Here is a 72,089-nt window from a genome sequence, read left to right as displayed (position 1 = left end):
AAAGTGAATAATCATCAATTACAAGGCAGAGGGTGAAGACTGTCTCAACTCCCAAAGTTACAACTCATAAATTCAACTTTTCTTGCAACCCATATGGGGAGTGAGTTGTACACAATTATTATATCTAAGACGTTTTAAATTTTTGAAATGAGGAAGCGGAAAACTTATCATCCAAGGGAATTATAGTTGGTGGTCTCCTTTGTACACTTTCTAGCCACCAACTGTAATAACAACCCTAGTGAAACATATCTGGTAAGTCTCTTTGGAGATTTCTTCTTTTATTTTTACAACACATCTCGTCTCATCTCATCTTATCATTATAATTTTATTAAAATTTTAAAATAATAATAATATTAAATATATATATATATGATAACAATATTTATTTAATTTTTAATTTTTATTTTAATTCATCTTATATATAAAAATAAATGAAGATTAACGATGATTTTAATTTAATACTCATAGGGGAAAAAAAAAAGAGGTCCTGGTTTTGATAATGACGTCCATAAACAAAGTCCCAACTCTCTACAACTTGGGACAACGACATATCTAAAATTCAAGATTGAGATGGGGCCTGAAAACTGAAAAGTGTGGCACTGTATTGATTATAGTCAGGCTGCTAATCTGGCTGGATTGTCTTCATCGTAGGCGATGCAATTACGTACACCTCATTAGCATCTAACTTTTCATATCGATTTACTTATTTTTAATGCCTAAGTACTCGGCATTACTAAGAGATTATTCACAAAGTTTTTGTCAATTTCGTCACCTTAAGATTGCCAAATAGATGACAGCATGCATAGCCGTTGTTATTGAATCTTACAATTTCTACAGCATGACAAAGTCGATCAGATGACGACTCTGATCGACTTTGTAAATTTCATTAAATTCCGGAGCAGTCTAAATAACCATATTTTAAGTTGAAAGTATTTTTATAAAAATATTCATATTAATTTAAAATAGGGCTGTGAAAAGGATTGTGATAATTGTTGTACGTGTATTATTTTCCATTTCTAAATATTAATTTCTCTATATCCATCTCGAGAGTGTAGCAAGAGAATGACTCTTGAGAAGACTAATGGATCTTTTTTATTTTATTTTTTTTATTCATTTTTTTCATATTTTTTTCATATTTGTTTTAAAAAAGTTTACAATATCATTAAAAAAATATTTTTTTAATCACTAAATTAAAAAAATTATCGGGATGCACCTCGGTGGGACTAGTTTTGTTCGATTTTATATCTCTGATTTCTGTCTTTTCATATTACGTATTTATAAGGTCCGTAATTTAGTTATTCTTGGGATTGGTCTAAACATATACCATGACATACTGCATGCTTTTATCTTCTCAGAAATCTCGAAATAAGAACAAATATTACAAAAATATTGGGTCATTTTACTTCTTGATCGCAATAAGCATCTTTAATGGGCCACGACAGCCTTGTTAGTTGGAAATTGACAGGCTATTAAAGACTCTTAAGTTCAAATCAATGTTAATTTTAGCAAAAAGTTGATTGACAGATGAAAGCTATAATAGATATGAGGGCCACAGCATCATGACCGTCCAATCCACAACCAAAATCACTATCAAATCGCAATATCATAAGGGTACCTTTACGCCGGCCTTACAAATCTACCTCTATAATTAGTAATCACCTCAAACGAGAAGAAAAAAAATGTCCCAAAGCATCAGTAGGATCGCGGCATCGACAAGGTAAAACCAGGCCTAGAAGAAGACACTGTGTCAAGCAAATGGAGTATGGCAGGAAAAAATGGCTAATTGGGTTTGAAGTGAAGCAAAGAGTTCCTCATGGTTAAGGTTGTAGTACAAGGATTTGGTGTTGTTTGGTTGGTAGGATTTGAGGGAAATGCAGGACTGGAAAATAGAAAGTTTCTCCACCAAAACGATTCAAAGTCATTGGACGTCGTTTTCATGGAGGAGGGAGGTCTCTCTCTCTCTTTCTCTCTCTCTCTCTCTCTCTATATATATATATATATATATATATATGAATCTATTTATCATGATGGTCATAATTCAATAAAGTAGGTGGGACAAGAATCAGTTGATCCACATGAGAGTAGGGCTGTGCCATTAGGAGAAGAAACAGTGCCATCTTCTTCTTAAAAAGTCTCTACTCTTTTCTTTTTTATTTTTTTCTAATTTCTACAATTGTTGAATTTTTTTTTTTCTTTTAATTTTATGCGTTGGTTCATGGTTGAAATTTTGGATTTGGAGTGGGAATATTTGATTTTGGGCTTCGGGGTTTTAAAATTTCAAAAGAAACCGGGGGCCTACAATCTTGCCGAGATCTGATGGGGGCCCGTAATCTCTATACTTGGGTATTTAGTTCACAAGTGACTCCATCGAAAGGATTTTTTATTTTATTTTTTGGGTGAGTGGAAAGGCAGGGTGCTGTGTAGCTATTATTTATTACCTGAACTGCAGGTCGTTCGTTGAAAGATTTGAAAACCGGAAAAGCATCGCTGCTTTTGAGTGGAATCGTTTTTCTTTTTTGAAAAATACTTTATTCATAAATGATTATATAAAAACAGTCCTATAAATGGATTGATTTGATGTACGTCAAATTATAAAATTATTTAAATTTTTTTTATATAATTTTTTTTTATAGATGTAGCACTACACTTGTGTTTATCTGATATATTTAAAGTAGTTATGATCATTTAAGCAGTTGATATCGAAAATCACTTAAAATGTATTATATTATTAACAAGTATGATAGAGATGACAGTATTTAAGATGAGATGTAATGTTGCTGGTTTATATAACGAATCATTTGGTGGAAAATAAAGGAGAAAAACGTAAGTGGTGATTAGTGAGTGTATGAAATTCCACGTGTGCCCGTGTTAAGGTTTGACTGGTAGCTGGGTAATATAGTAGTAGTTGAGTCTCAAATTACTTGTGTACGTACGTCATGTTATATATAATGTATATATAATACATATCTTTTCACTAAATTCCAATAAATTCTAGTTCAAGCCAAACTCTTTAGTCTCCAATTAAATTGTAGCACGTACGTGTTAGAGCATTAATAGTAGTGTGGGCTCAATAAAATTTGGTCAAATTTTAGTTAGAGAATTCATTTTTATAAATTTAACTAGTTAATTTTTAACAACACCAAATACTAGACTCAATAAATCTATCATCATTCTATTAAAATATTAATTTTTATCTTTTTATTTATTTTAATTAATTTTAATTATAATTTAAATATTTATTCGTTATTAGAAAAGTACATATATATTAATTTTCTAACATTCATATTATTCTTAACGAATATAATTTTTTAACGGTCTTTTGTTTACAACGATCATATTATTTAAATTGATATATTTTTTCGAAGTTCATATTTTTATAACCATCATGCTTTTAATAAGATTGAAGAGGAAAGTTTCAAGCAAAAGCATCACCAGCAACGTCTTGTTTCACTGGACGTTTTTCGTGGCTTGACAGGTTGCGGTAATCTTTCTCTACTGTTTCTCCTATTTTTCTTCATGTATATATGGTTTTGGAGAAAGAGGAATATTTTATGATGAAAATTATATTTGGCCAGCTCTTTGTACTAGCCAAATTTGGCCAGTGAAAATATTGAAAGCTAAAATTATTGTAACTTTGTTGAGTCCACTACAGCCCCTTTTTGTGTAATTTAGTTAAATTTTAGCCAAATTTTAACTTAATTTGTTGAGCCCACTACTAAAGCTCTTAACACATTATAAAACTGATCTGTAGTTCACGAGAAAGCTCTTTCTAAGGGACGAAAAATTGCAAAGAATCCTTTACCTCCCAAGACAAGAAAAAGCATGAAGGTGGCCACCTTCATGAATTGTCTCCTGTATTTGAAATCCGGCCACAACTCATGAGTTATGGTATATATAGTTATTTTTGTGTATTTTTTGTATACTCCACTAATGTGATAGGCCAAAAGAGTTATTTTATATTAAAAAAAGTAACGCACCCAATCACATTAATGGAGTGTAAAAGGATCAGTACAAAGTGACTGTATATAGAGTTTTTGTTTACCAATTAATACTTCAATTCAGTAATGCATGTAGCATGAAGAAGTTTAAATATGTATTGATTACGGCATACTAAAATGCACACCCATGAACATTATAATTTATTATTAGAATGCTAGCTAATTACTATATATGTAGTAGTCCATTAGCAATGCAAGTTAAGTCAAAGATGAATTCTATACATCAGTCAGTACTATTCACTTTCGCACTCACACCTTATAAAAAACACCCCTCACACTTTATGAAAAAAAACTATAGGTGTGGAGTATGAAAGTGAATAGTGGCAGATGCATAAAATTTCTCAAAGTCAAAATCCCTAAGGTTTTCTTTTATTGAACTTTAGGGTATACCAGACTAAAAGAGAGATAAATACATGAAATAGGTCATATAATATATATTTGTTGAGTATTAATGTATAACGCCAAAAACATTACACAGTTAATTAATTAGCAATACATAGACAGTATTGCAAACCATAAATCTAACTAGCTATGATCTCTTTCATATTCTAGACTCTAGAGTTTAAACATAAACTTTAGCAATCCTAATATTTAATTATCAATCCATGCATGAAGACCAAGACTGATCAAGACTTTCTTCCCACTGCATTTTTCTCATTTCCGGCCTCCACAATTTTTCTACAATTTCCCTACATGGGAATTAGATCGGTTTGCATGAGGGTAGACTTTCTGTTATTGGGTTCTTCGTTAATTACCTATATATTTCGTTCCTGATGCTTTACATTCGCGCAGGTACATAGCAATTGAAATCACTTGAGATCAGTTAATTAATTCTTATAAGCTAGGGTCTAATAGAACTGAAATTCGAAGGGGCGCAGTCCTATAGTCTACGTACATGCAGTTTTTGTTTTTAATTAAACAACTACTCATCGTTTCTTTATTAAGTTTCCCCATATGTACCCATGCATATATACTACGTACTTAGGTGTTAATAAAACTAGTCCTAATACTAATTTTAGTAGTACTAGTACTACTGATCCTATATATATATATGGTGTGTGTATGTGTATATATATATATATATATATATATATATATGCAGCTTACACGTTGATCCCTGATCTTATATATCAAACGTTCATCATGTACTAATTAATTAGTAACCACCTTACACTCGATACATGAAACGATGAATGAATAGATAGATATGCCCCTGAGGGAGCGAATTAAAGGCTTTTATAACGAGCACACATGAGTACTATGGAGGACATAATTAGATACCTGTATCTCGCATCAAGCAGCTGCACGTCCCTTCGAATTATATCTCCACCATACATGTTAAGTGAAATCTATATTCTCCGATGATTTTTATATTAAATGACATATATATAATATTACTTAGCGACTAACCTAGCTAGTTTGATCAAGATGATAAGATCATGAAGGCTGGGATTAGCTCAAACATGTGTGTGTGTGTGTGTAGATAGTAGTACTACATAACCAACTAGCTAGCTAGGAATAAAAAAATATATATATCTACGGATCAGATTAATGATGATCAGAGTATTTCATAGTAAAATATATATTGAGCTAGTACTAAGTTATTTACAGACATGTCAAGAAATTATCCCACACATTATTATTTAATTTGTATAGGCTAAATAGCTTGAACTAGCTAGCGACAGTACTGCAGTACACTGGTGTTCCTATACTAGTGCAATCAAAGATTCAAAGTACGGCCATACCATGTCCAGACTTCCCAGATTGAAGACAGATTTCGCTTAGAGACAAACGGCAGGCAGTTCCATATATATGCACCTAGCTAGCTGCTAGTGGTGGCAATGATGAAGAGCAAGACTATATATATGATGGCACGACGTTGTAATAATTAATGTATATAGTACTCCGTTTGAATGGCTGGAATATCTAGCTTGTGGATGAATCACGTGGACAAGACCCAAGTAGAAGCTTCATCAACATTAGTGTCTAGCCGGTGGCCGGGCGCAGTACTGTTAATTAATTTCTGGTGAAGGAGGTGCATCCGCTCTTGCTACCAACTCTAATGCCACAATTGATGATTTCATAGAGCTCCGGCATTTCGGGTGCCAATATTGTTGCATTATTATCAGGCGGTTGATCTGTGATACTTGGATTATTGATAATTAGGCCAATTCTATCATCATGCGGAGCTGGTGCTGATCTCAGGCTGAAATTCTGATGATCTTCTTCTTGATTGGGATCAATTAGTACTACTGAATCGTCATGAGGTTGAGCATGATCATACCCTAGCGACCAAGTAATACTACTGCATGAATCTGATGAGTATGGGATTAGAGTTGGAAAATGAACCCAAGTACTGGGACGAAAGTTATTGTTCTGTTCACCATGATGATCTAAATCTCGTAGCATCGTGATTGGAGGGGTAAAGTACTGTAGCTGATATTGTTGAGATTTTAGGATCAAGTTAGGGTTCGGATCATTTAGAGGTAAGAAACCAGCTTCATCTGAACCTGTACTAGGATTGTACTGATCAATAACAGGAAAGGTTCCTAAAGCAGGAACGGCGCCATCAGTACCGGACAGGAGCTTCTTCTTTATGCTTGTATTCCATAAATTCTTCACCTCATTATCTGTTCTTCCAGGTAGGTGCTTGGCTATCCGAGACCACCTGTCCAAAAAACTTTCCCTCTTGCATGAACAACGTACCGATCATCATAAACCACGATGAGTGCCGTGATGATGGCTAATTAAAGCAATTACAAGCTGATGAAGAGCAAGAAAGAGAAAATCTACCTGTTACCAAGAATTCTATGGAGTTCAATGACGAGGGCTTCTTCTTGGGAAGAGAAGCTCCCGCGTTTTAAATCTGGCCTAAGATAATTTATCCACCTTAGTCTGCAGCTCTTTCCACATCTCTGTAGGCCTGCGTCATGTATGCGTATATACAAAAAGAAGCAAAAAAAAAAAAATACATAGTTGCGAATCTGGAAATTAAAAGTTCATATGTACGTACTAGGGTTAACCTGAAAAATAACTAGGTCGTTTTTTTTTTTTTTTTTTGGGAAAATTATAAGAAAGGTCAAAAGGAAGAAAATTAAACACATAGAACACATGAGAGCAAGTGCAACTTAGACGTACGATAGATCATGATCAAAGGAAAAAGATCGAAGTGAGCAATTAAGTTACCGGCAAGTCTCGGAACTGAGCTCCAACTACCATGGCCATTGGCTGAAATGTACTTGATGAGTTTATCATCCTCTTCTGGTGACCATAGCCCCTTCTTCACCTTTTGCTTGTTGCAACATGAGTGATGTCCCATCCTCCTTTCTCAAAAATCAAAATGAGTGATGAACTTGGCTTGCAGAAATTTGGGTATATATTATCCGCAAAAGCGACAGGAGATAGAAAGGGAGAATAAAAGAAAGGAGGGCTCTAGCTGATCATGATCTAGACATGGAGTGCTACAAAAAGATCATGAAAATAGTGAAGAGAACACAACAGATCGATCGACAAATGGATGATACATATTATATATATTGATATTGCTCTTAATAATTAGTTGGTGGCCCAGTTAGGGTTTGTGGCAAAGGGCTAAAAGTTTGAGCATCTCCAGGCAAGAGCTGCATGGTTTATAATGGATCCTAAGTTCAGAGATGGGCGGCCGCAACGAGTCTCAAACATACAGGGCGGTGGGGCCATATGTTTTGACAAGTCCCAGTTCGGACATTAATTTCTGGGATGACTGATCAAGACAATTATACATTTTTGGATGAAGTGCAATTATCATGAATCGTTTGCCAAATAAACCTTGTCTACGCCTTTTAAGGATGGCAATAATCGATGGATTTCCGGATGCATTGTTAAAATTGCGAGCCACTTATTTACCGCGTATGCATTTTCTACTGCTAGCTAGCTAGCTAATTATAAGTACATGATGATCAAATATATACCGTTATTGCATGCATTAAATTTGTAATCATGTCGATCTTGTGCGGATGATCATTTGGTTGTTGAACGATTGAGGTTTCAAAAGCTTTCCAAGTTAGCCATGACATGACGACATCGATATCATCATGTCCATCGATGTACACTTAATTTTCTACTGCAGCTTGTATATAAAATTCCAAGATTGATTCAATATTATTCCAAAACTTCCAAATAAATAAACAAACCATTTATTTGAAATGATCAACGTTAGTGTGTACTGATATATATATATATATATATATATATATAAATATATATATTTATATAATACTCAACCGGCCGGCCGCAGGCCCCCTAACCCAGGAAATTAAAAAACGGCAATATATATAAATTGTTCAATTATGTTTGTTTTGTCAGGATACTGCAATTATGTATGCACTCTTTCCGTGGAACCAATCATATGATAGGTCCTGGTCATCCTTACCAAAAAGATAGTGACAGTCAAAATATTGTCCAAGTAATAATTTCCCTAGTACTTTTAGTTTTAAAGAGTAATTAATCAATTAGTTTGTAGAAGACTAACAGCTGTTGAGGCTGCTATAAAAAAAATAGAATATTTATGACAAATTATTAATTTGCAATGAAAATAATTAGTTACAAATAAATATTTTTTATATTTTGTACCTCGTACCGATGTTTGTATTTTACTTTTACAAGAATATTCACCCTTCCCTTTCCAAAGATCATCCTTAAACAGTGAAGGAATCCATTTGATCATTATGAAAGGAAGTGAAAGAAAAGCTTACGTTATCCATGTTCGTTTATTCATTCCGCTCCTCTTCTAATTTACGGAAAAGTTTGAATTTTTTTCCGGTTTTCTTTTGGAAACATGTATTTAGATGACAATTTTAGTGTCTTGCAGTACGTATGCTATATATATATATATATATGTACGATATAATGTAATACTGATAAATAAGTACTAAAGCTATCAAAAGAGAATTAATGGTTACGGCCATCATCAACTCACTACAAGAAAGAAGGCCTTTTGTGGCGATTTTATGTCCGTTAAAAATAAAATTGTCGCATAAAGCCTTTAACTACGGCGATTTTTACATCGTCGCAATATTTTTACATAAAATTTTGAAACTAGTCTTTTGTAGCAATTTTTTTACTTTTTGCGACAGACATATTCGCTACAAATATTAAATTAATCTTTTGCAGCGATTTTTCATTTTTTGTGATGAAAAAATTTGCCGACATATTAAAAAACTTGTTTTGACGGTTTGTTAATCGCTACAATTGCAAAAGTGGCCTTTTGCAATGATTTTTTAACTTTAAAAATCGCTGCAAATAAGAATCAAGCCTTTTGCAGCGATTTTAAAATCATTGCACAAAAATTAGACCTTATTTCCGGCGAATTCCAAGTTGCCGCTTAATGTCCAGCGCGAAGTGGGAAATCACTTAGTAGATTAATGTACAATTCTTTTTTGCGGCAACTTTTGTACTTTTTGCAGCGATATTTGTTGTTGTAATAAAGTTTTTCAACTGCATTAAATCTTCGTCGATTAGGACAATTGCTGCAATAGATAATATTTACGGCGAACATTGTCGCCGTAATAACATATGCTGCCATTTAAACCTTATTAGCAGCGAATAAAAAATGCCGAAAAAGATAATAAAATTTAAACCCCGCGCCTAACGTTTCCCCTCAATTCTTTCCCTCCAGCGCCTAACATGTTTGATCAATAATATTAATGTTGATAGAATCTGGCAAATATAGTTGAATGTTATCACCACAATAGAAATGCTCTATAGAGATGAAATTTTTCGTCCCAAATTATACTCATTTCTTTCCAAAATATATTTTAGGATGAAAAAAATTCGTCCCGAGCTTGTTCCAACAACACTATCCCAAAAGATATTTTGAGACGAAAATCACCATTTCGTCCAAAACAATATCTTTCGAGACGAATTTGGAGGAAACCGTTCTAACACATCCGAACGGGGAATTTCTTTTGTAATGGTTGAAATTCATCCCAAAATATCGTTCGAACGGTTACAATTTTATGTTCAAACTGGATTAATTTGTTTGAACGATTGCAAAATACATTCAAACAAAAATAAATTATACATTCATTCGAACGGTATAAACTCAGCTTTTCGTTCAAACATTAAAAGGATAGATCGAACGATATAAGAGTTTGAACGGGAAAAGTTATATTCAAACGCTACGAAAATAAATGGAGTTCAAACGTTATGTGATTGTTTGAACGGTTTAGTAAATTGCATTTGAACGTTACGTGGTCGTTCGAACGATAACTATTTTATTTAAACTCAATAATAAAAAACTAAATAGACATTCATAATATTTGAAAAAATATATGAGAAACTATTTAATACTCACAAAAGTTTTATAATCAGTGCGAACTAAATAAATAACCGTGAGACTGGCATTATTCGTACATAAATAGATAATCCCAAAATTTGTATGTAAAAAACCATCAGTTGCTTGGAGACATATACTGTTGCAAAAGCTGCTGCATTTGGAGTTGTATCTGTCTTCTGAACTCTTTTTGCTGTTCTTCATGTTGTTTGATGAACATCATCATGTCTGCTTGTTTCGCCAATTGAGCCTCTAACTCATGTTGCCTTGTAGTCAATTCTTCGATTCTAGAATTTGCATTCTCTAGCGCTATAGAAGTTATAGAGGTAAGCCCGGAAGAAGAGGAAGAGGGAGAAGACTTTATACAGCGACCCAAACCCTTCAAATATCCTGAACGTTGACCTAGAACTTGTGTAAAAATATCAATATCACTTGTTGATGAATTTTGGTCTAACGCAGATTCAGCACATAGGACAACCATTTTATCCTAGACATATATAAGATAAAGAATTAATATCGTCATAAATATTCTAATATATTTAATTAAAACATGTTATAATACTTAAATAATTTTCACGGATATCAGGATGAGTCTACTCTCCATAACGATCAATGTGCGATGCAGAATATAATTTTTCCAGATCATAATTGGTATTTGAATCTCGCTATAATAAATATGTGTTAAGATATAAAGTCATTATGATTTATCCAAATAATTAACTATATCCAATAAAAAAATAACAATACCAATTTTTTAGAAAGGCGATGGAAAGATATCCTTGAGCCTGCATGATGATTAATTTTTAATTTTGATCTATTTGTTTTGTTTATAGAATTTAGCTCCTGCAAAGAAATTGAAAATATTATGAAGCAAAATGAAAAATAGGACAAGTAAAATAATTAATTTAATTATACCTGATATGATAGATCCTTAAACATGTCACAAAGTTTTTCTTACTCAGAAGGTCGAAGATCCTGAAAAGGATGTTAGCGTGCATCTTCCTTGTTCTCAAACTTATTATAATGCTCATGACACCTCGCCTTATATTTGCGGAATGCATTACTCATAAGCTCGTCCGCAGTCTTACGCTCCTCTCTCCGACTAAAATTTAATTCCAAAATCATCCTTGAAAAAAATAGTCACAAACATATTATTATTTATAATATTCTAAATTTAAGTAAAATATAGAAATTTATTCTACTAAATCAAAATTTTAAACATTACCAAACAACGCTTCTTGATAAGCTCTTTAACATGTTGGGGTTTTCTTCCATGAAGTCGTTGCCAAATGTGCATAAGTTGGTGTAAGAGCACCCACATGTGATGCAAGCCAAGCTGCTGGTTGTCCTTCGCTTCCGGTATGTTCATTAGGAATGTTAACCTTGATCGTGGTTGGAGACCTATCTTAGATGAGCGGGAGGAATCATGGGAGATTGTCTCCTATATTGACATTGTTACTGAGTTCTATAGAAAGTTCAGTGGTACTAGCCCAGATGACGGAGGGGCATATAGGATCTTTGTCCGAGGAGTTTCAGTTGTATTTGCACGGGACAGACTTGCTGAGCATCTTGGTATTCTTAGACTGCCAGATGCATATCCGAACGTGGTGCCTAGAGAGTCTAATTCTTCAGCTGAGGCAGAGATAGCTGAGGAGGAGGCACCAGTTTATACAGATGAGGTCGATGTCCTTTTTGATCATGAGGTGGGGGATTTGATTGTTGGTCCAGATGCTCCCCCATATTACAGGACGAAGAGTATCATGCAGGCAGATCTATCTTCTTTCTTCAAGATCCTGAATTTGATAATCGCTAACAATATTGACACTCGACAACACAAGACAGAGGTTGGCATTGATCGGAAAAAAAATTTGTGATACGGGTTGCTCGTGGCATTCCTATCGACCTAGTGGGGTATATATTCGATAGGATTCGATCAGAGTTCCGGTACATTTTGACGGATATACTGCCATTCGGGATCCTGATCATCCGATTTCTACTATTTGCCAGTGTCGTGCTTGATGATGCCAAGCGTAAACTGGAGTCAATGGATCGATTAACAACACCACCCTTTCACGCAGCACGGGACACTCGAGACTGTGTCTTCGTGGACATGTTCCAGACCTGGTTGATCCTCATAGAGATACACAGTCGGGAGATCATGGAGTATCGACTGCTGAGACATCCAAACAGGCTGAGGCATTAGTACACAACGCTACTCGTGAGGACATGGCCGAGATCATGCGTGCAGCGATCAGCGGACAGACATTAACGGTGATCGATGCAGTGCGTATGGAGGTTCGTTCTGCTGTGTCTGAGTTTCTTACAGAGATTACTGCTAGCATCTCTGAGTTACATACGAAGGTTGATGCTATGTCTGCGACTCAGGTCACCATCAGTACTCGACTGACACAGATAGATGAACGCTTAGTTGCAGTTGAGGAAGTGTGCAAAGAGTTGTGATTTTAGTACTTTCTATATTTTATATTTTATTTTTATTTTTAGAATGGACAATATTTAGTATTTTGTAAATTCAGTATTTAATTAAGAATTATTATTATTTTATATTTTCTGAGCTAATTATTTATTTATATTATTTAATTGATAAATTTCTTATAATTACAAGTCAATATAAATATAATTCTCTAAAAAAAAAACATATGATCACTGTTCGAACCCTACAAATAAAGTTCGAACAGTACTGATTCATCATTCGAACGGTGAAATTTGTACGTTCGAACGGTAGAGCAATTTTCCATTATAATAATTTTACTTAACGCGCCAAAATGTAAGTTCAAACGGTTAAATTTAACCGTCCAAATGTTAAAATATTACATTCGAACGGTTTCATTATTAGAGACAAAATATTTTGTCCCTAACTATACCGTTCAAACGCGTAGTTCTTCCGTCATTTTTTGGTACGAAATATGAAATTCATCCCTAAATCTCACTTTTTGGGACAATTTTCATTTTGTTCCAAAACAAAATCGTCCCAAAAAGTCTTTTTTGTTGTAGTGTATGAAACTAAGGTTAAAAATTTAACTAAATCAATATTAATTAATAGTACTCACAGGTAAGGTTTTGGGGAAGATTCTAAATAAATAATATCGACAATATTTAATATTTTTTTAGCTGATAATATATATATATGCGTTGTAAAATCAAAATAATTTATTTCTAGTGAAGATTTATTTAATCAGGGTCTATATATTTGAGATGAAAAATTATTGTTTTATAGTTTATAGCTAGCAAACGTGCATTTTGAATAACTCCATTCGATCAAGGGATGATCGACTACATATACATATACATATACATATATATATATATATATATGCATGTTGGAAAAATTATTTATAAACCGATTCAACCTAGCTATATAGTAATTATTATTCTATCAGATTTAGAGGAGCGGGAGGATTATAATGGTAATTAATAATTTTGCGAACATCAATATCCCTATTTCCGTGCAGACAGATTTTAAACCAACCTTTTTTTTTTATCTTATAAAAATATGTAAACACAATTTAAAATTATAAATAGATACCATATATTAACATATAGATCAAGAAAATAATAATTACCCTTAGTAATGTACGATCAGTACGTACGTACCCTCGAATGAATAATATTGTAAGTTCCTCCATTAATCATTATTAATTTCGGTTTGGTTTTTCAATAACACGTGTATGTACAAATTAGCTTGGGTTTATTTTTGTGGTGTGGTTATTGATCGTGCAAGATTGCATGCATGCACGCTTGTCCCCTCTAATAAGATTAATATTACGTATACGTACTTAATTACGTGTGTGTGTGTGTGTATATATATATATATATATATATATATGTTTGTAAGGTGCATTTTAAAAAAACCAAAAAAAAAACAAAAAACAAAACAGTTTGATCATGAATTAAGAACACAAGAAGCAGTCAAATATAATCTCATTAATTTACGATAATAAACTTAATTACGTTTAATGATAAAGGATTCAGGATCGGTATGTTTCTCTATCTGGTTGACATCATGATTAGTCATCGGATAATTTGTCCGCAATTCTAAAATTCTCCTATTCACTATTCTAGTACGTACGTAGTAATTTATTTTCACTAATTAATTTGTTAGCTTTTTCTAAAAAGAGCCTTGCTATTGGACCATTTGAAACTTAACGCACAGATTTTCCTCTGCGTGATATTAGTGCCACGTAGTACCAAAATAATTTATTAAAAATAAAAAAATATATATATTCAAACTAAAAAGACGTCCGAAAATACAAAAAGATAAAGACTGAAACTCTGGCTAGGTTTCTTCTACCCTTTTGTATTTATGTTTCTAATTTTTTAATAAACCACCACTAGAAGAAAAAGCCGTTAATGCAGCCAAATAAAATTGCGAAGAGCTAAAATTGGACGCCAGAGACTAGTTTGTCACTGTAGCCGTATTTTTCTTGTGGACAGCGAGAGAATCGCCCCTAAAAAGACTATTTGCGGCGAGAATTGATTGTCGAAAATACAATAGACTGACATAGCACGTTATCGATCTTTGACGGCGACGTTTTGGCTATATTTACGGCGATTACAAATCGCATCAAAATGTCATGATAAAATCCTTTCGCAGATCCTCTTTCTTTCTTTTCCCCCCTCTTTTCTTTTCCTTCGCCTCCTCTTTTCTTTTCTTTTCCCCCGGCTTGATACTCACTCTCTATTCTTTGAGTTTGCTGCTGCCCTTCCCAAGTCGTGCCTGCTGCCGTGCCATCGCCACCTCGCCGAGGAGGTGAGTCTCTCAATCCTCCGTTTGTTTCTTTCTCTATCTTCTTCTCTGTGTGTGCGCATTTCTCTCTCTCTCTCTCTCTCTCTCTCTCTCTCTCTCTCTCTCTCTCTCTCTCTCTCTCTCGATTCCATCGTCTTATGTGGGGGATCTCGACCAAAGTGTGGACGAGAGGCTACTGCTCAATGAATGGGTATGTATTTTTCAAAATTTCCCCTTCCCGTTTTAGGTATATGTATTGCAAGCATTTCATTTGAGTATAGTGTTATTGTCTTCATCTCTATTTGTTTTGATTTCGTAGATTTGAAGTTCCTGTGTACTGTTTGGGTAAATGGGCGCTCTTTGGGAACTCGATTGTGACAGTTCAGGTCTGAGTGGAAGCTTCTTTGTTCCCTCTCTGTAAGCGTCTCCAGGTTCTTGGTGATCACAGGCATCAACTTTGTTAGTAATGTTTTACTTCTTCGTACTTATTTTTTTTTCCTATATGTTTCTGAATTCCTCGTGGTTGTTTTTAGTTATATCATGATTGATCCTTTTATGGAGGTTTTTTTTTTTATTCAAGTAAAATATGGGTCCGAAATATTTTTCTACATCTCTCAAGTTTCTATTTTTTTTTTCTTTAAACGTTTTGCTCTTTGAATGGTCTTTAACAGATTGCTTTTTTTCTTAATAGAATCTGGCTCCAATAGAGAGTTTTAGAATCATGTTCTGTTTTAGAGTTTTAGAGTCTTTAACAGATTGTTTGTTTTCTCTTGTAATTCGTGTATAATTTTGATGATCTTGAGGCTCTCAATCTCTTGTTTTCACTTTTGTTTGGTGTAATTTTGTTTTCTCTCAGACTTGTTCATCCAAGAATTATAAACAAGAGGGACAACTAAGAAAGCATGCAGAGCAGATTCTTGAGACATTAACTAATGCAGAGCCAAATTCTACATGATGTTTGCATCTTCAACTTGGATTATGATTTTTTTCCTTGAAATATAAAATTAGTGCATGGCTTGGATTTTGATGAATATGGTTTTATGCATTTATATTTTTTTGGTGGATAATTGTTCTTTGTGGTGAATCCTAATTCACCGTAGATTTTTTTTAATGTTCATCATTATTTGCGGCGAAGACTACTTGCCGAAAATAATTGTTCTTGGAGAACTACGCTAGCAGCAAAAATTAAAGCCCTCATGTGAAAAGTATTATTTCCGACGAATGGCTTTTGCGGAAAAAGATATTCTGTTCAACGAAATCCAAAGCTCACCGTAATTGATCAACTCAGACGATTTATTCTCGACCAATTTGTCGCGAATGAATTTTGGATAGGTGAAGTGTTTTGCGGCAAAAAATATTCTTTTTGATGCGAATACTACTCGCTGCAAAAAGCTAGATTTTTTGTTGTGCACGTGGCATCACATGATGATGCTACGTCAAGGGGACTATATGAGTGCATGATAAGTTTCAAATGATCAAATAGTATTATTCTTTAAATAAACTTACGTACTTTAAACGTGTTGATCTAACCACTGGTTGATATTTATAATCTATGAAATACTAACTACTACTAGCTAGTAAGATATTATAATTCTTTCAGCGTTGAAAATCGATCGAATTAGAATGATCAAATTAATTTTGGTTTTAGTACTTTCAGCCTTTTTCTAATTCGAGATCAGTGATTGGTCAGTAGTACTATTTCCATTCATTGATGTGATGTTCTTAATCAATCTTAATATAAAGATTAAGCAAAATAGAGGTCGAGGTCGAATAAACCATCAATATATAAATTAAATCGTAGATTAACTTTAACTTTTAATACTTTCCACGCCCATACGTTTTTGCTTGATTATAAAATTTTCAGCTTAAATTAATTATGTTTTCCATAACATTTTACTTTATTTATTAAATTTTGAGGGGTTGGTGATCATGTGCTATTCGATTGAGGTGATCTTACTATTAAAGGCCCAAAACAGCAAGCTGAAAAATATTGGGTTATAGGATTTATATAATAGTTAAGAGTACTAGTAGTACTACGTATAACTTCTTTCTTCCATTTCTAGGGCTTAATTATGAGTTTTATAGGGCCTTTTTCTTTAAGATTTAAGAAAATGCACAATGATCGATATAAAAAAGGTGTACTAGTTTTTTCACAAGAACATATTATATACTGCGCGCATGGGTAAACGATATGAATAGAAGTCTATAATTTCTTAAGAACTGATCATGATCATTTGTAAACATCACATTTCGATGTGATATATGATTTCGAATGGGATTAATTAAATATATAGATACTCTCATTATTCTTGTTTTTACAAAGAAAGGGTACCGTAGTACTGGTCCTAGCTAGCGGGTTTAATGTTCATCAGTTTGGTATGATCTAAAGAGTCAGTCTTCTCCTTCAAACCCGGCCACAGATTAGAGATTGAGTGCTACATGCAATCACTTTAAAAAAGAATTAAGTTTATAATTAAAAAATTAATTTTTTTTCATGCGAATTTTATATTTATTTATTTTTTTTAAAATGATTGCAAAGTACTTATACTCTCGATTGCAAGTATTATTTCTCTTAGAGATTTGGTACGAGAAAGGGCAATACATTTACTACAACAGATAAGGTCTTTCGCTGCGATTAACTTGCAGCAAATATTAAGAAAGTCGCGGCAAAAGTATTCCGCCGCGGTTTTGAACTGCAGGCGAACAGCAGGAAAAAAAACGTCTTAGATAACAAAAAAATCGTGGCAAATATTTTCATTTTGTGGCGAAAATTTTGGTGGCAAAAAATCAAGATATGGTCGGAAATAGTGCCTCTAGTGTAATAAAGAATCGTGGCAAAAACCCTCTACCAATTTCAGCGAACTGTATTTCTCAGAAAATACTACTTATTTGCCACGAACTTGGCTGCAACTAATATGTATTTGGGAAGACCTATTTCGCTGCAAATAGGTTTTTTCCATAAAAAAAATAAAAACTATTTGCAACGAATCTGAATTCACCACAAATAGAAAAAAACCCACAAAAAAAATATAAAACCAATTGTCATGAATTAAAAATCCACAACAAATGGTCCCAAAAGAAGGCAAAAATAAAAAATTTTAGATTAAAACTCAATATTGGATATTCACAGTTTAAATAAATCTAATAAACATATATTAATTATGACTGTCCTATTTACATCAATTTGTGGACTGCAGCATGTTGTCCTCTGGAAGTTCATCTGGGATAAAATTCCACAATGGGCAGTAGCATGTTGTGGCAGATGGGTGATTGACCAACAACGGCAACCACAAAGTTCCATATTGCAATAAGAAGCTGCAGTAGTAGTAGGCTTTCACTAGATCAAGATTCCTCTCAAACCTTTTGAAATATGAAATAAAAATAAGTCAATTCTAATAACACCATATATAGAGACCTATGAATTTGGAATGAAACTCCAAGTTTAATTTGATGAACAAGGTTACCAACCAATTCCTTAAATTCAGCAAAACAAACACAATGATTTAACATCTTTATTAAGTTCCAATAGGGCTATTGAAAGAAGTGGGAATAACAATGAACTGAAAATGCAGTTTTGAATTGGCACCTTTACGACCGTATTTCTTAGTAAAGGTCTCTATTAATATAAGTAAACAAGCAATATCCTAATTATTACCAATTCTAGGACTCTATTACCTAGTAATGTAATCAAATAGAAAATGAAAATTGAAGTGATACCTTTACGACCGTATTTCTTAGGAGATGGTCTATTGGAACACTTTGAAGGAGCATATACTGCAGTATAATTGGATGATGACCACCTAAGATATCAGGAAAAAAAACCAAGTTAAATTAATGTGGCAGTCTACGAAGAAGATTCACACGTCCAGATTTCTACATGAACTGCTAGTACTGATCTCTCCAAAATCAGAAAACATTACCTCACTATGGCAGAATATGGTTGAGAACTTCACTAGCTAGCTAGACAAACCAAAGCTTATTCAACAACTAATTAATTCATTTAAGCAATATATTATAGTCACGTAACACAGAGATTTGTACATATCCACATGAATTACACAAAACCGTTATGTCCAATATTAAGCAGGAAAAACAAAAGGATATAAACAATAGAATCCCCATGATATACAAAAATTAAAAGTATTTTCTGGTAACTTAAGCCGTTATAGAATGAATGTACTGTACAGAAAGAACCACATTCAATAACTACATCAAAGTTCTACAACAGTCTGGTTCCCCAACTCATTTAGGTTAAATCTCCGAGTTAGTTTTCAAGCAATATTCTCATGCATTGTGTCCCTCTATCCCAATGATCCTTATGACTTAACAGTAGTTTGGAAAATAAATTTGTGGACACAAGTGCAATGAGCTGTCAAGTGTCCCATAAAGAAGTCCATGAAGCTCTTCTATTCGTCAATTTTGGATCCACACACACATCTATAAAAAAAAATTGAAAAACTAAAAAGTTGAATCGTATGATTGCCGCCCCAACTAATGTTAATTGATTTTCTTGCTGTTCATAGTTTGGTGGGATAGTACTCAAACCGTATCCCCAACAATTTTCTCAATTGTGTATGAGACAAAACTAGGTTTAAAACGTGGAAATGGGACATAAAGTCAGCTCAAATGCATGACACGTTTGAGTCCACTTTTCATTTCAATCATGGTGTTAATGCTAGCTCATGTATGGGCCTCCATGCATGTTTTTCTTTACTTTTTATGCCACAAATATTGTACGTACGTAATTTAAATGTACAGATTGCTACAACTCAGCGAGAATGTAAGAATCACATTTCTCGATCTTTATCCTTCCGTATTATATATATATCATCGATCGATAATATTGCCTCCCCACCATGCACGGACGATTTTCTTTAGTAGGTAAATTACAACGAGAAAGTAGGCACCTTTTGACTATATTTCATGATCCCTTGCTTTATTTCTAAATTAAAGAATTGTTATTGGGGCCAACGGTTGAATATATACTAATCAAATCAATTATACATTATACATAACACGTGACAATTAGCGCTTTTAAATTATATAATTTTTTTAAAAAAATCATGATCTAATTATATAATAGACCGAAGAGAATCAGAGTTAGATAGGTTTAAATCTCAGGGATCGAGCTGGTTGCATGCATGCTTGCGTTGGCCTGCCGGATTCCCCCTCCCCCTTTACTCGGGCCTCGGCCATGAGATGCATGGGAGATTCATAATAATCTAGGACATCAATTTTAATTTCTTTATGATCATGAGTTTTCTAGTATTAAATAAATTCTTACTAATTATATTAATATTATAAGAGGATGATGACATGATGAACAAGAAGCTGTTGATTTAGTCTAGTAATTGATTGGAGTGTTATAAGATCAGGACTATATATTATAAAGACAATGCAGGTTTTGCTATTAATTCCATGGAAATTAACCGGCAATTTAAGAGCTGCTTTTGATCCGTCCTCGCTCCCAACAAGTGGGCATTTATGGGGAGATCAGTAAGTACCATAATTTCCCGCTTACCCTAACAGCGAGGACCAAACAATTAGGATAAGGTTCTGATTAGTGGGTCATGACTTACTACTTCTTAATTTCTTCGTTCCTAACTCGTCCAAGTCAACCAATAGTACCAGTCACGCATGTATCAGAAATAGTTTAATGAAATATCAATACTGTTATGTGGGTAATGTGGGTCCCAATATTAAATGCAATAGGGTCCACATATTGTGTTTATTTCTCTTCGAATTGTGGAAGGTATTTAGTTAGCTATTCATGAGATTTTAAAAAATCTTGATCCGAGAAAAATGAATGAACTTGAAGATCAGAAAATGATACGTCATTATACATCGATACAAGGTCATGAATATTGTCCATAGTTATTACAATAATGATAGTAAATGTCGTAGGCTAGCTATTCCACATTGATCAATCAGCTACTATTTCATGTCGTTTCGGTAGGTTTGGTAAGTGGGATGAGATACAAAACTCTCATCTCATCATTATAACTTTTTTAAATTTTTACATAAAATATAATAAACAACTCAAAATTTTCAAATCTCAATTCAATTTTTTCAAGTCTCAAAATAATAATAATACTATAAAATAATATTTTAAACTTTCATCTAAAATAAAAAATTATCATCTCACTATCCAAACCTAATAAAAATAATATTTTTAAACTCGTATAAAAATAATATTAAATGCAGTAGGGTTTCCATGATATGTCCCTATCATACCTTCAATTGTTTCCTAGACATGTAATGATACACTAGTAGAGGTTTTGATAGTGAATTAAGATGAAATAAGTTGATCATATGAAAGTTGAATAAAATATTGATAGAATATTATTTTTAATTTTAGATTTAAAAAATTATAATAATTAAATGATATAAATCAGTTGGGATGAGAATCCAAACAAGACCAACTCTTTTACAATACTTTTCTTTTCTTATTTATTTATTTTTTCTAATTTTTGTTTTCTGGGCAAGTCTGTTGCAAAACTTAAAACATCAAATTAAGATTCTAAGAGCATTCACATTGGTTTATGCATATCCATATACAAAATCACCTCTTTTAGAGATCCACTTTATTATTATTAATTTTTTACCTAATTTTTAGCACCTAGTACGTTCGGATAGAGAGAGAGGGAGGAGAGAAAAAGAATTAATAAAATACATTTTGTTGAGTAAATAATAATATGTATAGTTTCTATTCATAATTATGCAAATATTTAGAGATGCATAATCTAATATATAAAAATTTAGGCCCACGTTATGGAAATATGGCTTTACATATGCAATGTGAATGCTCTTACCGGAAGGTAGCTTTAAGATCTTTATAAGTGTCAAAAAAATAAATTAAATAAAAGTGCACGCGCATGAGTTACGGTGTTTGTGAGCTAATAATATTATGAAAAGTTATATTTATCATTTTCACAGTATACTATACATCATATTTTTTTATTTTTTATTTTTATTAAATATGTGATATACAGATGATGATGTGTTAAAAATTTTAATAAATTTAAGAAAAAAAAAATAAAAAAAAAATATATGTTGTATATAAGAATTATGAGTATAAAAAATTCGAATATTATTGCATGCTGAGTGAATTAAGGAAGTAAAAAACGACAATTGTTGAGTTAGATTGAAGTGACCCAAAATCGATGAGGTTGTTGAGGGGTTTGTGTCAGTTGGTACGATACAGGACCAAAATTATTGTCACTTTGCTAAATTGAACTCAAGCAAGAAAAGTGTTCCCAATGGAATATTTCGAGGATGGAGCTCTATAACAGCGTTAGTAGAGATCGGCAAATCAAGAGTACGTATATATCACTTGAGAATAAATCATAATTAAAAAGAAAAAAAAAAGGAACAAAAATTAAATGAATATATAATTAAAAAAATTATCGTCGAAAAGTGATGCACGTACGTCGGAAAAAGGACCGAGATTAGAGTATAAAATAGTGTATATATAATATACTGTCATCCCATTAAAATTAAAATATAAAGAGCTGCTAGAGCCATCAATGATTTTAACTAATTGTGTAAAACTTTTTTTTTAAGTATTCTTAAATGTATATTTTTTTTAAAAAAATAAAATAAAATATTAAAATATAGACAAACACAAATCTTGAAAAAAGAAGAAGAATGGGGGATACTTTCTACCAAAAAAGTTTAGATAGAAAGTTTAGATAAAAAGTTTAGATTACTATTCAGCAACTTTAACTCATAAATTTCATTACTATTCACAACTCATCTCATTACTATTCACAATCCATCTCAACTCATCTCAGCTCATCTCAAGTCATCTTCGAATCCAAACGTCTCCTTAAGGTGTTATACAGATGAGATGAAATAAAAGTTAAAAGTTAGATAAAATATTAGTAGAATATAAATTTTTAATATTATTTTTATTTTGAGATTTGAAAAAATTAAATTATTTTTTATATTTTTTATAAAAATTTAAAAAAATTATAATTATTAAATGAAATAAAACACGTATCTCACATTATTAATTCTGAAAAATTGGTAAGGTGATGCAGATGCATCAGATCAACCACGTGATTAGATTGAGTTGTGGTCATGAGCCCCCCAAGAGATAGGTACTTGCGGCCTTTTTGTTGGTTGAACTTTGAAGCTGCTTTGGATTTGGGCCAATGGATGGTGGGTTGCACAAGACGACTGGCCTATCAAGTAACTGCAATATATCATCAGCCTTGGAAATAATATTTGGATCCTCCGCAATATTATATATATAAATATATATATATATATATATATAATAATTGGAAACTCGCGTCCAGCTATAGCATTTTCACAAGCGATCGATCCACGAGGATTTCCATTTTATTTGAATTATTTCTTTGTTTATTGTCCTGAGAATAAGAAAAAGTTACGTACGTACTTGGTCATATATAACAACTGTAGGAATTAAGTATATGTACTGCACGTCGTTTGATTAAGAAAAGGATCCGATTACAGCTATGCGTGAATGATCATTTAGCGCTCATGAAAAGAATCAGATGATCCGCTTTTAGTGGAGTCATTCTATTTGTATTATAAGTCAGTAAGAGAAAATTAAATAAAGGAATATATATATATATAAAAAAAAAGAGAGAAAATTCTTAAATATAGGAAAATACTTTAGTCATAAAGTTGGGATTATTAACACACAAAAGTAAAATCACAAACTAACGTAGATTGATATGGTACGCTATGCATGTCAGATTGTAAAGTTAGTACTTTTATTAAAAAGTAGATCTAACGGATTCTATAAAACTACATCAGTTTGTGAATTTATTTTGTATAATCTCTTTATATCAGTAACAGTTCTCGTAAATATACTATCCCGGCCATGCAGATTCACTTGTAATTTGGTTTGTTTTAATTTCCAAAGAAATTATATCTTTCCTAAACTGTGAAACAATATATAATATCATGGCCACGGATGCTCGATCTGTGACGTGATATATATGATCTCCATGCACTCATGATCACAATATCATGTATAAGTTGATCATGGTTGAGGTTGGGGTACTTCAATATTATCCTTAATTACTTGGGTGATCAGTTTTTTTTTATATAACATTATTTTAAAAGGAACATTATAAAGAAATATTATAATATATATTGTGTATATGTGTTTGGCATGCTTTTTTGGATTATATATAGAAGGGAAATACTTTTTGCCCAAACCACAAATTGATATGGCTAGTTGATGCTTTTTTGGATTATGTTTTTATTGTAAAGTATATTTAATAAATCGTATAAAATCACGTCAATCTATATAAAAATTTATTTTTATATAATTTATTTATGTCTGTAACCCTTCTCTTAACTTTATCACTTTTTAGTTGGCTTTAGCCCAGCTGGCTATCATGCACTAGACTCCAAAACATCAATATTAGGATGCGTTTGGATGTTGAATTAAATTGAGTTGAGATGATAAAATATTGTTAAAATATTATTATTTATTATTATTATTATTTTGAGATTTGAAAAAGTTGAATTATTTATTATATTTTGTGTTGAGATTTAAAAATATCGTAACGATGAATTAAGATGAATTAAGATGAGTTTAATTTCCAAATGAAACCTTAATGTTTGAAACCACAGGATCATCAGGCTTTTTATGGTACGAACTACGTACATCACTGCAATATTCTACACATGTAAACTAATTGATATGCAAAAATCAGAGTCTATGTTCGCGGGAAATAAAAAGGCCATGCATGCATGTAGGTTAACAAACGTGTCAGAAAAACATAATATTCATATTTGCAACTGATGATCATCACCACTAGTACAAGTCAATAATTATATATATAGCTTGATCAACCAGTGACGACAGTACTTCAGGGTTCCAGTACACGTACGGCCACTTTCCCTTGCGTGTATATATATATATATATCAGCAAATTTCCGGTCCCACGTACTTCAGATGACTATAGCAATGAAGTAGTACTAGCACTAGCTTGTCCAGGGCTAGAGACAAAATTTTGAAATTTTGATGATGGCGTACCTCAACGATGATAATATATCAATGATGCAGATAATAACGATGGTGTTATGATATATGGAATGGCTGGAACTTGTGAATAAACCAGGAAATTAAACCCCCAAGTGGAGAACATGTATGGAGGGTGATCATATATATCTAGCTGCAGGCCAGCGGGCGTAATATTAATAATATTCCTGGCGAAGGATCGAGCTGGTGCGCATGCTAGCTACCGGCATTACTTAATTAATTAATACTACCGTTAACGATCTCAAAGAGTTCCGGCATTTCGTGGCATTCCAATCTTGCATTAGTCTCGTAATTTGGAGGTTCTGGGATACTTGGATTGTTGATAAAGCCACTACCCTGCGGAGTTGCTCCTTTGCAGAAATTTTCAAACCCCAGTGACCAAGTTTTAAAAGAAGAGTCTGATAATGCTGATACTGCAAGTGGGAAATGAACCGCAGTTGGACAACAATTTTTCTGTCCTAATCTATAATCACCATTATCTAAAGCTTGTGCCATCGTGATTTGAGGGGCGAGATGTAGGCGGTCATGTTGAGAGTTTAGGAACAAATTAGGGTTCGCATTTAAACCAGTATCCTCTGAACCGCTAGGATAATCAGTAGCAGGAAATCTTGCTAAATAAGGAACGGCATCAGGGGAAAGGAGATTCAGATGGTCTTGTTGATTGGGATCAAGTTGGTGATTGGGTTGATCGTTATACCCTAGAGACCAAGTTTCACGTGAAGAAGATGAATCTGATTGTGGAGGGATTGGAGGTTGAAAATGAAACCAAGCTGTGGGACTATAATTGCTTTGTCCTGACCTTTGATCCCCATGATCCAGGACTTGCAGCACTGTGATTGGAGGGGGAAGCTGGAGTAGCTGGTCTGGTTGAGTGCTTAGGATCAAATTAGGGTTTTCATTTTCCTCTAAACCACTAGGAATATAGTCAATAAGAGGAAAGGTTGCAAAAGCAGGAACAGCATCATGGTAAAGGAGCTTCTTACTTATTGTTGAATTCCAAAAATTCTTCACCTCATTATCTGTTCTTCCAGGTAGGTGCTTGGCTATTCGAGACCACCTGTACAAAAAAAAAATATATATATATATATATATATAACTCTTCCAGCTTGCCAGAAGAACTGATCAAAATCACCTTGGCGAGGGTGATGGTGATGCATGGGCTAAAAAATATTATCTGAATAAGTTTAGGGGAAGAATTTATATATAAGAATATGAAGGAGAAGAAAACCTACCTGTTACCAAGAATGCTATGGAGTTCAATGACTAGAGCTTCTTCTCGGGGAGAGAACCTCCCACGTTTCAAGTCTGGTCGGAGATAATTTAGCCATCTGAGTCTGCAGCTCTTTCCACATCTCTCTAGGCCTGCATCATGAAGAACAGAAAGAAAAGAAAAGTACAAATCTATTTATAATTTTTTTATGCACTTAACACTGCAATGAAGTGAATTTCATAATAATAAATAAGTATTATTATAACTATATGAATTCCATTACAAGTGTTGTGGTAATATACTGCAAGTTTAATTTAAAGGTTGCACGAGTCAAAAAAGAAAGATTCCGTTTTAATGACTGCACTTTACATCAATTAAGGACCGGTTTGGATACAAAGATAAGATGAAACTCATCTATCTCATCTAATTTTAATTAATAATCTCACAAATATTTATCAATCATCTCATCTAATCTCACTATTTTCTTAAATGTAATACGGTGTTAGCTGACTTACCCACACGCAAGAGATCATAGACTTAGAATATATATTTAAACACTAAATCTATAAGCTTTTGCCATTAACGAATATACAAGGGTTGCAGGCAAATGCAGCTCCAAAGGAAAAGAAAAAAATTCTAGAAATATATTTTCCCAAACTCTGTTGCGTACTTACCAGGAAAAAAGGAAAAGGTCTAAACAAGGCAAAATACATGGAACCTGAGAAGTGGTGCAGGTTAGATTATCATCATCAAAGAAAAGTTACCGGCAAGTCTAGGGACTGAGCTCCAACTACCATGGCCATTGGTCGAAATGTACTTGATGAGTTTCTCATCCTCCTCTGGTGACCATAGCCCTTTCTTCACTTTTTGCTTGTTGCAACATGCAGGGCGATGTGCCATCCCCCTTTCTCTAAATGAGTAATGCAGACAGTGGCGGAACAATCTCAAAAGTGGGTATTACCTAGCCAGAACAGCGAGAGCAAAGAAACAGAAATGCAGAATAAAAGAAAGCCCTGGAGTACAAAGCGTGACAACTGTGAAAAGTACTAGATATATAGCAGAGAACCCGATTATTAATATATTGTGCTGAGGAATAATTCTATTTTGTCTGTGGGTAAGTTCTTAAACGTGTTTATAAATAATGAATAATCATTTCTTACTCAACCGATTTTATGAACCGAGTTAGGATTGATTCTTAGCTGAGGGATGGGGTTGCAGCAGCTAAGCGTCTCACACGTGCTAAAGTATTTTCCATATATATATATAGTGTACGGGCTGCTGATCTTTAATATGAATCCATGCATGCATGCATGCAATATAACATGGATAGCTTTATACCTGGATATATATACTGTACGTTCGAATGGGAATCTTGATCATGACACGTACTCGTGGGGTCAATGACACAATACATTGCTAACTCAAACGAATAATGCGATGTAGAGCATGGATAACACCACTGACGTTGAAAACATGTTTCACAAAGATGTGTCGACAGCAATAATCAACTAAAAGGTGAGCCCGCGGACAAGTAGAGCTAGAAGAATCTCGAAATAAACTTTTTGTATGCCCTCGGACTGCATGCATTTTGGATAGATAAATTAATGCAATTACGTACCCAGGATAACTAATTAAGCTCTTCTTTTTATTCAAATTATCACCACCAGTACTAAAAGGAGGCCTAGCTAGCTCCCTCGATCGAAGAGTAAGTTCTTTAATTCCACTCACTTTTAGTGAGTATCCAGAACTACGTTCGGATTTTTTCTTTCTTTTTTGTTTTAGGTTCATAATAAAGAGATTGGCTAGCTCCCTCAAAGTAGTCATAGAGGTACTCAAAGGTAGATCATTGAATTAGACGATATATTGAAAACTTTAGAGCACATTCCAGAATCACATTATTGTACGTGAAGGGAAGAGAGAAAAGTTTTGGAACCTTTCGAGAAATATTCCAACTTTTTCATACTCTAAAGAGCCTTTTTCATGTCATACGAATGGAAGTGATGGCCGGAACCATTCATATATAACTTGCATGTGGAGAAGAGGATCGATCAGTGCCTCGATCGCAATGGAAGATCAGTAGCATGCCAATTATCAAAGTCGTCTACATGAATGAAGTGCGAGAGTTCTGCATCAAAAAGTGCTAGTACTGATATAGAAATAAGATTAGTAATTAATTAAGCCATTCCAATGTATAGATGATCAAAAGAGACAGTACTTCACAGACACTTCTGCGAATGCTCTGTAGTCTGCAATGGAGATCAAGAAATTAATATAGATAGATGCAGGATGTCAGCACTGAAGAAAAACCTAGTCAACAACTATACTATAATATTTCAAAAGGAAATAAGTAGTCAACATTACTATTAAAGTTTCGTGAAAAATGGACTCATAACCACATATTAAGACTTTATTTAATCTAGTAAGTACGTACAAAACCAATTTCAGACTTAGCATCATTACAACACCTTCACAATCAAGTTGGTAGCTAGCTAGTTAGGTTGAGTTTAAAAGGAGATTGCATGTACGAGTATTCAGTATATATCACATGGATTTTCTTTTCTCAGTCCCGAAATGGAATTAATGTAACGAGGTAGAACTTAATTTTTCTTATATTAGCTATTAGAGAGGAACTCAATTTTAAAGTTGCGTGTCCCAAAAGGGCCCCGATCTGAATATTATACATCTTATCAGTGAAAGAGCCTTTCTCGTGATGGACGGGAAAACTGATATTTGACGCAGGGCGCTGCAGCCACAACCAAACGCATGTATGCTCTTGTTATCAAATATGGACTGTACTTATTCCGGCCAATACTCAAATGGTCTGGTTCAATGGATAGCTAGCATAACCAGTTTAGTAAACTCTAGACCGAGTACTTGAGTTTATCTAATGGGAAAAGAATGGAAATAGTGGTTGATAGGCAAGGGTGTAATCTAATTAATGCCACAATATTATCAAACCCGAAAGTACTACAATCAGGTTTAAATAAAGAAGCTTGATCTATATATATATATATATATATGTCTTCAAACTTGGGAAATCAAGAGAGGGATAAAGATGAAAATTATTTGTGCTTGCTTTAACTCAGATTACTATAATCATGAGAAGACAAGAAGGGCTCTTTTTTTCTCTTTATTTTCTTTTTCCGGGCTAAGCTATGATCAGTCTCCTCGATCGTGTTACTTCGACATGATTTGATATAGTTTAGAATCGTCCTTTAAAGCCACATATGACAGGTTAATTTAGTACGACAAGTGGAGTACATTGTTCAAAATAAGACACTATGGAGATCAGACTGGGAGTCATATGATTACTAGAACAGAAAGTAGTTATTGTTCTCTGATCTGTTGTACCAAAAGAATTTCGATACTTTTTGCTCAATGGTAAATTCGAGTAGTACCCCATCAAAAAAATAAAAAATAAGGCGCGGGGGGGTGGAATTAAATGACCAAACTAGATAACAGGACAAAGTAAGCTCAGCAGCAAGATATGTTTTTGAGTCGCCCATGCATGCAGCTTTCAATTCAATTTGCGGTCCTGATGCTATTATATATGGCCGGGCTCCATATATACGTGTTTGTGTGTGTTTTTTGTTTCTTTCAAAAAGATAGTACAGATCATTTTAAGCAATATTACAGCTTGCATGCTAGCTACAACCCGACGAAAACGTGCTAAGAATCGTTTGGTAATACGATGCATGCCTCCACCATGCATGCATGCCTGGATCGAGGATTTTCTTTTATAGTAGATTACAACAACGAGACACTGCATGCATGGGAGCCTCATCATGACAATTTTATCTATCCATTGTATGATTTGATCGGAGCAGCTGAAAGAAAACTTATTGGATGGAGATCTGTCAGTACCCATCAATTCAATGTTTTGTTTTAAAGACTCAAATAAAAATACTTTTATTGCATGTGTGCTCTTAAATAATAAATATTGCTTGCCCTGTCAAAAATTTTAGGTTTAAGCCTTGTACTGCATATTTTTATCGATTTGTCATATTTATTCTTAATATAATTTAATTATGTGTGTTTAAATAAAAATATAAAAATTACAAATTACTTATTGATTAAATGAAATTATGTTGTATAAAAATTTCTTGTAGCATTTCTCTTCCTTTAAAGCCACACAATACATCAGGTTTGGTACGGCAAGGCCAGTACATTGGTTCCATGATAGAAGCCAATAGGGGAAAGCTGGCCTGGGAGACATGATTGCCCGAACAGATCCAAGTTATTTTTGTCCCATAATAATTCAGAACTATTTTCTAAAAGGAAAATGAGACAAGCACATTGAAAAACATAATGTTACAAAAATAAATACGAGACAAAACAAGGGACCAGAACAGAAAACCCGACAAAGTTAGGCTGAAATGCATGATAAGTTTGAATAGCTAGTCCTTTCATCAATTGATCAATGGCGCGCGGTCCGGATGCTAGCAGCTGCATGCATGCATGGCCTGAACTCCATGCATTTTTTTTGTTTCCTTTTGTTTAAAATAGATAATAATTAAAGAATTACCAAGCATGCATATAATAAAATGCTTGCTACAACTCGACGAAAATGTAGGAATCATGTTTTTTTCCTCTTTATCTTCCGTATGAAGATGCCTCCGACATCGAGAATTTTCTTTTCTAGGCAGGTAGGTTACAACGAGAACGTTCAAAAATAAGATCGAGCTAGCCTCCTTATGACAAGCGATCAATTGCTCGATTTGATTGAAGCTGCCAAGACCAATCAAATCAATCTTCTTTCTTTTTGTTTTTCTTTTTGTTTAAGACCAATCAAATCAATGTTTATTTTTGGTAAGAGCAAAAATATTGATTGATTTCTTGTGCCCTCGTATTAGAGCATTCATAATAAATTCTTTTTTTTATTCTTTAAAATATATTATTCAATTTTATTTTTTCTATTTTATATATTAATTTTACAATAAACTATATATTAATTTTTCTATTTTTTATTTATATTATTTAAATATTATTTTTTTAATTTAAATATCTCCTCTAACTATCAATAATATCTTCATATATTTTGATATTCATAATATCTCTCAATATCTCATGTCATATAATTATGTCCTAGTATAGATTAATTAAAATTTATAAATCAAACTAAAATTGACATTGATTCAAAATATTAAAAAAAATATAGTGAGAAAAAATTATGTCCTATTTTAAATTACTTATAAAAAAAAAATTTGAGAAATCCAATTCCATTTTTCAATACACTTTGGTGGATTGATCTCTAGCAGAAAAATGCAAATAGATAAGCAAATATGATCGTGGCCAATGCCACTCAGAGGCTAAAACGAAATTAGGATAAAGGGAAAAAAAAAAGATTCAGAAGACTAAAAAATAATTAAAAATGTTTTACATGTATGAATAGTAGTTTTTAGATATAGCAGGATTACTATACCTACTTGAAAAATAAAGATGATTTACAACTTCCATTGGATCTTTATTTTGATCAATATTCTTTATATTTTAAAGAAAACTGTATTTTACAGCATCCATTGGGAATGCTCTAATTAATATATAGAAGTGATCTTTCATTTGGATCGATGAACAAATTTAAAACCACAAAATATATATATAAAAAAATCGAGAAGTTCATATATAATTGTGTGGTTATAATAAGAATGACGTCAACACTTATAAATTATTAATTAGATACTAAATATAGTTTGAGTCCTAGGATTAAGAGTCTTTAGAGAGTTACTAGATTAATAATTATCAAACACGCGGAGTTCAACTTATTAATTTCATGCAGGAAACATGCATGCATATCAATCAAAGTCCTAGTCAAAGTAAAGTTAATTGGCTTAGGAATAATTATACACAAATATCTAAATCCTTTGTACGTACGTACGTAGTGTGCTGTAATGTGCGGTAGTAAATATTATTGATGCAGTACTCTCGATCTGGTGTTTGGTTCATGGATCCGGCCAGCTCTCTGATCATCATGCCAATGACACCTTTTCCAAAACACATACTGCATAAATTTTAGAAAACGCAGAGTTTTATAGTTGGTTTAAGAATTTACGTGGATATCTTTTTATGTTGATAAATCTATCCGTAGCAATGACCTTTCATTGACTCTGGCCTTGCCGTACGTAGTGTGCGTGTGGGATCGAGCGAGTTAATTTACTACTTAAATTGGATTTGGAGTACCTAATCATCTTGTTCTTATAATCTAGCTAAATTCTATGGTCTTGAATGAGCGAGAGAGAGGGAAAATAGTACTTTAAGTTGATTCCACCACATCAATTACTAAACATTTAAAGTGGAGAGAAAAATAATATTCGTTCGGACAGTTTATACAAATAATTAATGTTATGAGACCTACTAATTAAATTCATATATATATATATATAGGTCTATATATAATTTCTCTTAAACTCTAAGTTTTGTATATAGTTAGCTCTGAAAAATCTAAATCCACCCAATTTGTGTATAATTTTCATTTCCTTTCTTTACAAAAAATAAAAAATAAATCAATCAATCAAAAAAATATTAATGGTTTTGTCGCCTTCCCACATGGAAACCGGCAATTTTCATTGGGCAGTGCTACAGTCACCGCTCATTTCTCCCGTTCCCTTTTCCCGCTGTACGTGGCATGCCACGTTGTTTAAAACGTTTTGTTAGATAAAGAAAAGAAAAGAGTATATCTGGAACCTCTCCTTAACCCACCCACCCCTTCCCTCCCCTGCTCTTTCGCGTTCAGAAGTGAAGATATTCAGAGCTTCAAGTTAGACTGAAGACCTCGACCGTGTTCTAAAACCAAGAAAGCTAGCCATTTTCTTTCCGCCGCCGTCTTCCTGCTCTCGTCCGTCCAACCTCCAATCCATGAGGTACATTTCCTAATTTTTTTCCTGGTTTGGTGATTGACTGAGAGGGCATTCAGCTCTGTTACTGTTACGTGATATTGGGACAAGCTGTGGTTTTTTTTTTTGAATGAAAATCGTATGATGCATGTGAATAAACAGAGCAGTGAAGTTTGTTTATTCATGCTTAAAGGTAAAACCTATGAACTGGAAGATCATTGGATTTTTCCTGTAAAACTAGAAATTAGTACTATTTAAAATATCCGAAAATAGCTAAAAGGGGCATTGAAGGAAAGCATGCTGAGCTGAGTCGATACTTGATGATTTTGCAGCTTTTAATCTGTTCAGTTGCGGATTGGGGAATGAAAAACCTGACTAGCATGAATGCATTTGGTTACATAAAACTTCACTGGATGAATATGCTCTCTAGGAAGTAAAAGAGAAATTTCTTGTGGGGATGCAATTGAGAAAAAATAGATAAAAGAATGAAAGCATGACCTGCCGTTGATGAACAACATCAAATAACATTAGTTTAAAACGCGTCTCTTTTTTTTTTTTTTTTTTATAATTCTTTTGGTAGATGAAGTATTCCCCGTCTCTAATTATGATCATCCCAAACTTAACGTTACAGTCAATTTTCAACTTTGATTCTGCAGAATGCTTCCTACCTTGACACAGTCATGCGAAGAACATTACCCAAAACGAGTTATATATATATGTATATATATATATATATATTTATAAGATGGCTATATACGACTTTCATCAAACAAATGTGTAAACTAAAAGCTGCATGCATGTTTGGACTTGGATTATGGAGTCTTGGTCAACTGGTCAAAGCTCTCAAATCCAAACCCTCCCCCCTGCTGCTGCTAGCTAGCTCATGCATATCTGTACGTATCATCCTTTCAAGTTTGATGTTGGGAATGTTGTCATGGTGACTGATGGAAGTTTTATAGGACAGATTGCATTGATGCTCAAGTGAAGTTTTCATATAGGACAGATTGCATTGATGCTCAAGTGAAGTTTTATGGAACCAACATATATATATATATATATATATATGTATAACTCTGTTTAACTCTTCTTCCACAAACATACATCCTGCTCAAGTGTTATTTTAGGTGATGTCTGCAATTACATGCACATGTATATATATATAAAATAGATGTTTATATATATTATGGAACCAACAGCTATATATATATATATATGTACAACTCTGTTTAAAACTTCTTCCACAAACAGTACACGCCTCAAGTGTTATGGTTGCTGATGTCTGCAATTACATGCACATGTATATATATATATATATATGTATATATATAATAGATGTTTATATATATTATGGAACCAACAGCTATATATATAGATGTTTATACATGCATCCTGCTTTTATATATATAAAACAGATCTTCCACACACACTAAACTGCTCTTCCACACTCACTAAACTGCAACCTTCCACACACACACGCACATGTATATATATATAGCTATATTATGGAACCAGTATACATATATAGAAATATATATGCAGCTCACTAAACTGCTCTTCCACACACACACGCACATGTATATATATATATATATATATTTTATAGAACCAGTATACATATATAGAAATATATATGCAGCTATATAAAACAGATCTTCCACACACACTAAACTGCTCTTCCACACTCACTAAACTGCAACCTTCCACACACACACGCACATGTATATATATATAGCTATATTATGGAACCAGTATACATATATAGAAATATATATGCAGCTATAAACTGCTATACACAGACATGCACATGTGCTATATAAATATATATATATTTTATAGAACCAGTATACATATATAGAAATATATATGCAGCTATATAAAACAGATCTTCCACACACACTAAACTGCTCTTCCACACTCACTAAACTGCAACCTTCCACACACACACGCACATGTATATATATATATATATATATATATTTTATAGAACCAGTATACATATATAGAAATATATATGCAGCTATATAAAACAGATCTTCCACACACACTAAACTGCTCTTCCACACTCACTAAACTGCAACCTTCCACACACACACGCACATGTATATATATATAGCTATATTATGGACCAGTATACATAATAGAAATAATATGCAGCTCACTAAACTGCTCTTCCACACACACACGCACATGTATGTATATATATATATATATATTTTATAGAACCAGTATACATATATAGAAATATATATGCAGCTATATAAAACAGATCTTCCACACACACTAAACTGCTCTTCCACACTCACTAACTGCAACCTTCCACACACACACGCACATGTATATATATATAGCTATATTATGGAACCAGTATACATATATAGAAATATATATGCAGCTCACTAAACTGCTCTTCCACACACACACGCACATGTAGATATATATATATATTTTTTATAGAACCAGTATACATATATAGAAATATATATGCAGCTCACTAAACTGCTCTGGAACACACACACGCACATGTATATATATATATATATATATATATATTATGGAACCAGTATACATATATAGAAATATATATGCAGAAATATATATGCAGCTCACTAACTCCTAGAAGACCAGTATATGTTTTCTTTTATGGTTTATATAAGAAGTTGATTTCTGACCCTATATCTTTTTGTATCATTGTAGGCAATTCAAACAGATGTACAATGGATGCCAACACAGATTGTACTTCAGCTAATGAGTGTGATGAGGTTGTTGAGGATACAAACATTGAATGTGATGAAACTATTGAACAACCTATGGTTGGAATGAACTTTTCGTCTATAGAAGAAGTTTGGTCTTACTATAAGAAGGTTGGTAAGCAGACGGGTTTTGGAGTGTGTAAAAGGAATTCTAGACAAGATGATGATGGGAATGTCAGATGGATTTGCTTGGCATGTGTGCGTGGAGGCACGTCAAAGAGTAAAGCTGCCAACATTTTGAAACCAAGACAAACAGAGAAGATAGGATGTATGGCGAGGATTAACGCGATACTGAATGATGAAGGTGGATATACCATATCTAAAGTGATCTTGGATCATACACATGTTTGCAGTCCGAAAAAGGCAAGGCATTTTAGATGCTTTAAGAAGGTTGATGCTCGTGTGGCGAAGAGACTTGAAATAAATGATGAGGCGGGAATAAGATTGTCAAAAAATTTCAAGGCTGTGGTTGTTGAGGCGGGGGGGTACGAGAATGTGCCATTCGGGGAGAAGGAGTGTCGAAACTACATTGAGAAAGCTAGACAACTTCGCCTCGGGGTTGGAGGTTCTACAGCTCTATGTAACTATTTCCAAGATATGCAAAAAAGAAATCCGGATTTTTTTTATAAAATAGATGTTGACAATGACATGCGGTTAATAAATGTGTTTTGGGCAGATGCCCGCAGTAGAGCGGCGTATGAATCATTCGGGGATGTCATTGTCTTCGACACAACATATTTGACTAATGTGTATAAAATGCCTTTTGCACCGTTTGTGGGTGTGAACCATCATGGTCAATCAATTTTATTGGGGTGCGGATTGATATCCAATGAGGACGCTAATACATTCGAGTGGTTGTTTGAGTCATGGTTGAAGTGTATGAATGACCAACCACCTAATGCAATCATCACAGACCAAGATAAGGCCATGAAAATTGCAATATCGAGGGTGTTTCCAACGTCTAGACATCGTTTCTGCTTGTGGCATATAATGAAAAAGTTTCCTGAAAAGTTTGGATCACATTCTCGATATGAGGAAATCAAGAGTACTTTGCATAGGTGCATTTATGACTCTTTGAGTGTGCTTGAATTTGAATCACAGTGGCTTGATATGCTCGATACCTATGATCTGCATGAGAATGCATGGTTGGAATCATTATATACTGATCGCCGTTTCTGGGTGCCGACGTATGTTAGAGACACATTTTGGGCAGGTATGTCAACTACACAGCGGAGTGAAGGGATGAATGCATTTTTTGATAATTACGTTAACTCTAAAACAACATTGAAACAATTTGTTGAGCAGTATGATTCAGCCTTTAAGAGGAAGGTGGAGAATGAAACAATTGCGGATTTTAATTCATTTAACACGGAGATTCCGTGCATCACTCGCTATCCTCTTGAGAAGCAATTTCAAAAGGCATATACAATTGCTAAATTTAAAGAAGTACAAGAGAAATTGCGAGGATTTATTTATTTAACTACTTCATTATTGCGATGTGAGGGTGGTAGAAGTACATTCGAAGTTGCCGATGAGATTCAAGTTGGTGATGACTTGTTAAAGCATGCAACCTTCACTGTCAAAATTGATGAAGATCCCCTTGACGTTAAATGCAGCTGTAAATTGTTTGAGTTTAGGGGCATATTATGCAGGCACACTCTACGTATCTTGACTCAGCTGGGTAAGCATATAGTACCTTCGAAATACATCTTAGATCGGTGGAGGAAGGATGTAAAGCATAAATACAACTTCGTGAAAACTAGTTATGACACTAGTAGCAGCGATGATGCCCGAAGGTACGATAGGATCCAGAATTGCTTCTATGAGCTGTGTTCCAATGCTTCAAAGTCCGAGAGCAGTTGTGTGAAATTGATTAATCAGATAGAACAGTTGAAGGTACAGTACCCAGGTATTGCTGATCCAGTTACTTCCACGGGGGACATGACACATGATCGAGATACTTGCATCAGGGGCACGACAGTTGATCCAGTTACGTCTATGGGAGGCACGACAGGTAGAGTTCTTAGTCCGTTGGTAGTTCGGAGTAAGGGAAGACCACCGTCTAAGAGAAAAGTGCATCCTGCTGAGAAGAGTTTTAAAAAATCTAGTACGAGGAGACGATTACACCACGACGAAGTTGAGGTTCATTTTTTTTTTTTCATGGTGTAAATAAAACATTATATTTTTTTATGATATTAATTTGCTTCCAATGAACAGCGGGGTAGTCACGCTCCAGATGAATTTTCTGTCAGCGACACATATCATGAGGCTCCTCAAACCCAAGTACTTTTTATCTTTCACAGTTCCTAGCTTTTTGATGCATATAAATAACTCATTCACACACTACTTTGTTGATGTAGGATCAACAAAGTCAAGTTTGGACACATGCACCGGATTTTTTTGCTACACCTTCGACTGCTACGAATTATTCTGGCATTGGATGGACTGCTCCCCCCTCACAGGTAATTCAAAGAACATTATAATGTAACAATTGTTAGCACGGTGCATTTAATAACTCTTCTTCCACTAACAGTACACGCCTCATCAAGTATATGCGCCGAATTTATTTGGTATTGGACAGACTGCTCCTCCCTCACAGGTAATTAAAACTACATTATGATGAACACATTTTTTAACACTGTTCATTTAACAATTTTATGCTATGCCAGTATATGCCTCATCAAATATACACTATGGATTTTGTTGGTATTGGACAGACTGCTCCTCCTTCACAGGTAATTCACACACTACTAATTATATTATTTTGGTATTATTTTTTTAAAAGTGTATCTCAACATTTTTTGCAAGAACTGGTGAAGTATACACTTGTGACTTTTTGTGACTTTAGGCGCAATTGAGAGGATTGCATATTTCGGAAGAGGATAATGATGCGAGAAATTAATCGTACATAATGCAGATGTGGTGATTGGAAGACGATACGCTTCTGGAAGATACCATACAGCTTTTGTATATTTTGCAATGTGCTACTTCATTTTTGGTTCCTTTATATTTTGTATATTTTCGAAGGGACCAATGGTATATTTTGTATATTTTGGGATGAATCAATGATATATTTTGTATATTTTGGGAGGGAGCAGTTGTATATTTTGTAATGAAGGCACAATTTTATGGTTGATTAATGAAGATAGAGGCAATATGGTCTAATTTTGGTTGATTAATGATCAGTGTCTTCTTATTAATCAAGAAATGATTTTCAAGAACATTATAATTTGGAAGTGCAAAATATTGTGCAATAAGTAACCAACCAAGCGGAGTAACCATTTATACACACAAATTTATACATACAAATTTATACATCCTTCACTTTGTCCAATTACAAAAAGTAACCAACCACCCAACCAACCAAACAGAGTCGTATATTACATCAACGTACCAACTAACAAATTCTTTTTCAGAATTTTTCAAAAAACATGCCTAAACAAAGTACCCACGACATTAAAATTGCTACAACTACACTAAACCTCTCAAACTTTCGATTGCGCCTTTCAGTCTCTATTTCTAATCGATGTCGACTTGTTTGGATATCCATTGCAAGTTTCATCTTTTGAATTTCGGTTTTTAAACGATTGATTCTCTTCTCGCCATATGGTGGTATTTCCGGGTCATACCAACAAAAAAACCCGCAAGAATGACCAACCTGCAAAATCAACCAACATATATTACCTTACAAAAATTACCCAATTGATTTTTCAAAAATAGATAAAAATGCAAGTAAAATAGATACCTCAAAATTTTGACAACTGAAAAATCGGCGACCCTCATTATCCTCTGTATGCGCGGTTCGCCGACATGCTTTAATACCACAAAAGCATATTGGGTATTCACTTTGACAAGAGTTTCTTGAGCGTAACATATTGCTAGTGCTACTACGTGCTTCAGACATTGTGTCAATATTAACAGTCTCTATTTCTAAACTACCAAATGATTGATTAGTCGCCTCATATAAATTTAAGAACCAACAAAGTATTAAACATATGGGTATTGATTTAACAGTGGAAGTAAATAGGGACCAGAACATATACAGGAACCAACCATTTGCTCGATCCAGAATTACTCTTACCATCTGACACTTTTTCAAAGTCTTAAAAATAAAAGATATCATGATTGGTTAAGGCCACATCCTAGCCGCATCCAGAATTACTCTGTTTTATCCTTCCAGAAACCACATTCCATTTTCCACTATCTAACCAATGCACAACAGCACACAAACAAGCCTAATATCCACCACTATTCAGCACACAAACAAGCACACAAACAAGCCTAATATCCACCACTATTCAGCACACAAACAAGCCTAATATCCACCACTATTCAGCACACAAACAAGCCTAATATCCACAACTATCCAGAGTCTTAACATAACTCACGACCAATATGCTTTATCCTTCCAGAAACCGCATTCTGTAAATTCAACTATCTAACCAATGCACAACAGCACGCAACAAGCCTAATATCCACCACTATTCAGCACACAAACAAGCCTAATATCCACAACTATCCAGAGTCTTAACACAACTCACAACCAATATTTCAAACCAATATTTACAACCAATATTTCAACCAACTAAATTTACAATCAATAAATTCACAACCAATATTTCAAACCAATATTTACAACAAATAATTAACCAAATTTATTGTTAGCAGAAATAGAATGGGTAATGTCCTTACCCGAAACCAGACGTGAAAATGGTGAGTCGACGGAAGCTTGAAGCAGAGGAGACTGAATTGCCCTTTCCGGAAGGGTGGGTTTCTCGAACTGTGATAGAGGCTTGAAGGAGAGGCGACGGGAAGACAGAAATTTTTCTAAATGGGTCTCTTTAAGGGGGATGGGTTTCTCGGAAGGTTGAAGATGAAATGGTGGGTGCGGGATGCGTTCGATCTCGAAGAAGGCAGGTTCACGAGCTGAGTCGACACGGGATGGGTTCGATCTCGAAATGGGAAATCCGTGAAAATACCTAGAGCTCTCAGCAGGTTGAAGATGAAGATTAGATGGTGGGTGCGGGCTGCCGTCGATCTCTCAGAACGAAGACTGAAGATGAGATGAGGGATGGGTCTCAAAGGGAACGGCTAGCCAGGTTCAAGATGAGTGCCTGCAATCTCAATGTTGCGTAGGTGCGAAGAAGACGGAATATTGGGATGGGTTCCATCTCGATGGGTCTCAAAGGGAACGGCAGACAGAATATTGGGATGGGTTCGCGTTCTGAAGATGAAATGCGGGATGGGTCTTTGTGGGAACGTGAAGGAAGGAGATGCGAAGAAGATGGAGTTGGGTTTCTCAGAGGGAACAGCTAGCCAGCTGTGTTTAGTTTATTGAGTTTTTTATTTTAAAACATCTACAACGTGGCATTCCACGTCAAGCGGGAAGAGGGAACGGGAAGAGGGAGCGGGTTCCGTAGCATTTTCCATTTTCATTATTGCTTTCTTTATTCGGAACAATTAATGAGAGGACCCTTCCCTAACATGAGATCAAGATCTAGATCTAGAGGACCACAGGGTGCCTCCTGATACGGTACGTACTCAGTTATTGATATGGCCGGTCAAGACTACTCACAGTAAGTCGCAAGAGTAAAGGAATTAGTAGCTCCATGCGGCCTGGACCATGAAATATGCAGGGCCCAGCCATTTGGATAAGAAGTCCATGCCCATTTATTAGAATATAAACAATTCCGAACTTCAGGGCATCATTGGGAAAGCAAGGCCGAAGCAAGCAAATTGACATAATAAAAATGGGTCAAAAAAGCTTTTTACTCTTTATATTGGAAAAAATGATAATACAACCAAAGTATGATGAAGGATACAAGCTATACTTTGTAAAATCTTTATAATCAAGAGCCATGCAATTAATTAAACTGGCCCATATTCTGAACAGAGGACAATGTCGGCCGCACAGCCTCGAATTGCTTTTGAATCTTTGATTAAGCTACTGAAGACATCTCTATCACTCCTAAAATTCTTTTTATGAAAGATGGCTCCCTTAAATTACTGTTCAAATATTTTAATTTTTTTTCTTTAATTGTTAAAGATGTTAAAAAAATATTTAAAAGAATTTGAAAAAAAAAACCCAAATTCATTTTTATCTATTTTAGAGTCACTTTCATCTTTGTAGAGAGAGAAAAAAAGGATTGTTTGCAATCCAAAGCTCAAGTAAACCTAACCCCATCTGATCACCATCGATCACAAAGGTTATCCAAACTACCGACCCTGTAGGATGGTTCTCTTTTCTTCGGGAAAAAGAGAACGAAAAATGAATCCACCAACTCCGGCGACTCTCACCTAACCCACCCACTCCCACTGGGCCCCACACAACCTACAACATGGTTGGTGAACCCCCTCTCTCTCTCTCTCTCTCTCTCTCTCCAAAACTACATCCAATCGTATAACAGAACTTCCGGTTACCTTCTTAAGTTCTTACAAACTTCACATTCTGTTTCTCTGCAATTTTCCCAACTAAAAATATACCGAAATTTTCATTGCCATGACGTCGGAACATGCGGCCTCCGAGACGCCCCCGAATTTCTGGGGCCACATGCCCGAGGAAGAGTATTACAGCTCCCAGGGCGTGCGCAACACCAAGTCTCACTTCGACACCCCCAACGGAAAGATCTTCACCCAGAGCTTCCTTCCCTTGGATACCCAAGATGTTAAAGCTTCCGTCTTCATGACCCACGGCTATGGCTCCGACACCGGCTGGCTCTTCCAGAAGATCTGTATCAGCTTCGCCAACTGGGGTTACGCTGTTTTCGCCGCCGATCTCCTCGGCCACGGAAGATCCGAAGGCCTCAGCTGCTACCTCGGTGACATGGAAAAGGTCGCCGCTACGTCCCTCTCCTTCTTCCTACATACCCGCCGCAGCGAACCCTACAAAAACCTCCCCGCCTTTCTCTTCGGTGAGTCCATGGGTGGAGCCGCGACCATGCTAATGTACTTCCAATCGGAACCCGACACGTGGACGGGCTTGATCTTCTCGGCCCCACTATTCGTCATGCCGGAGAACATGAAGCCCAGCAAGGTCCGATTATTCGTGTACGGTATGCTTTTCGGAATCGCCGACACGTGGGCGGCGATGCCGGACAACAAAATGGTCGGAAAAGCGATCAAGGATCCGGAAAAATTAAAGATTATAGCATCGAATCCTAGGAGGTACACGGGAAAGCCAAGAGTGGGAACTATGAGGGAGCTGGCTCGTGTGTGCCAGTACATACAGGATAACTTCGGGAAGGTAACGGCGCCATTTTTAACGGTGCACGGGACATCAGATGGAGTGACGTGCCCGACCTCGTCGGAGATGCTCTACGAGAAGGCAGCGAGCGAGGATAAAAGCTTGAAGCTTTACGACGGGATGTACCACTCGTTGGTACAGGGGGAGCCGGATGAGAATGCTAATCTTGTATTGAAGGATATGAGGGAGTGGATCGATGAGAGAGTTGAGAGGTACGGATCCAAAAATCCCCTTCATTAAAATGCCACGTGTGTGTTTTTCTTTCTTTTGAAAAAGAACAAAAAAAAACAGAGAAGACAGAGAGTTGATAAAAAACAAATGTAATAAAGTAATGAATTACTGCTACTAAACTATAATGTTGTATTCCATGTATGAATTGAATTACCTTGTCTTTTGAGTATGTTTTTTTTTGTTCGAATGCATTTAAATACTAATTATTACGTGTGTTTTTTCCTTTTTGTTAGAACAATCATACTTTTATAGCTATCGTATGATTCCTTTTTTCATATATTTAACTTTGGTAACACATTTGACATGCAAACATTGTAGCAATTATGTTTGATTCCATCTTTTTTTTTTTTTTTTTTAAATAAACTTCCTCATTCATTCAAATATCAGTGTTTACATTGCAAAAATCTTTTGATAAACAATTTGAGATACAAACTGGTATATCTTCTATCCATATCTTTTCTATTCTTATATGTAATGCTTCTTTAGCAAGAATGTGTGCTACTGTATTTATATTTCTATTTGCATACTTCACTGACCAGTTAGGCCACTCCTTCAATTGAACCTTTAAGTCTTCAATAATGCTACCAAAATAAGATAAGTCTTCAATTTGGCTATTCACTGCATTGACAACAACCTGAGCATCTCCCTCCATTATCACTTTGTTAAGCCTTAGATCCTCACATAACTCCATGGCTTTCCTCAGTGTCCAGCCCTCAGCTATAGCAAGTTGTTCCACATAACTCTTTGAATCACAAGAAGTTGCCATTACCTCCCCCTCTCATTCCTGATTACCACCCCTAAACCCACCTTCCTTGACTTCACATCTAAAGTTGCCATTACCTGTCAAACAGAATCTCTCATCCACCTCATTCATTCTCTGCCACCCTTCTCCTCCTTTGATTCAATTCTACCAGGATTCTTTTGAGATTTTCCGTTCTACCACCACGTTTCTAGGTCTCAGCAATGACACCATACCTTTCCTCCTGCTACAGCCACCGTGAACACTATACTTGGTACTAGCGGCCAAGTTTGAGAGGCAGAAGCCGGCTTGAATGTATTTTTTCTTTTAATTTTTTAAAATTTTTAATAATCCTGGTATATTTTAGTTAAATATAAATCTAGATCCGACTCTGACTATCCTCTTCTGGCTACATACTTGGTGCTAGATGAGAAAATGCCAACTAGCAAAGACTCTAATAAATGTCCATCATTGGCGGTGTCAAGCTAGAAATTCATGCAAAGACTCTATGTCCCAACTCAAACAAAAAAATCGACAGTTTAGAAATTCATGCTACTGTTTGGGGATTCCGACACCCGATGTCAATTAAAGAACCTTGACGAAATAAAATAAAAAATGCATGTTAAGTATCTCACGTTCATGGTCGAGCAATCATATACACGAACAAAACCAATGTCGGTGTCGGGCTATCCTATGTAACATGGGCATGGACATCGAGGAGGGAAAATAAGGAGTGGTGAATCGTGATACAAAGTTACAAACACCTAAAATTGGGTGAAGCTGGCTTCGAAGTTTTTTTCGGCCGTGTTTTCCTGATCTGGTGGGCTAAGCTTAGGCGGCCGTTTGAAATTTCTTAAGTCTAACCAGCGAGGCAGTTGTTCTTGGGCTTTAGAATAATTTATTCCGGTTTATCTCTCTCTTTTGGATGGATTCTTTTGTGTAGCTCTATTGAATCCCTCATAAATTTCTTGGATTCTTTAGATTCTCGTAAATTTGACCTAATCCTTTTAAGGACTCTTACCATTATTGCCCGTGGTATGTGAAGAGTTTCAATCTCTATAATTAACAAGAAAATAATAATAATCAATTCTCACTTCAAACAACTCAAAAGGTAAATCGTTTTTTGAATAATGTTAGATATAGTTGTAGAGTGTATATGCACTCTATAATCTGTTTGAAAAAAAATGAGATTCACTATTAAAACAAAATTATATGTATCTCGTATTTATTTATTTTTTTAAAAAGATTGTGTGATGTTTGCACAGTTAACTTCGAATATCATTTCTCTTTTTTAAAAACTTGAACTGTTACTTTATATGTGAGAACATTAGCTCTTGAAGCATGTTCATTTTTCAGCAATTCTTTTTTACTCATTAATATGAAAATAGTAAGATGAATATTATGCATTAGCCACTATTCACTCTCACAACATATACTTATTGTCTTTTTTTTTTTATAAGGTGTGAGGGTATTTTTCATAAAGTGTGGGGTGTGTAGTAGTGAATAGTAGCTGATGAGAAAAAATTTTCAAATATTAATGTGTATGAAAATTGTTCCCTTAGGATAATGATACCCTACATTTGGAAGATGAGAGTTTCAAACTCTATACCTCCTTTACTCTTGGTTTATTACCTAGTTTTTTTTTTCGTTTTGTTATTTGAATCTGGATTAAAAATCTTAGAACATAACCTTCTCGTGCAATCTATAAGAAAATAAATTCAATCAACCAACGTAATCTGTAATTTAATTAAAAATAAATTTAATTTTATAAAAATTGACTTAAGGAGCAAAAGAAGATCAATTTTTTATAAAATTAAATTTATTTTTAATTAAATTATATGATTACGTTGGTTGATTGAATTTATTTTCTGTTAGATTATGTAAGAAGCTAAAAAGGTCATATTCTGAGATTTTTCATCATGATTATTTAATTTTTGAGATTATGCAAGAATGTCATGATTACGTTAGTTGATAGAATTTATTTTCTGCTAAATTTTTGCTCAAATAGTAAAATGAATAATAAAACAGTGGCAGAGGAGGTATAATAATATCATTAACCGTTCCTTTATATGATGTCCCAAAATAAATTTCGTCAAGACTTTTATAAATATAAAAAATGGGAAAATAATCCTCATAGTAGATGCAACAGTGGTTGTGACAAAAAATAAAAAAATTAATAATGATACTCATACATCACATTTTATAATATATTTTATAATATATATTTTAAAATAAAAATATTTTTATAAGATATTTTATAAAAATATAATTTATTTAAAAATATAATTATATAATATATTATAAAAAGTACATGTATTTATCATTTAAGAAAAAGTTTCTTTGCCCACTACTTTAACGTAAGGGATACAATGACGTGTTGAAAGTGGGCACGTAGAAAGATGGTTTTGTCCGGTGCGTGGGGCTGCGTGAGTTCAAATCTCGAGGTGACCATATCCTTAACCTTGTTTAGAAACGTGTACAATCGTCCACCGGACCACCCCAGCACCAGTCCCTCCACTCCATTCTGAGCGAGCGAGCGAGAGAATATGTGATGGCATGTGCCGTCGCCAGAGATATTTATGTGGTTGATAACTTCATACTTTTTCTTTCTTTTTTTTTTAATTTTTTTTTTATCAATTTAATTTTAAAAAAATTTATTTAGCCTACATTTTTTATATTTTTCAATGTATTTATTATTTGATGTACATAAGATTATAAAATAATTTTTTTTATAAATAAATTTAATGAATTCATTATTTCTTTAATTTTTTTAGTTTGTTAATAATACAGTTTTAGTAAATTTGATCAACCTCGCCAGTACTGTCTTCTTGGTATTTTATTATTTTTATAAGATTAATATTTATATAATAGCATATTCTGTCCTTGCTAACACTTTAGTTAAACATTGCTATTTTAAAAATAAGTGTACTCTTTAATCATATTTTTATTATTTTTAATTATATCAATTAATATAATATATTTAAATTAATGGTATATGTTTACAATTTTAACAAAAGAGTCATCTAAAATATGTCTACTATGGAGATTATAATAAAATAAAGAATGAAATCAAGTGTGGTTTGTAAAATTTTCAAGTGATTTAACTATTTTTTTTAAATAAATGCACGAGATTTACATATTCTAAAACTGTATATAATATTACTCATGCCTAAATACCAATTACCTCACTTTAATTTTAAAAAATTTATACATATATAATTACTCTTTCTATACCGTTTAAATTAAAGTAGGGTGAAATTTCAATCTGTTGTTATCTAGAGCCCGACTACCACCATGCACCCCATCGTAAAATTTCCAAGGTACCGATCCTTCAGACGGGCAAAGATTTTTGTCGAATGGAGCGGCGGGTGAGCTATACGTGCCGTCCAAACTGTGCACGTGAAATCCACGGGCCACCGCAAGGAGAGCTCTATTGCCGTTGCACGCGATATTTCTAGGACCAGGGCTATCGGTTTCTTTAAACTCAACTATCCGTTGTACTTCTAGAGTGGCGCATGTCCCTCACACGCCACCACAGTCTTTGTGTTTGCTTTTTTGATTTTTTCTAAAGTTGAAAATGCGAATTTACAGTTTTCCAATATGTATTTTGCTATTTTCCCATTTGTTATTTATATTTTCTGTTATTTCTTTTGTTTTAGGTTAATAATAATAAAAATATAGTTTTTTGGACATTTTGTCCATACAGTGAAAGTCCTATCATCTTCTGGAGGATGAGGTTTGAATTCTTTATTTTAAGCAGAGTGTAATCTCTCAGACAGTTTGTATGTACATAATTCTAGAAGTTAAGACTATACTAGACACAACTGAATTTTTGTTTTAGTGGAGCTCTAATCGTGAATAGTTAACTTGTAATTTGGATTTTTCTTTATATATATATATATCAGTCACAACTCTAACTTCGTTTTCATGAATGAATGTAGTCTATCTCCCATAAAAAAAATATATATCAATATATTTTTTCCCATTTGTTTTTTAAAATACGATTCTATGAATAGGTTACGACGAAAAAGGGATGTCGTGTAACAAGCGTGCCCTATACTCAAAAGGGCCCCTAAACGACAAACCAATGATCAAAGAAAACAGTCATAGCACCCGTTTGTGAAATTTAAGCAACAACCCGAATAGGACAGGGTATAGCAAAACAGAAACAAAATCATCTCCACTTGCATCGACACAACTAGAAAGCAACGAAATGTCGTATTTGAATTCCAACAGACAGGAGACTGTTGAGAGATACAAATATTTCAAACTACAATATTCTTAATTAGATTAATAGTTATGAACTAATTTAAGAACTTAAACGAAGATAAAAGAACTACACTACTATAAATATTATGAGAAAATATATTTATAATCATTAATTGTGCAACCGTCATGTAATTATTTTGAAAAAAAATAATAAAATATGAGATTCACGTAAAAAATTAATTTTTTAATAATATATTCAACTTTTTTTAAAAATAATTATGCAATAGTTACTCATTTTATGATTATATATAAAATTATTTTAATTAATGACAATTTTATTAAGTCTAAAACAAAATAATAATAATAATAATAAAAATGTATTGTTTTTGTAGGGTATTTGTAACTTGGAAGAAGGGGAGCACAGAGCCGTGCAAGGTGCAATACGGTCTTGTTTTGGAATTGGCCTCCACAAAAATGAGTAAAGAACGCAAAACGTTGGTAGATGCAAACGTGGAGAACTCGTACTTTGCCACCAACCAATTCACTCCATATTTCAATAGTAAATTGAATTGTGTTGGTATAAAAAAACAGGCGGGTCTCGTACAATGCCTGTCTGCCATCAATATGATGTGGACACAACCTTATTGTGCGTTCCTCGTGGCATAGCTAGAAAAGAAGACCAATGCAGACTGGTCCTCTATTTTAAAGCACATTCTTCTTGATTCCTATACGTTCTTTCGCCGTGTCAAGTCTCCTAATTTATGCGCGCTCTCTCTCTCTCTCTCTCTCTTAATTTGTTTTTTTAATTTTATTTTTGAAGGGATTTCTCATATTTTAGTTTGTGATTCTAGCCTTTTTTTTTTTTTTTTTTTATTCATCCTGTTTGTGGTAAAATCTTTTACCGAGTTCTTGTCAGAACAACAAGGATCCGAGCTAAGATTATTGAAATTAGTAGAAAGTTTCCGCTTGGATAGTAAGTTAGTTTAAATGAGTTGAAAGGAAAGTTAAAAATTGAATAAAATATTATTTTTTTAATAATAATATTATTATTTTGATATTTAAAAAAATTTAATTTTTATTATATTTTATGTATAAATTAAAAAGAATTATAATAATGAGATAAGATAAAATAGTTTACCTTAATTGAATGAGTTGATCACATTTATAGTTTTATGATTTATCTCAAACTATAATTCTTATCGTTGAAAAATAGTAATTCTTATTGTTATGAAATAGAAAAATTTTAGTTATTATCTCCACAAATTACATAATATATATATGTTTTTTTATAAAATGTGTAATATATGAATATCAGAAAAATTCAATTAATTTAAAAAAAAATTATATAATGTACAGAGAGTAATGAATAGTAAGGGTGCACCCTTCGGCGGAAAAATAAAAATAAAATTCCTTCTTTATTTTTGCCTTAATTCTCGGGTTTTTGTTATTGTTGTCTTTTTCTTCCTTCCCCATTTCCTCCAGGGGATTTGGTGGGTTTGGCTTCTTCACTGATATAAAATGATATTTGTATCTACCCCAACACCACGACTCTTTGAGAAAAAAAAAAAAAAAACCATATTTCTCCTAGCTTCCTTATATCTCTTTCCCGATTCTCATATCCGTGTTCATCTTCATGTTCTGCTCTTGAATTACCAAGTTTTGGGTTTTTCTCGAGGGAATTAAGAGAGACATGGAGGCTGTTTTAAAGGCCAAAGGGCTTCTCTCTCTACCCCCAAGCCCCAGAGCCAGGGGTTTAACCCCATCACAGGGCTTAAGACATAGATTTTTCACCCCAAAGGCTAAAACCACTGGTGGGTTTTCTCTATCCTCGAATGGGTTCGAAAAATTCAATGGGTTTGTCTCAAAAACTCATGGGTTTTGTCAAAAAGAGAGAAACTTGTTTATCTGCCGGGCTGAGGCTGCAGCAGCAGCAGCTGATGGGCAGCCACCATCTGGTGAATTAGAAATTGAGAAGCCAAATATTTTGGGTATTGAAATTACGACGTTGAAGAAGATTATACCTCTTGGGTTGATGTTCTTTTGTATCCTTTTCAACTATACAATACTCAGAGACACGAAGGATGTATTGGTCGTGACAGCCAAAGGGAGTAGTGCAGAAATTATTCCATTTCTGAAAACTTGGGTGAACTTGCCAATGGCTGTTGGGTTCATGTTATTGTACACCAAACTGGCTAATGTGTTGTCTAAGCAGGCTCTCTTCTATTCGGTTATTCTCCCATTCATAGGCTTTTTTGGGGCATTTGGATTTTTCCTGTATCCTCTCAGCAATTATATACACCCGGAGGCGTTTGCTGATAAGCTTCTCAACATACTTGGCCCCAGGTTCCTTGGTCCCCTTGCTATTATGAGGATCTGGAGCTTCTGTTTGTTCTATGTCATGGCTGAACTTTGGGGTAGTGTGGTGATTTCAGTATTGTTTTGGGGGTTTGCCAATCAGGTGATTAACTTATCTCGTGAAGTAGACTTGTACAGATAATCTGTATACTTGGTTGGTATACTATATACTTGCCTTAGATACGATGAAGGTTTCTTGTGTTACAATTTCGTAATTAGTTTTTTCCTATATGTTGCTCAAACACTAGAGCATATCTGCTTATATAGCTTGCTGTGTAATTTCATATCTGTTCCATGTTTGATTAAATTATTATATTGTCTCATTTTCTTTTTCCGTATACCTGTTTTATGGGCCTGAGAATATCACTATCTTTACACGGGTCGTTACTGGTGGATAATTTTCGCTGTAGAATACTCTATATTTTCTTCATGGGTCGGCTGCCCATATTCAATAATACCTTGTTATTCATTTGGTTTTTAAATTATTTTTTTCCCCTTTTTTTTTGTAGTTTTTTTCTAGGCCCTCGATGTCTAATTTTTGCTACTTTAGAGATGTCTAGTTTCTTTGGATATATGGGATTCTTCGAGGCTAGGATGATATAATAGGTCGCATGAACTAGGATATCTTCTGTTGCATGAATCTGAAGCTTGTTTGATATTCTTGATAATAATATATCCCCAGTGAAACATCTGTCCCTGTTTCATGCTTTTCCAAATGAGACTATAGTGTCTGGTTCTGCCTTTAAGGTAGACTTAGTATAAAAATGCCTTATTTGCTTATGTGGCGATTCTCTGATACATATTGTATAATTTGTATCTGAACTGGACATGAAATAACTTTGGAGCTCAAGGTGTTTGCTTCCAAGTTATGCCTTGTAATCTGCATCAGCATCAAAGTGTGATTTTGCATTTTTTCAAGAAACAAGAATTATTTTGGTGCACAAGGGATGGAAATTCTCCCCCCCCCCCCACAGTGTGATGTAATTAATGCTTGTGAACATAGTTAATAGATATTTAGGTGAAGTTACTATCACCTGATATTTTCTTTCAGGTATTATGAATTCTAGTTTTTATACTTGCATTATTTTGAGGTTTTGTTTTTGAGGATAATCATATCTAATGTTGATCCCTTGATGGATGTATCATGGTTATGTTCTCTTTTGCAATTCTCGTGTTTATTGATTTCCTTCTTATTTAAATGGATTAGGGTGACAATATCTATACGTTCTGTACATCTTATATTGGCAAAATGTAGAGAGAAGGAAAGAATGGCTCCCTGATAGTGAACGGAATTGCGAGTCTATTTATGGGAGGACCTGCTTCTTCATTCTGCAAATGACAAGCATTTCTTTCGTGCTGTAAATATACCTCTTCCTGATTATATTTTTTTCTTAGGTATACAAATAAGAAGCATTTGTGATGGAGTGATAAATGCCTTTTCCACCATATATTCTTTTCCCTACATTATTCAACAGTGGTTTTAAATATAAGATTCTAGCAATTTTCAATACAAAAATAGCTGCATTCCTTTTACATAACATAGGCATGACCTAAATATTACTCATGTACCTTATTCTGTCTCATAAGTTGTGAAACAGAGACCGTGGCTGAGTTTGGAACTGGAAAGTCTCACTGAAGTTTGAGTTTGAGTATAATTGCTAATCTCTCTCTCTGAAGTATGAAATCCTGCAAAAGGCTGAAACAGGAGGAAACTTTCAATCTTACAAATACATCCCAGTCCAATTAAATCTTCTTGTTTCATTCTATGTTGTAGCTATTATAGAGTGTGGTTTTGATTTCTTCTGGTATGATTGGTCTTTGACTTCATGTGAATTGCAAAACATTGCATGTATTTTTCTATGATTATACCTAACATTCTGTCTTTAGCCATCCTCTAATCTGCTGTTGTTTTTTTTGGCAGATAACTACTGTTGAGGAAGCAAAAAGATTTTATCCCCTATTTGGTCTTGGGGCAAATGTTGCTCTTATATTTTCAGGTCGAACAGTGAAGTATTTTTCAAATTTGAGGAAACATTTAGGTCCTGGTGTTGATGGTTGGGCCATTTCCCTTAAAGCAATGATGAGCATTGTGGTGTTGATGGGGTTTACAATCTGTCTCCTATACTGGTGGGTGAATAATTATGTTCCTCTTCCAACCCGTAGTAAGAAGAAGAAGGTAATCTTCAGCAATGAAACTCCTGCTGTTTATTAAGGTTCATTGGTTCGGTTGCATGTTGATATTAGACATTTATATCGGCAAGATTTGCCATTTATTTCTTTACTTTTGCTCAACATGGCACTCTTTTTTACTTGCGGAACTGGTCGGAAAGCTACCTTGATATGATGTATCACTATCTCGTTTGTTATTAGCTGGGTTGGTCTGCTAACTTCTAATTAGGTGTTCTCTTTATCATGTGTACTGGGTCTATGCTACTTAAATCAATAACATAAAATTTTTACCTATAAAAAATAATTGTAAGGGGTTTTTGGTTTTGCAATTTACACCATAGTTTGCTCACGTTGCTCATTATTTTAATTAAGACAGATCCATGATTTTTGTTTCATTTGTATCGATCATAACTCTTAGGTATGATTGGAAAGTCTTATAAGATCCACCTGCACAGTTTTTGTGCGGTTGCGGTCAAAATAGATCCCCCATGGTTGAAGCAGCTATGAAAGATACGCTGATATGTATTTTTCCATTGTTGCAGGAGACGCCCAAAATGGGGACAATGGAGAGTTTGAAATTCTTGGTTTCTTCAAGATACATTAGGGATCTTGCCACTTTGGTGGTTGCATATGGTATTAGCATCAACCTTGTTGAAGTTACATGGAAATCTAAGCTCAAAGCTCAGGTAAACTAATGATGGATTGTTCCAATTTTATATCTGAATTGGCTTGATACTTAAAGGGTCTCTGACTCAAAATTGTGCAGTTTCCAAGCCCAAATGAGTATTCTTCCTTTATGGGTGACTTCTCAACTGCCACTGGAATAGCAACTTTTACGATGATGCTGCTAAGCCAGTTCATATTTGAAAAATATGGATGGGGAGTTGCTGCCAAGATCACGCCCACAGTCCTGCTTCTGACAGGAGTCGGTTTCTTTTCTCTGATATTATTTGGGGATCCACTTGGACCTTCTCTTTTGAAGTTTGGGATCACACCTCTTCTTGCAGCTGTATATGTGGGTGCCATGCAAAACATATTCAGCAAGAGTGCCAAGTATAGCTTGTTCGACCCTTGCAAAGAGATGGCCTATATTCCGTTGGATGAGGAAACCAAGGTTAAAACACTTTCCTGCTATTCAGGGTTCTTATTATTGACCTAGACTGGTTTCAGCGATGCTAAAAAAATTAATCTGGAAGTTAAATCTGTTCTAATAACTTACATCTGTGAATAAGAAAAGGGAAAAACTCCAGGAATCTTTATGGCCTAAATTTGAAGAGATTCAAACTTCAGAAATTTCCTTACAAAACTCTGATAATGCATACTTATATGTCCTTTTACTTTCAATATTTGATTACTCACCATATCACTTTATTTCAACATCAATTTTGCTGTGGTTCATCTCTGAGCCCACCTGTCACTCTGCCTATTTATTTATTGCTTTAGGTTAAAGGAAAGGCAGCCATCGATGTCGTCTGCAATCCATTGGGGAAGTCTGGCGGTGCTCTAATTCAGCAGTTTATGATCTTAACCTTCGGGTCACTTGCCAATTCGACTCCTTACCTCGGGGGTATACTTTTGGTAATTGTTCTTGCATGGTTAGCAGCAGCCAAGTCACTGGATACACAGTTTACTGCATTGCAGAAGGAGGAAGAGCTTGAGAAGGAGATGGAAAGAGCAGCTGTCAAGATTCCAGTTGTGGCAGAAAACGCAACTGGGAATGGTTCTCTTGCAAGTGGGTCAGCACTGAATCCAAAGGCCGGTGACCCCACGGGCAGCTCATCTGAAACCTCAACCCCTCAAAACACTTAATTTCTCCTGCCAGGTTGAATAGCAAGAGGAATTGGTGGAGCAGATGAGAAGCAGTATTTGGTGAAATATTGATTGTAGAATTTGATCTACGTATGAAATAAGTATGCTACTGATTGTCCTTGAAGTCCAGTTTTCCATATGTAATGAGCTTAAAATCCAATCCCAAGGGGTTGGCCAAATGGTGAAGGCTTTGGTCGTAGGGCATCACTCCCTTCAAGGTCTAAAGGTTTAACACCTCATGAGTGCAAATAATCTTTTAAGGCCACACCTCCCGGTGAAAAGTTAGAAATTTAACTAATTTTGTGTAGAAAAATTTTCAAAATTATGTTGCACGGGACCGAAATTTATTTTGTTAATAAAAAATAAATATCTGCTTAGATTAAAATTTGTGTACTTCTAGAAATTCTTTGGAACTATACGACGAGGGTTCCTTTCTTTTATTTTGGTCTTCGTGCAAAAATTTCTTGCTGCAAACGTTGCATTTATATTTCGTTTGGGGTTTAACATAAGATCCCCCGTATTCCATGACTTGAAAGGAGTGAAAACCCTGTACCCCCCTACACCACTACGAAGTTCAGGAAACTCGATCCTTTGGAGAAAACTCCAAAGCCAGCACAATTTGTGCAGCTTCAGAGCTAGTAATAGTTCCTGTCTCCTTCCGATGTACCACAAAATCCAATGAGTTGAGGGTGTAGCCGAAAAATTCTTCCGAGAAGGCTAATTTATTTTTTGTATTTTTATATATTTTCATACATTTCTTTTATATCTTTAAATATTTTTAAAAATTTTACAACATTATTAAAAAATACTTACTTAATCACTAAGTTAAAATATATATATATATATTGGTAGACACTCGAACCAATCTAGATAGCCTAAGCATTTCTCAAATCCAATCGTGCAATCCAACAAAAAAATTGGAAATATGCTTTCGGCAGGCATCGATGGGCCAAGTTCTAGCTCACGATTTTAGACACTCATCCCCTGTTTACCATATGCATAAAAGTCCCTATATGTACTATATATATGCACAAGTTTCTAGCTTCCTGAGATGCCTGTATTATGTTACTTGAGCTATGCTCAACATTCCCTGTCATTGAATCGGGAGGAGTAGGTTTCAGGACCGTTTAGGCTGGAGAAAAGTGGCGGTGGGTCCATCTCCGCTCACAGACGCAATCGTTTGCTACAAAACCAACAAAAATCTGAAGTTCACGTGTTAGTCGAAGCATGCAGGATGCACAAACTTTTGTCATATTCATGCGGCATCCCATCTCCTTCTCACCCATTCGTACATTTTCTGGAAAAAATGATAATTAATCTTAAGTGCCATTAAATATATAGTATCATAGCGATATGGCTATATATAATGAGCTGTATATATATATATATATAACTGACTCGTGAACGAATTTCAATAAATGCATTTTGAGCATCACAGATTCAAAGGGAAAGTGAATTTGCCATTTTCTGGGGAAAAAAAAAGAAGGAATCCGGATAATGGCTCTGCACCCACTGCAGATCATCCATAATAGTGTTTATCGAGCTTCCTCGTAATTCCTCAATGCTTGGGTTAGAGAGAGAGAGAGAGGGGAGGACAAAGACCATTAAATGCAAATATTCCATCCCCTGACATGTACAAAACCAATTAATTATAGCACCACCCAAGACAGAAAGGGACTTGACAAGTCAGAAGCTCAAGAAGTGGAAGCACCCTCTTATCCCTCTCGAGCTCCAACCATCCAACCGGTAAGAAAAATCTTTATATCCCCAAATACCCCATTCTGAATTTTGCCGTTCATCACTCAAATGTACAAGAATCTCAGGGGCGACTTAGTCAATTAAGCGAAAGAGCCGTTATGCGTCCTTTAATTTTACTGATCTCGTCTATATTCTTACCCTCTATATGTTCTGGTCCTGCAAGCCGTCTATATTCAACATGAACTCCCTCGGAAAGCCACCCACAAATATAGTACATTAGTTAAGGATATCCTTCTTAGTTTGCTCCTCCTCCAACTTATGCACCAAAAATGAAGAAGATATCATTACCGGAATCTGTCACTTTCCTGGCGAAACCATCCCAATTCGCGGCCGAATGCTGGTTCGACGATGCGTGTATCCTCGACATGGACTACTTTATCAAAACCCTCTCCGGCATTAAGGCCAAGGGTGTCCGGCACGACCTGATCGGTTCGATAATCACTCACTACGCCTCCAAATGGCTGCCGGACCTATCCGGTGGGGACGTGATGGAAAAGAGCCTAGCAAATTACTTTGAAGAATCTCCGGAAAGCGTCACGGCTTCATGGATGAAGAAAAGGTTCTTTGTGGAAACCATAGTGGGAGTTCTCCCTCCCGAAAAGGATTCCATCCCATGTAACTTCCTTCTCAACCTCCTCCGCACCGCCAACATGGTTGGGGTCGAGCCCACATATCGGGCCGAGCTTGAGAAACGTATATCATGGCAACTCGACCACGCTTCATTGAAAGAGCTAATGATACCATCGTTTAGTCACACTTGTGGGACTTTGCTAGATGTCGAGCTCGTTATTCGGCTGGTGAAGAGGTTTGTGAATTTGGATGAGGCTGCTAAGACTGGCTCTGCATTGATTAAGGTGGCAAAGCTCGTGGATTGTTATCTCGCCGAGGCGGCCGTGGATTCAAATATGAGCATGTCGGAGCTTGTTGCGCTTGCCGGAGCTCTCCCTGGCCATTCTCGTGCCACGGATGATGGGTTATACCGAGCCATTGATACTTATCTCAAAGTAGGTTGAATTATATATATATATATATATGGTTTATTCTGATTTTAATTTAGCCTATATTACTTAATTATTAGGAATTAGAAACTCTGGGGCCGGGGTTTTAATTATATATGGTCCGCTTCATATTGTCATTAATTTATATCCGTGGTTAAACCCCTCTATAATATATCTTCTTCCTGCTAATTACAGTCATGTATATATATATATATATATAAGTGATTTACAACTAATATTTTTGGATCGATCAAAAATAAATTAACAATTTAGCTAGCTAGGCTTTGTCGGACCTTAATTATAAGATTGTTAATTAATCCGTTATGATTTCCTTTTGCCTATTACCCCAGACTGCTTCCATATATATTGGTAATCACTATTGACAATCAATTTAACCCGGCCAAAAGACGGAAAAAAACAAAACAAGAAGGAGTTATTCCAAAAGAAATAAAAACAAAACTATAAATTATATCTTGCTGATCATTGATCATGATCATGATCTGGGTGGCCGTAGAGGGATGATCTGCCTGCAATATAAGATCTTCATCTGAATGGTTATGTATCCGGTTTCTTGCGGGGGAGAAGTAAAGTGACATCATAATGCATGCCCGGCCATTTTATGTTGATTGCAATAGTCTAGATTAATTTACTGAAATTTGGCTTTTGCGCTGTCCTAGCCTCTATTATGATCATGTGAATATGTACTATTTACCACCTAAGGCTAACTGACAACCAATTGTTTGGGATATTACACATATATAATATGCTTTACAACACATCACTATATATTCCCAGTATTCTGCATGATGATATCTTCATGTTATGATCATATCCCTGATTAATTTCATGTTTACTGGCCGCAGGCACATCCTGCCACATCAAAGGAAGAAAGAAAAAGTCTCTGCACTCTGATTGACAGCCGAAAACTCTCATCGGAAGCATCCCTTCACGCTGCACAAAACGAACGCTTACCCGTCCGAGCTGTTATCCAGGTGCTCTTCTCTGAGCAAAATAAGCTTAGTCGCCATGTAGATTGGAGTGGCTCCTTCAACGGCACCCGGAGCCCGAACCTAGGAATTGACCACCCAGCTCGATGCTACTCGAAGCGTGAAATGACAACTCAACAGATGGAGATAAGGAGGTTGAAGGAAGATGTTATTAGGCTTCAAAACCAGTACAACACCATGCAAGCGCAAATAGAGAGGCTTGTGGAGATCAAGAAGAGAGGGATTTTCAATTGGAAGAAGCTCGGAATGCCTTCATTCAAGAGTGTTAGTGTGGTTGAAAAGCTGATCGAACAGGTTGAAGAGCCGGTGGATCAGTACGGACGAGAAACGCCTTTGGACATGAAAACTAGGTTGGTGAGAGGTCGGAATAATCCTCCCAAGTGGAGGAAATCCATGTCTTGAAAGTTGAAAGTGAAGACGGGTTGGAGATCAGCTATGATACTTTTATGTGGTTGTATTATATTTACTGTTTACTTTATTATTACGTTGAAATCACCTGTTGCAATGTCAGAACTGGGTACAGCTTGTTACTGTCTCATGTATGTATTCTACGTATAAATAAATGAAAAATAATATTTATAATTGTGAGTGTTTAAATATTGTATAATTATTTTGAAAAAAAAATAAATATAAGATACATATAAAAAGAAATTAATTTTTTAATAATGAATTATACTCTATTTTAAAGTGACTGTATTATATTTACGTATTCTACGACTGTATATAATATTACTTTAAATAAATACATATAATTACTAATCAAAAAAATGAATATATATATTGTTACGGCTAAAAAAAAAAAACTAAATTTATAAATTAAAGTGATTATGTATGATGAGTTAAATTTATTTTATAATTTGATATACTATATCAAAATATTTTAATTTGAAATGTATTTAAATTTACATTTGTAAAGTATTTTATGTATATGAATTACGAGGATTTTCAAAGTAATATCGAATATAAGCGGTGAAAAATTAGAACTTTGAAATCAAGATAGCTTAGCGAAACCTTTCTCCGAACTCAAAGGTCTAATATTAAGCTACGTTTACATGGTAAAAATATTTTATCTAAAATTTTGAATATAGATAAAATATTGAATATCATATCGTATTAACTAGTACGACTGATATTTATCTTATCAGACTAGTAAACGGCATGAGGAGATAGGTGCTTTATATCGGGTCAATCATTTTGATGCGTTTCGATTAATACTGGTCAGTTTTCGGTATACTTATTTTTATATTTTTAGTATATTTTTATAATTTTCATTCAAATTCTCATATTTAAAAATTATTTTCTTAATTTTTTTAATCTCATTTTCTGGATAATTGAAAATCAAATCCCTACTCCTATATTTGTGATGGAGATGAATGATTATTTTTTTAATAATTAGATTGAGAACTTAGAAGTATTATTGAGTTTTATAAATATATGTTTTAACTTTTTAAGACTTATATTGATGTTATTTTAAAATATAATTTATATATATAATTAATTTATCTATATATAAACTATTCGGTACCAGTATCGAAATATTTTGTTCCAGTGCCTTCATTGAAACGGTTTTCAAAATTTTGATTTCATCTCATTTCATCGTTATAATTTTTTTAAATTTTTACACAAAATATAATAAATAATTTAACTTTTTCAAATATCAAAATAATAATAATATTAAAAAATAATATTTTATCAATATTTTATTTAATTTTTAATTTTTATTTCATTTGATCTAATTTCGATTCACTTACCAAAAGTCACCTTAATTTAAACAATTTTTAGAACTCGTCTGGGCCTTTTCTCGGGAGTCCTTAGTCCTAACACGTTTTATTCCTGGATGCATGTGTTTTTTCTACTGAAAATTCTTTTATTCCTTAGCAAGGCAACAAGGCATGATCGAAAGTACAGACCCATCATTGTGTTTCCGCAAATATTTAAAAGGAAAAAAATCTATTCATTACAATTACCAACTACATGAGTTCAGAGTAATATTCTTATTTTGCGATATTTATAAGTACTTCATGGATGAAGTTGTCTGTAATATGAACAGTGATATCTATCTACCATATTATCATTTCATTATACAAAGTGTATTATATTTATTATTATTAAAAAATCATCTAATAATAATAAATATGTCACATATTACGTAATGAGATAAAAATGAAATAGTAATATAGTGTACAACATTACTCATTTCATAATATATGTTTTATAGTAAAGATATTTTTATAAAATGATCTTATTTTTATAAATTATAAATTATTTATAAAAATATTTCTAATTTTAAAATATAATTATATAAAAAATTATGAGAATTGAGGAGTGACGTATATTTATATTTTTTATATAATATTATTCAGCCATTTATTCCCTCAAAAAAGTTGTCTTTATATAAGCTTTAAGAATTTTTTAAAGGTTTTATAGGAATTCTAAAATTTTAAATAATAAAAAAATATATATAAAATGAATCCAAGACCCTCGTGTGGATAAGATGGCAATTATTGGGGTTTGAAAGCAAGGGATGGATGAAATGGGAGAATGCGCAACGATACCGTTTGACTCTATTTGTCGACTTCAAGATGCCCCGACTGTTAAACCTCAGCCAAAACCTCTGAGAAACCATGCTCTGCTCCTGCACCTGCAAAAATGGCTGCTTTTGCCAAAACCTCTCCAATCCCTCTCCACCCAGAACAGCTCAACCATCAATCTGTCAAAAGCCAAAATTCCAAAGTCCTCAGTTTCTCTCACAATCCCCAAAACCACCACCTCTCCTTCAAACGAACCCAAGAAGTACCAGTCCTCAACACCTCCCCATCATCCTCCTCTATTACCACCTACAATCCTAACTCAGATATATATCAACTATGCCTTGCTGGGAACTTGGAACAAGCTCTTAAGCACTTAGACTCAATGCAAGAGCTTCAGCTTTTCGTAGAAGAAGATGCTTATATTGCTTTACTAAGGCTTAGTGAGTGGAAAAGGGCATATGAGGAGGGGGCTAGAGTGTACTCTTACGTGTCGAATTCGATAACTCGACTGAGTGTTAGACTTGGCAATGCTTTGTTGAGTATGTTTGTGAGGTTTGGTGATTTGGGTAATGCTTGGTATGTTTTTGGGAGGATGGAGGAGAGGAATGTGTTTTCTTGGAACGTGTTGGTGGGTGGGTATGCAAAGGCGGGGTTTTTCGATGAAGTATTGGATTTATATCATAGGATGTTGTGGGTCGGTGTGCATCCCGATGTCTATACTTTTCCTTGCGTTCTGAGGACTTGTGGGGGAATCCCGGACTTGGCAAGGGGGAGGGAGGTTCATGTTCACGTCTTAAGATATGGATTTGAGTCAGATGTCGATGTGATTAATGCTTTGATCACTATGTATGTGAAATGTGGCAATATTATAAATGCACGGTTGGTGTTTGATAGAATGCCGAGAAAGGATAGGATTTCCTGGAATGCAATGATTTCGGGCTATTTTGAGAATGGGGAGTGTTTGGAAGGATTAAGGCTGTTTTTTCTAATGCGTGAACTTTCTGTCGATCCAGACTTGATGACAATGACTAGTGTGATCTCTGCTTGTGGGAGTCTTGGTGATGAGAGATTAGGAAGGCAGGTCCATGGTTTTGTGATGAGAACAGATTTTGGAGCCTGTGTTTCAGTGTGTAATTCTTTAATTCAGATGTACTCAAGTGTTGGGCAATGGAAGGATGCTGAAAAAGTTTTTTCTAGAATGGAGTGTAAGGACGTGGTGTCATGGACGGCGATGATTTCAGGTTATGAGAACAACATGCTACCTGCTAAAGCTGTGAGAACATACCAATTGATGGACCTAGAGGGAATCGTGGCTGATGAGATCACCATAGCAAGTGTTTTATCTGCTTGCACTTGTTTGGGTGATTTGGATATGGGCATTAAACTTCATGAGCTTGCTAACAGGAAAGGGCTCATCTCATGTGTTTTAGTTGCTAACACGCTCATTGATATGTATTCCAAGTGTAAATGCATCGACAAAGCTTTAGATGTTTTCCATTCTATTCCTGACAAGAACGTGATATCTTGGACTTCAATCATCCTTGGCCTTCGTGTCAACAATCGGAGCTTTGAAGCTTTGATTTTCTTCCGGCAAATGAAACTCAGTTTAAAACCAAATTCTGTTACCTTAGTTTCTATTCTATCTGCATGTTCTAGGATAGGAGCTTTGATGTGTGGAAAAGAGATTCATGCCCATGCATTAAGGACTGGAGTTGGGTTTGAAGGTTTTATTCCCAATGCACTTTTGGACATGTATGTAAGGTGCGGAAGAATTGGACCTGCAATGAACCAATTTAACTCACTCAGAAAAGATGTAGCAGCGTGGAATATTCTGCTGACAGGGTATGCTGAGCGGGGGCAAGGAGCGCAGGCTGTGGAGCTATTCCAGAGGATGTTGGAGGCCCTGGTAAATCCAGATGATATAACTTTTATTTCGCTATTGTGTGCTTGTAGTAGATCTGGTATGGTGACAGAAGGTTTGGAATATTTCCATAGAATGCAACATCAATACTGTATCACCCCTAATCTGAAGCATTATGCGTGCATTGTTGATTTGCTTGGTCGTGCTGGGAAATTGGAGGATGCACATGACTTCATACAGAAAATGCCTATAGAACCTGATCCAGCAATATGGGGAGCCTTGTTAAATGGATGTAGGATCCACAGCCAAGTTGAGCTTGGGGAGCTTGCAGCACATCATATCTTTGAAAAGGATACAACTAGTGTTGGGTATTATATTCTCCTATGTAATCTCTATGCTGACAGTGGCCAATGGGATGAAGTCGCAAAAGTAAGAAGGGCAATGAGACAGAATGGACTAACTGTAGATCCTGGGTGCAGTTGGGTGGAAGTAAAGGGGACAGTTCATGCTTTCCTAAGTGGTGATGAATTCCATCCTCAAATAAATGAATTAAAAGCAGTTTTGGATGGATTTTATGAGAAAATGAAGGCAGTCGGTTTCAGTGAGCCTGAAAAGAGTTCTACGGATGAAGTTGAAGCTTCAAAGGCCGAGATTTTTTGTGGGCACAGTGAGAGACTAGCCATTGCATTTGGGCTCATTAATACTGCTCCTGGGATGCCTATTTTGGTGACCAAGAATCTGTACATGTGCCAGAGCTGTCACAAAACTTTCAAATTTATCTCTAAGGTTGTTCGCAGGGAGATATCTGTAAGGGATACTGAACAGTTCCACCATTTCAAGGATGGCATCTGTACTTGTGGGGATAATGGTTATTGCGGAAAGCCTGGTACGGTGGAAGAATTATCGATGTTGTATTAACTTGTGATAAAACGAAGCAGTCACAACTTCAGGGTGGTTGCACTCAACGGTATTTAATGGGTCTATGGATCATGGAGTGGCCCTTTATATCCAAAATGTTACCCTTGGGAGGAAAAATAGAATAGACCATAAGAGTTTGCTTACAAAAACAGCTTGAACGTCACACATGTATGTTTTCTAGTGTGGCGGTAGAGTGAAGAGGGAAGAAACTGCTCTTCATATCAGGAAATGACATTGAAATTTTGAGGGAAACTCCCAATCGAACCATTTTTACTCTTCCTCAAGAATTGCCATTTTGAGGTCCATTTCTCTGGATTTGATATATATGTACTTCCCTGTTAGGTGTTCCAACAAAAAAAAAGGGGGGCTGGCCGTTGAATGTAGCGTATGTTTTTGTAAGTCATTGATGCTGTATAACATCGAAATACTTCTTCCTCCCAAATTTGTCTTCCTCTCGCAGTGTCTTTAACACTCAGCTACGCCTTGTGATCGGGGCTGGTGGCCATCATTTTGTATGCTTCCTTCGTTATCTTAGGGGACGCGGGAGAGAAGAATATCCACATTCTAGCATTACTGGATTCTCTTTTAGCTGATGAAACCGTCTTAACAACAGGTATTTTCTTGAATGTGAGTCGAGGGAATTTGAGTTGAAACCATTAAGTGGGAGATATAGATAATTTACATACGATTATTGTCATTTAATGCTCTCCGAGGTATTCATAAGGACAACAAAAATTCAAAAGCTTAGGAGTGAAATGAAGTAAAATACATTTTCACTAAACTGAAAATGGATCTTCGTAGGGGTGGAAACCGAATTTCTTTAGTAAAACAACTAGCTGTTATTCACACATCTAACAAAAACCATTTTTATAGACAAATTAAAAAACAATAGAATACCTAAGTTTCACACAATTATTCAGCTTTAAGAGCAATTGCTAGCACTCCGAAAAAAAATATAAAAGAAATAAAATGAAAGATAAAGCAACATAGATACATGCATAAGCCACAAAGTTGAGTTTCATATTTTGACAGCCTTCTTGATCGACCTTATGGATGATTTGATGAAACTGTTGTTCCCTGCAGCACGATCTCCATCACTATCCTCATCGCCATTTACGATCGGCTTCTTGCCCATGCAGTCCACTCCCTTTCTCATACCACCCAAGATCAGAGCTGGAGAAGATGGGATTCGCCGAAAGCCCCTCGCACTCTCAGACCTCACTAGTTTTCTTTCCTTTCCATTACTATGGTCTCTTCTTTCCCTCCCCCCTTCAAAGCTACTACTTCCAACTCTCTCACCCATACGACCCACTTCACCCGCTCTTCTCTCTTCTGTCCGAATATTTCTGGCTTCCATCTCAGTGATTTCTTCTATCTCTTTCCCACCATTATTCTCTTCAATAATCTGCCGTTTCTCTTTTTGCGAGTACTTGGGATTCTGTTTTCTCATTATTCCGTCAATGCTGCGCTTTTCGCCTTCATTCGAATTTTGAGTCTCCAATTCTTCTTGAGTATTCTCTAACAGCATTTGAAGCCATTTCTCTACGTTTCCTTTTCCGCGCTGCTTTCTGCTCTCTTCATCTTCCTCTGTTTCTGGTTCTCGAGGAAGTAACTGAATGTTGTTGAGTTTCTTCCCTCCTATTTCAAGTTTCTGAAGCTGATCCTCAAGTGGGTTTTCATCCTCCAAGGCAACTATGGATATGTTATGTTCCTCGGGCTTTTCTATAGTAATTATCGTTGCAGGTACTTTCACTTCCTTCTCAATTTCTTCTTTCTGCTTTCGTTCTTCGTTAAACGATGAACCAGCTTCAGATGCCCTTTGTTCCTCCTCTAGGAATACTCTTAATTCTTTGTGTACAGGCGTCCTTGGCTTGATCCTCGGTAAATGTAGAACAGTTCTACTGTCCCTCTCTTCAAGTAAGGCATCATCCATTCTTGATCTCTTCCTAGCTTGCTCCCAGTCAGGCCTAATCTGCTTCTGAATCTCATCCCTTTGTTTATATTTCCTGTGAAGTTCATTCTCTGAGGCATCGCTAATGGCTTTCTGTGCTTCTAGTCTTGCCATGAGTGCGTTAGTTGCAGCCTGATTCAATCTCACCTGTTCTTTATATATGACACTCCTACAAGGAACAATTCAAAAATTATCTGTCATAATTAAATTCTAAGAGAATTTGATAGCGGCATCCTCTTTTTCATGAGGAGTTTTATCGATCTTACTGGTGCATTGCATCTCGGATCATCTTCTCTATCATGGTCCTATATGAATGTTGCGCCTCTGCCAGTCGCCTGCTCTTCTCTGCCCTTCTCCTGCGTTTTATCAGCACCAATTCTAGTTCTTGGATTGTGAGCCTTTCCTCCTCATTCTTTTGCTTCAATTCATTTACTTCGTCATCTAGTTTCTGTATTTCTGTCTGCATCTTTAAAGCTTCCTCTCTTTGTTTCAAGGAATCTCTAGCCATGACAATTGCTTGGTACGGGTTCGTAACAAAATCCGGGTTTTCATTTTCTTTCAGGACATTAGGATTTGCTTTTCTTGCAACTGTATACAATCGAAGGAAATGCATTTTTAGGTATGGAAATGCTCACCGCATACAAATAAAAAAGGTCACCCTGTTGGATATTCTTCTACTTACCAATAGCAGGGGACAGTGGCCTTAGCTGCCTATTGTGATCCAGGGATTTCAAAGCTAACGTTGTGTCGTACGGTTCCCTTCGAGATACAACAATCGCGGCGGGAGCAAGGCCCATTTTCTCTTTGGATTCAATGAAATGTTGAGGAAAAGAATGCGAATCTACTCTCTGTGAAGCATTCAATTCTTCATTTTCACCTTCAGAAAACAAAAATGAAAATGCTCTGTGCCTGCCAGGTATGAAACCAGAAAATAATTATCCACCCTTCTTGTTATATCTTAAAGCGCATACAACTGAGGATAATGAAACATGCCCACCTGAAATCTGAGTTTTTGGAGGCAAAAATGGACAAGAACCGGTTTACTGAGACTCCCAGCTGATATTCCCACCATGGAACTAAAAACTCCAGCTTATTATGTTTTTTCTTGCAGACTTCCCACTGTAATATTCTCAGATTGCTTGGAACCGTTAACCCTCCCCCTGCATTTTCAGCCAAAAAGACCAATAAATATGGGAGAAAGAGAAAAAACAGAGAGATATTGTTAGTCAAGTTATATACTTGAGCAAGGAAACCAGTGGTCAATATCCCAAGCGAGAGGAGAAGCCGAATCAGCGTGATAGTAGAGAACATTTCCATATGGGTCGACTCGAATCACTGCGGGGTCAAAGCCGGCATTCCTAAATTGGAGAAAAGAACCAAAATCAGAAACTCAGAATTGAGTCTTTGTCATGGTTTATGGTAGAAAATTTCAAGTAGTTACCCAAGGTGGTTGAGCTGCTTCCACAACAGACTGACAAAGATCTTGGGCTTTGTAGATGGTTTAGCTTTTGGGTCGATGATTGGGAACATCCGATCCAATTCCCTTGCTCTCAACGCCTGAAAAACCAGACGATATAACAAAGACCAGCTTAAACTAGGATATTTTGGGAGGACGCCAGAATTTCATTAGAACCCAAATTTCAGTCAATATAGTAGACCCAAAATTCTGATCCAAAATCCCGCAATTCATGTGAAATCCATAATTCAGTGAACATAACAGACGAAAAAAGTTTGAATTTCCAGCGAAACTTGGGAATTATAAAGATGTTATACGCAGATCTAAAAACTGAGTGTTTCTATTTGCTTGTTTCTATTGAGAGTTACCATTTTCTAATAACCAAGCGACCGACATTATAAAATCTCAGCATTCTGTTTCCCTTTTTATTTTCATGCGTTTTCTAGGCGACCAATCAAAGGATCAAAGAGGGTCCTTTTCTTACCTCATCTTGCTCCAGACCGTAAGGTATGTAAGTGAAAGGAGGGCCATGGTTGTAGGTACAGACACGGCGGTCGCGGCAGAGCCTAGCGTAGGCTTTTGGGTACCCGAAGCTCTCGTTGACGGCTATTTCTTCTTCGGGGAACGCATACTCAAAAGCCATTGTTTCCTACTCGTTCCTTGGAGGCAGATGTGGATGCAGAGAGCTTTCTGTGACGATGAGGAAGAAAGCTAACGGTCTAATCTTGCATTTAAATGCTCGTACCTTTCAAATTGTGTGCCACGTAGGCGAACGGTGGGAGTGGGTGCAACGGCTAGATAGCGTAGAAGTAGAACATCTCTAATTTGTCTCATTCCTTATGTTTTCTTCTTTCCTCTCTTCTTTTACAAAATTATTTGTTGCCTTTTGATTTAAAAAGCAATAATATTACTCTTTGTCACGATTTTTCAACTTTTTTTGAAAATCAACTCATATTCTTATGCTCATTTATTTCCTTTCCATGTTTATATATTGGAATTGTCCTTCAAATTATTGATAAATTATACAAATACTTATTCTAGATCTCCACAATATGTGAGACTCATTTAATATATTTATTAAAATCAATACACATAATTATTTAAAGATACATAAAATATTTTATGTATTTTTATGAAACTAAAGTTGTATGATTATGAAATTGATATAAAAATATAGGTTATCTTACTGTTATCCCAACTTTTCCATAGCAAATTAGAGAATAAAATCTTGAATTGACATGGAGGCAATGAGTAATTGGGACATGGACAATGAGAATCTGTGGCATTGATAAAGGTATGAAGACGACCCACCTAGCTAGGGTTATTATCATCAAATTTTGTACTTTGATGTCTCTGTTATCCCAATTAAAGAGTACATCAAGATTTGTACCTAGATGCTGCAGTAAACAAACATAAGTGCATAATTGATATAGGAACAATTATTCGAGAGTCCGAGACTGGAAATGGAAGATCATAGCCACAATGAGAATGAACAGATCTCTATTTCCTGATTCATATCTTGTAGAGATGTATGCAACTCTTCATTCTGTTTTACTAGGTTCAGATATTCGTCTAAGCAAGATAATTCTTGAGGGAGATGTACTAATGTTATCAATGAGATCAATGGAAATGGAGAACATTGGGGTCAAGCTCGTTTGATAAGATCAGATGTGAAGAAGAGCCTTAACAAGTTTGAGTACTGAGCAGTGAATCCCACTAAGAGAGCAACCAACCAGGTGGCTCATTGTCTAGCTAAGAAGGCTCTTGATATAGATGATGTACTTATTAAGCTTGAGGAAATCTCAAATTGTATTGCTACTCTGGTAGAGTTTTTCATAGCCATAAAGTTAAAGCTTCCTTTCAAAAATAAAAATAAAATAAAGGGTACATAGCAATTGTAAATAGAACTCGAGAGTACAATAAAGAGATATGAGGTCAAAGTTGTCTCTACTGTGAGTGCATTAGACCTTTTCCCAATTTGAAATCAAAATAAGCAATGATATCTATAATCATTATAGTTTGAACAAGGAATTAACCTACACATAAAAGCAACCAGAAAGTCCCTTTTACCAACCTCCAACAATTCATTATTTTGGGTCCTCCAAGTGGCCTGTCACAAGTTTTGCCAAATGAGTAATGCTACATACAATCTCTATTTGGAAACTGTAATATAAGTCTAGATAATTTTATCTTTAAAATTTTTTAAAATTATAAAAATATCCCTCTTAAAATGATGATATTTCTCATTTAATAAAAAGTTTGCACATACAGTTTCTATTTAGAGACTGCAAATAAAATTTTTCTTGTCCAAATGGTTTCAATTGGGTTATAGTTTCATGAGTTTATCTCTTAATTTGATATACATTTTTTTCATCATATATTTTATCATATTTAGTCACATATATTAATGAGGCACTTCTAAAAATCGATTTATGAACTTATCACTTAAATGAACGAGCATAAGATATATATATTATATCAATAGTATGATTGAATATGACAAATTTTAAAATGGCAACTAATAAATTGGAAAAAAGAATAAAAATACCTAAATGTTCCGTTTGAAATGGAACCGAGGTCTTCAAAATTGGGTCCCAACATATGGACCCCAATGGCATCAATTTTTCAAGACATTTTCTCTTGTTTGGATCCAATGTATCCCATAGATGTCAATTGGTTTAACTGGAAACGATTCTTATCATGGAATAAGAGATTTTAGGATTGAATACTACATATAGTACTAGGATAAGGAGGGATTTAAAGGAAAGAAGTTCACAATCTCTTATTGATGTTTTTTCTAGATTACTTTATGGAATTCAGGTATATACTCTAGATGATACGTATTTAATGTCATGATTAGATTTTTGTAGAGTCGTCTGAATATGAGTCATTTTACTTATCAAGTAATGTAGATGATACACTCTCTATATCATATGATAGAATAATTCTATTTAAATGTCTTCATATTTATACCAAACATCATCTACGTGACATAATTTAATTTAGAGAATAAATTTTAAAATTTAAATATTACAAATCAAATTATGCCATGTGAATAATGTGTAGTGTATCCTAAGTGTATTTGATCTACAAAATAAGTGTATCCTAATAATTTATTTAGCATTTGCTTATATTTTAAGAATTCAAAAATGCATTAATAAAGGTTATAGTATTCATTTGCGTATTTATTTCTATTTCTTCATGGTTAAAAAGTTGATCCCACGTGGCATGCTACCTACCCTCGGCTGTCCATTCGTTTTTCGGAGTAATTGATCATTTTGGCTTAAGATGGAAAAGATTTTTCATCACGTGGTACTGGTCCTACTGAAGACCATGGCTCCATCCCAAATGAGTTTAATCAGTAATATAGTTTTAAGACAATTATAATTTGAGTTCGATCCAATAAGTATTTATTCATTAAAAAATAAATAAATAAATCCTGCATAAGGTTTTTGAAAAAAAATTGGTACTTCTTTGAGAAAATAATTTTTTAATAATAAAATTTATTTATTTTTTAAAATAAGTTGTAGGCTCTGAACTTATATATATATAAATATAATATTAGTTCTATGTTTATTATCTTATTAGTTGCAAATTTTATAAATGAGTTATAAGTTGTACGCTCTGAACTTTTGCAATAAAATCTTGCATGTACACATCAAATATTCTTGAACCACCTTTTGGTGCCTTTTCATCTTTTTGACACTTGCTGAATTGGGGCCCGACCCTCCCAACTTTTTTGGCTACTTTCAAACTCTGGCAAGTGTGTCAATTTAAAAAGATATAAAAAATTAATAAATCAAATCACAAATTAAAATGGCTTAAAAGTTATGGTATCTTACGCAAAGGAATATTCATATATATTGGGACCATCATTATAAGAAGGAAAGAGCAATGCTACACAATTTTTTAATTTTTATATATTATATTTTTTTTAATTTTTTAATATTTTTTTTTTAAATTTTTTTGAGTTTATTCTTTTTAAACTAATTCAATTTTTCTATTTCATTATTTATATATTAAATATTTGATAAAAGAAAAAAATAATAAAAATTAAAAAAAATGTGATGTGTAGAGGTTGTGTGAATAATAAGAAGCTGTGTAAATTTTTTCTTTTAAAACTCTAGATTAAGTCAATTTTGCGCACCCTTGCGCACGAAATTGACGTGGCAAGTAGATTTTTAATAAAACGGTGTAGATTGACAAGAGACGGGTTGGGTATGGGCGCAAGACAAAAATAAGAAAAATGTGCGGGAAAATTGAAATTAGACATGAGATGGCATGTTTTGGATCCATAACCCTAATCTTAACCCCTCCATTCTCATTCATGTCCTAACCTTAAGCCACTATGCAAGCTCCAAATTAGAACAATCTCCAATCTCCTCTTCGAGATACATTCTCGTCAACTCCGTAATCGGTATATCTCTCCCCCTTTATGATTTTTGTTTTGATTTTGATTGTTTGTATTGTGGATATGTTTTGATTTTTGTTGTTTGTATCTAAGATGCAATATGTTAAGTTGTAAAAATTAGTTTTTAATTTGTACTTGTTAGATGCATTTTTTAATTTGGGTACAGAGGATGTTTTTGGATTAAAAATGCATAAACAAAGAAACAATACTCAGATGAGGTGGTTTTCTTCTATTTCCACGCAAATCAAAACATATTTTCGTCAATATAGCGTAGATATCTATATTTAATAATGAGAAATGATACTTGCAGTCATGAGTATGCAAGCGCCGTGCAGTCATTTTGAAAAAAATAAATAAATATAGGACCCACATGAAAAAAAAAATTAATTTTTTAATAATAGACCTCACTCTTTTTCAAAACGACTGTACGGCATTTGCGCATTTCACGACTATATGTAGAATTACTCTTTAATAATTTGCTTCAAATTAATAGAGTCAGCTGACATTTTATTTTACTTGAAACATTGAAAAAGTTAACAAACTTTATTATTTATTAGATTATTGCAGTGAT

At 34.7% G+C, this 72,089-nt stretch overlaps 7 protein-coding genes across 8 annotated transcripts; 4 read left to right on the top strand and 3 right to left on the bottom strand.

The window, feature by feature from the left end:
• Window positions 1–5,556: 5,556 nt before the first annotated feature.
• On the bottom strand, window positions 5,557–7,605 carry LOC108996202 (transcription factor WER-like). Of its 2 annotated transcripts, none has more exons than XM_018971972.2 (3): window positions 7,185–7,605; window positions 6,792–6,921; window positions 5,557–6,678 (listed from the first exon to the last, which is right to left on the bottom strand). In XM_018971972.2, the coding sequence occupies exons 1-3, from the start codon at window positions 7,315–7,317 to the stop codon at window positions 6,015–6,017; spliced, it is 927 nt and encodes a 308-aa protein (XP_018827517.1). In that variant the 5' UTR covers window positions 7,318–7,605; the 3' UTR covers window positions 5,557–6,014. The 2 variants fall into 2 exon arrangements, with proteins under 2 accessions (XP_018827517.1, XP_018827518.1); XM_018971973.2 differs by having other exon boundaries at window positions 5,557–6,666; window positions 7,185–7,604.
• Window positions 7,606–24,989: 17,384 nt separating this feature from the next.
• Window positions 24,990–27,298, bottom strand: LOC108996157 (transcription factor MYB21-like). Its single transcript, XM_018971920.2, has 3 exons — window positions 27,057–27,298; window positions 26,315–26,444; window positions 24,990–26,139 (listed from the first exon to the last, which is right to left on the bottom strand). The coding sequence occupies exons 1-3, from the start codon at window positions 27,190–27,192 to the stop codon at window positions 25,299–25,301; spliced, it is 1,107 nt and encodes a 368-aa protein (XP_018827465.2). The 5' UTR covers window positions 27,193–27,298; the 3' UTR covers window positions 24,990–25,298.
• A 14,744-nt stretch (window positions 27,299–42,042) lies between these two features.
• LOC108996382 (caffeoylshikimate esterase) lies at window positions 42,043–43,555 on the top strand. Its single transcript, XM_018972252.2, has one exon. The coding sequence runs from the start codon at window positions 42,372–42,374 to the stop codon at window positions 43,353–43,355; it is 984 nt and encodes a 327-aa protein (XP_018827797.1). The 5' UTR covers window positions 42,043–42,371; the 3' UTR covers window positions 43,356–43,555.
• Window positions 43,556–49,748: 6,193 nt separating this feature from the next.
• Window positions 49,749–54,889, top strand: LOC108996316 (plastidic ATP/ADP-transporter-like). Its single transcript, XM_018972151.2, has 5 exons — window positions 49,749–50,752; window positions 52,571–52,825; window positions 53,361–53,504; window positions 53,585–53,932; window positions 54,262–54,889. The coding sequence occupies exons 1-5, from the start codon at window positions 49,985–49,987 to the stop codon at window positions 54,625–54,627; spliced, it is 1,881 nt and encodes a 626-aa protein (XP_018827696.2). The 5' UTR covers window positions 49,749–49,984; the 3' UTR covers window positions 54,628–54,889.
• A 1,455-nt stretch (window positions 54,890–56,344) lies between these two features.
• Window positions 56,345–58,972, top strand: LOC108996424 (root phototropism protein 3-like). The gene is made up of 2 exons (XM_018972320.2): window positions 56,345–57,389; window positions 58,247–58,972. Exons 1-2 carry the CDS (start codon window positions 56,655–56,657, stop codon window positions 58,790–58,792), a joined length of 1,281 nt encoding a protein of 426 aa, XP_018827865.1. The 5' UTR covers window positions 56,345–56,654; the 3' UTR covers window positions 58,793–58,972.
• A 1,963-nt stretch (window positions 58,973–60,935) lies between these two features.
• Window positions 60,936–64,135, top strand: LOC108996406 (pentatricopeptide repeat-containing protein At1g15510, chloroplastic). Its single transcript, XM_018972293.2, has one exon. It carries the CDS (start codon window positions 61,040–61,042, stop codon window positions 63,698–63,700), a length of 2,661 nt encoding a protein of 886 aa, XP_018827838.1. The 5' UTR covers window positions 60,936–61,039; the 3' UTR covers window positions 63,701–64,135.
• Window positions 64,136–64,501: 366 nt separating this feature from the next.
• On the bottom strand, window positions 64,502–67,827 carry LOC108996073 (trichohyalin). The gene is made up of 7 exons (XM_018971834.2): window positions 67,592–67,827; window positions 67,093–67,208; window positions 66,891–67,009; window positions 66,649–66,811; window positions 66,334–66,560; window positions 65,918–66,239; window positions 64,502–65,820 (listed from the first exon to the last, which is right to left on the bottom strand). Exons 1-7 carry the CDS (start codon window positions 67,748–67,750, stop codon window positions 64,719–64,721), a joined length of 2,208 nt encoding a protein of 735 aa, XP_018827379.2. The 5' UTR covers window positions 67,751–67,827; the 3' UTR covers window positions 64,502–64,718.
• Window positions 67,828–72,089: the final 4,262 nt, after the last annotated feature.

Source organism: Juglans regia, chromosome 7 (assembly GCF_001411555.2).
Source record: "Juglans regia cultivar Chandler chromosome 7, Walnut 2.0, whole genome shotgun sequence".
Taxonomy (NCBI): Eukaryota; Viridiplantae; Streptophyta; class Magnoliopsida; order Fagales; family Juglandaceae; genus Juglans; species Juglans regia.
Note: the sequence above shows the minus strand (reverse complement) of the source record. Positions and strands in the feature narration are given on the sequence as shown.

What these genes read in the sequence shown, in the direction of transcription:
- LOC108996202 (XM_018971972.2), bottom strand. Translation starts at nt 7,317, where the DNA reads ATGGGACATCACTCATGTTGCAACAAGCAAAAGGTGAAGAAGGGGCTA. An exon ending in CTCAGTTCCGAGACTTGCCG is followed by an intron (nt 6,922 to 7,184) that starts GTAACTTAATTG and finishes TACATGACGCAG; the next exon opens with GCCTACAGAGATGTGGAAAG. An exon ending in CATAGAATTCTTGGTAACAG is followed by an intron (nt 6,679 to 6,791) that starts GTAGATTTTCTC and finishes CAAGAGGGAAAG; the next exon opens with TTTTTTGGACAGGTGGTCTC.
- LOC108996157 (XM_018971920.2), bottom strand. Translation starts at nt 27,192, where the DNA reads ATGGCACATCGCCCTGCATGTTGCAACAAGCAAAAAGTGAAGAAAGGG. An exon ending in CTCAGTCCCTAGACTTGCCG is followed by an intron (nt 26,445 to 27,056) that starts GTAACTTTTCTT and finishes TTCATGATGCAG; the next exon opens with GCCTAGAGAGATGTGGAAAG. An exon ending in CATAGCATTCTTGGTAACAG is followed by an intron (nt 26,140 to 26,314) that starts GTAGGTTTTCTT and finishes TTTTTTGTACAG; the next exon opens with GTGGTCTCGAATAGCCAAGC.
- LOC108996382 (XM_018972252.2), top strand. Translation starts at nt 42,372, where the DNA reads ATGACGTCGGAACATGCGGCCTCCGAGACGCCCCCGAATTTCTGGGGC.
- LOC108996316 (XM_018972151.2), top strand. Translation starts at nt 49,985, where the DNA reads ATGGAGGCTGTTTTAAAGGCCAAAGGGCTTCTCTCTCTACCCCCAAGC. An exon ending in TTTGGGGGTTTGCCAATCAG is followed by an intron (nt 50,753 to 52,570) that starts GTGATTAACTTA and finishes TTTTTTTGGCAG; the next exon opens with ATAACTACTGTTGAGGAAGC. An exon ending in CGTTGGATGAGGAAACCAAG is followed by an intron (nt 53,933 to 54,261) that starts GTTAAAACACTT and finishes TTATTGCTTTAG; the next exon opens with GTTAAAGGAAAGGCAGCCAT.
- LOC108996424 (XM_018972320.2), top strand. Translation starts at nt 56,655, where the DNA reads ATGAAGAAGATATCATTACCGGAATCTGTCACTTTCCTGGCGAAACCA. An exon ending in CCATTGATACTTATCTCAAA is followed by an intron (nt 57,390 to 58,246) that starts GTAGGTTGAATT and finishes TACTGGCCGCAG; the next exon opens with GCACATCCTGCCACATCAAA.
- LOC108996406 (XM_018972293.2), top strand. Translation starts at nt 61,040, where the DNA reads ATGGCTGCTTTTGCCAAAACCTCTCCAATCCCTCTCCACCCAGAACAG.
- LOC108996073 (XM_018971834.2), bottom strand. Translation starts at nt 67,750, where the DNA reads ATGGCTTTTGAGTATGCGTTCCCCGAAGAAGAAATAGCCGTCAACGAG. An exon ending in CCACTGGTTTCCTTGCTCAA is followed by an intron (nt 66,812 to 66,890) that starts GTATATAACTTG and finishes CTGAAAATGCAG; the next exon opens with GGGGAGGGTTAACGGTTCCA. An exon ending in TCCAAAAACTCAGATTTCAG is followed by an intron (nt 66,561 to 66,648) that starts GTGGGCATGTTT and finishes CATACCTGGCAG; the next exon opens with GCACAGAGCATTTTCATTTT.